Source organism: Saccopteryx leptura, chromosome 1 (genome assembly GCF_036850995.1).
Source record: "Saccopteryx leptura isolate mSacLep1 chromosome 1, mSacLep1_pri_phased_curated, whole genome shotgun sequence".
Lineage (NCBI taxonomy): Eukaryota > Metazoa > Chordata > Mammalia > Chiroptera > Emballonuridae > Saccopteryx > Saccopteryx leptura.
This window is the reverse complement of record NC_089503.1, coordinates 290,066,052-290,138,140: the sequence shown is the minus strand read 5'-3', so window position 1 is coordinate 290,138,140 and position 72,089 is coordinate 290,066,052. Positions and strand designations below refer to the sequence as shown.

At 41.8% G+C, this 72,089-nt stretch overlaps 2 protein-coding genes across 2 annotated transcripts in view; both read left to right on the top strand.

Moving 5' to 3' along the window:
- The first annotated feature begins 35,472 nt into the window (after positions 1-35,472).
- TMEM52B (transmembrane protein 52B) lies at positions 35,473-51,981 on the top strand. The gene is made up of 5 exons (XM_066355691.1): positions 35,473-36,034; positions 45,110-45,153; positions 47,653-47,691; positions 48,231-48,400; positions 50,045-51,981. Exons 1-5 carry the CDS (start codon positions 35,981-35,983, stop codon positions 50,287-50,289), a joined length of 552 nt encoding a protein of 183 aa, XP_066211788.1. The 5' UTR covers positions 35,473-35,980; the 3' UTR covers positions 50,290-51,981.
- Positions 51,982-64,619: 12,638 nt separating this feature from the next.
- GABARAPL1 (GABA type A receptor associated protein like 1) overlaps positions 64,620-72,089 on the top strand; it is a 9,405-nt gene continuing 1,935 nt past the window's right edge. The window contains exons 1-3 of the mRNA XM_066355650.1: positions 64,620-64,982; positions 70,116-70,194; positions 71,581-71,699. Coding sequence (XP_066211747.1) covers positions 64,893-64,982; positions 70,116-70,194; positions 71,581-71,699 — 288 coding nt within the window. The 5' untranslated portion in view covers positions 64,620-64,892. The remainder of the gene's footprint in view (positions 64,983-70,115; positions 70,195-71,580; positions 71,700-72,089) is intronic.

The window sequence follows — 72,089 nt, the reverse complement described above, 5'->3', positions numbered from 1 at the left end:
GCTCCATAAAGCAAATGTATCAACTGGAACCTTTTCTGGTCCATGTACCTCATAATAAAGTTTTAAATCTTCTCCAACTTGAACCCATTTCTCGAAATCAAGCGTTCCCTCATCTGGAAACCATGGAGAACATTTTTGTACGAATTTCATAAAACGAGCTACTTGTTTAGTGGAAACATTAACTCCTTTTTTAGAAAGTGTATACTTAATGACTTTTATAAAGAGTCTTCTTTCTTTAGACTCAGTATGGCCCATGACTTCTCAAAATCTTAAGTTCTGAAATTCTCCACCTATCCTCACCCTGTCTTTCTTACAGGGGGGTCTGCAGCACCCTGAGTGGAGTCCTAGCCGTCCCGAGACAACGAGGGGGGATTACCTGTAGGTCCCTGTTCGGGCGCCAAATGCCGGGGTCCAGCCCCGGGGGGGATCCAGGGGTCCCACAGGAGGAGACGGCGTCGGCGAAAATGGAGTGAGAGAGCCGAATTCTTTTCTTTCTCTTTATTCTCCGGTTAGCATTTACTGCCAGGCATCTCTACCAAATGCTAGTATAGCTCCCTTTTTATACATGCACACCGAGTTACAATCACATGGTGTTAATTATTACTTTTGTTTCACTATGTTTTCATGTTTCCGGATAACAGTTCATTTACATCTATGAGTCACAAGTCAGGTAGCAAATCATTCAAAATACAAAATAACTTGAATAACGATAACAACATCAGTAAAAGCTTTTAGAGTATTAGTTCTAAAAGGCTTGCCTCTATAGAAATTAACATAACATCAAGAATAGCTTTCATCCAAAGATATGCAGAGTGCACTTGCAAGATAGCCCAGCAGCAACACAAGACATTCCATGGATTTCCCTACATTTTTAAATCTCATGAGAACATCTCATTGAGAAAGCCTAGCAATTGCCTTTAGTCAGAAGACAATTCTCTTAGTAAAACATTCTTTTCTTGCTGACTATGCTCTCATTCTAGGCCACACAATGGGCCATCCTACTATACCTTACCTAAGATACTATTGTCTAATCAAATATTATTTATTTATTATATTTAAACACTAGTTAAGTTCTGACTCTATTCTTCTCAGAATATACCACTATTTGCAGATCAAAGAAGCAGGAAGAAAGGAATGTTTCTCTACTTTATCACATGAAAAGGCTAGGGAGGAAAAAATGTTAAGTGAAGGCCTCAGGGTGCTCTGTGCACAGCCACTGCCTCCTAACCATTCACAAGTCACAAACTATTCTTTTTAACATGATTAAGAAGGAATTCTCCTACAAACTTAACCCTTTATGAAGGATATCATAGCCAGTCTCTTATGTCTATGAGCCCAGTTCAAGGGGCTTACAGGCTTTTCTGTGGAACTCACACCCTCTGTCTCATTTCCAAAGAAATCACTATGAATCTACAGGGAAAGCACGGTACTATTATCCCTGTGCCATAATTAATAGCACACACCCAGAAAAAAGGGGGGATATAAGGCCAGATTAATTTAAAAAGTTAAAGGGGGAAGTATCGTGCCTTTCCTTGCGGTGACTTTGTCAACCCGCAGCTGTTGGTCTTTACTGCGGTGACTCTATCTTCTTTTGCTGTGACTTTGTCAACCAGCAGTTGTGGATCTTCTTCTGCTGTGACCTAGTTAGCCAGCATTAGTGGATCGGCTCCCGACAAGAATCAATACTAATCGACATGATCTAACATAACTCTTCTTAGACTAGCAATTTGGGTTGGGGTGACCTCGGAATAAAACACAACTTCTGAGTGATTAATATTTAGACCTACAAGTCAAAATAATACCATCATTTATTGATCCAAAAAAAATGATCAACGGACCAGGTTACCGCAGACTGGCCTGCAGACTAATCCACGAAGTTTGATTAGTCTGCGGGCCGCACAAAATTGGTGGGCGGGCCGCATGCGGCCCGTGGGCTGCGAGTTTGAGACCCCTGCCCTAGGGATAACAGCGCAATCCTATTCAAGAGTCCATATCGACAATAGGGTTTACAACCTCGATGTTGGATCAGGACATCCTAGTGGTGCAGCCGCTACTAAGGGTTTGTTTGCTCAACGATTAATAGTCCTACGTGATCTGAGTTCAGACCGGAGTAATCCAGGTCGGTTTCTATCTATTCTAGGCCTCCCCCAGTACGAAAGGACAAGAGAGGCAGGGCCCACTTCATTCACGTGCCCTCAAGCCAACAGATACTACAATATTAATCTGATAACGCATATAACTAATTACCCTAGACCAGGGTTTGTTAGGGTGGCAGAGTCCTGTAAATGCATAAATCTTAAACCTTTATAACCAGAGGTTCAATTCCTCTTCCTAACATAATGTTCTTGATTAATTTACTATTAATAATTGTACCTATCTTATTAGTCGTAGCATTCTTAACCCTATTAGAACGTAAGGTGTTAGAGTACATACAACTACGAAAAGGCCCGAACGTCGTTGGGCCCTATGGCCTACTCCAACCAATCGCAGATGCAGTAAAACTATTTATCAAGGAACCCCTCCGACCCCTAACATCATCAATCTCAGTATTCATTATTGCCCCCATCCTGGCCCTAACACTAGCCCTAACCATGTGAATTCCCCTCCCTATACTCTATCCCCTTATCAATATAAACCTAGGCATCCTATTTATACTAGCTATATCTAGCCTAGCTGTATATGCCATTCTATGATTAGGCTGAGCCTCAAACTCAAAATACGCTCTAATTGGAGCCCTACGAGCCGTGGTGCAGACCATTTCCTATGAAGTAACCCTAGCTATTATTCTCCTGTCCGTGCTACTAATAAGCGGCTCCTTCACACTATCTACCCTTATTACAACCCAAGAACACCTATGATTAATTATCCCCACATGACCCCTAGCTATAATATGATTTATTTCAACCCTAGCCGAAACCAATCAGGCACCCTTTGATCTAACAGAAGGGGAATCAGAACTAGTATCTGGCTTCAATGTTGAATACACAGCAGGCCCCTTCGCGTTATTTTTCCTGGCAGAATATGCCAACATCATCATAATAAACATCCTCACAACTACTCTCTTCCAAAGGAGCATACCATAGCCCTCTAATGCCAGAACTTTACACAATCAACGTTACCCTTAAAACCCTACTCCTCACCATCACATTCTTATGAGTGCAAGCATCATACCCTCGATTCCGATATGACCAACTAATACACCTATTATGAAAAAACTTCCTACCCCTCACACTAGCCCTATGTATGTGACATGTCGCCATGCCAATCCTTACAGTGGGCATCCCACCCCAAACATAAGAAATATGTCTGATAAAAGAGTTACTTTGATAGAGTAAATAATAGGGGTGTAAGCCCCCTTATTTCTAGAACTATAGGACTTGAACCTACCCCTAAGACTTCAAAAATCTCCGTGCTACCACACTACACCAAATTCTAAGTAAGGTCAGCTAAATAAGCTATCGGGCCCATACCCCGAAAATGTTGGTTTATATCCTTCCCGTACTAATAAACCCCCTTATCCTCACTATAATTATACTAACAGTTATCTTAGGCACAACAATCGTAATAATGAGCTCCCACTGACTAATAATCTGAATAGGGTTCGAAATAAATATATTAGCCGTCATCTCTCTATTAATAAAACAATATAACCCCCGGTCAATAGAAGCTGCCACTAAATATTTTCTAACACAAGCCACCGCTTCCATGTTCCTCATGTTAGCTGTCATTATTAACCTGCTATACTCAGGCCAATGAACATTCACAAAACTTATAAACCCAACAGCGTCAATCATTATAACCCTGGCCCTAGCTATAAAAATAGGCCTCGCCCCTCTCCACTTCTGAGTTCCAGCAGTTACACAAGGCATCTCACTCTCATCCGGCCTAATCTTACTAACATGACAAAAATTGGCCCCACTATCAGTCCTCTATGTAATTAGTCCTGTTATTAACTTAGATCTAATCCTGCTCATATCTATAATATCTATTGCAATTGGAGGATGAGGAGGATTAAACCAAACCCAACTTCGTAAAATTCTAGCATACTCCTCAATCACCCACATGGGATGAATAGCCTCTATTCTAACATTTAACCCAACTATAACACTACTAAACCTCCTTCTATATATCCTAATAACAACCACAACATTTATACTCTTTATGATAACTTCAGCAACAACAACCCTATCCCTCTCCCACATGTGAAATAAAATACCCTTAATCACTACTAGCACCCTAACTATTATACTCTCACTAGGAGGCCTCCCTCCCCTAGCTGGCTTCTTACCCAAATGAATAATCATTCAAGAACTAACTAAAAATAACAATATCACTTTAGCTACATTAATAGCCTTCACTGCACTATTCAACCTTTTCTTTTACATACGACTAACATACGCCACTTCCCTAACTATATTCCCTACCACAAATAACATAAAAATCAAATGACAATTCAATAACAAAAAGCAAATAAAATGCCTCCCAGTACTTATTATTTTGTCAACAATTACCCTCCTGCTCGCCCCAGCAATTACCCTACTCAACTAGAAGTTTAGGTTAACTAGATCAAGAGCCTTCAAAGCTCTAAGTAAATAGAATATATATTTAACTTCTGCGCTCCTCCTAAGGACTGCAAGACTCTACCTTACATCAGCTGAATGCAAATCAACTACTTTAATTAAGCTAAGCCCTTACTAGATTGATGGGCTTCTAACCCACGAAACTTTAGTTAACAGCTAAACACCCTAAACAACTGGCTTCAATCTACCTTCTTATAGGTAGCACTTTTCTGTTTCCTATTAATCTAGACGTGTAAGTTCACACTGCGTATAAACCTAATTTTTCTTTTTTTTATACTTTTTTTAAATTTAGAAATTAAGTTTAATGGGGTGACATTGAACAATAAGAGTATATAGGTTTCAGGTAAAACATTTCTATAGCTTTTGAACTGTTATGTGGTATGCCCATCACTCAAAGTCAGATCACTTTAGCCTGACCAGGTGGTGGCACAGTGGATAGAGCATAGGACTGGGATGCAGAGGACCCAGGTTCAAGACCCCGAGATCACCAGCTTGAGCATAGATTCATCTGGTTTGAGCAAAAGCTCACTAGCTTGGACCCAAGGTCGCTGGCTCAATCAAGGGGTTACTCGGTCTGCTGAAGGCCCATGGTCAAGGTACATATGAGAAAGCAATCAATGAACAATTAGGGTGTTGCAACATGCAACGAAAAGCTAATGATTGATGCTTCTCATCTGTCTACCCCTCTCTCTAACTCTCTCTGTCTCTGTAAAATAATAAAACTTGTTTTCTTTTTAAAAAAAGTCAGATTACTTTTTTTTTTTAATTTTAAATTTTTGTATTTTTCTGAAGTGAGAAACAGGGAGGCAGACAGACTCCCGCATGCACCCTACCAGGATCCACCTGGCAAGCCCACCAGGGGGCGATGCTCTGCCCATCTGGGCCATTGCTTCACTGGAGCCATTCTGGCACCTGAGGTGGAGACCATGGAGCCATCCTCAGTGCCAGGCCAACTTTGCTCCAATGGAGCCTTGGCTGCGGGAGGGGAAGAGAGAGACAGAGAGAAAAGAGAGGGGGAGCGGTGGAGAAGTAGATGGGCGCTTCTCCTGTCTGCCCTGGCCGGGAATTGAACCCAGGACTTCCATACGCTGGGCCGATGCTTTACCACTGAGCCAACCGGCCGGGGCCAATGCCTCTATTCTTTATACTGTTTGGTAAAGAAAGAGCATGTGTGGGTTCTGTGCAGCAAGACACCTTTGAGAAGGTAAAAATATGTATACTAATGAAGAAGATTAAAGCTCTGGGCATCTCCTAAGCTGGGCGACTATCTGAGTTGGTTGTGTCTGTGACTACAAAAGGTATGGGTTGTGCATTGTGGCAGAGACAACAGAAGGAGAGACTGCCCCAGCTCTGGAAAGGAGCAGAAATCCAATATATCTCATAGAGCAAGAACTTCTAACAGTATACACATGCTTCCTCCAGGTAGAGCCTCTCATGAAGGAAACAGCATATCATGGTAAGAACATTCATTCCTTTCAAGAAGTGGGTTGGGAATATGCTTTATGGTTATGGGACCTATTTCTGCCATGGTTCAAACCCCCACTTTGACTAAATGGCATGCCTATTTGTAGCAGAGGAATACCAGGTCTGCCAGCCCACTGTCTCTAAAGATGTGGGTCCTCTTAGGCCCTGTAGATCCTCCAGATGCCCTCACCCTTATTCCTGTGGCAGCCCCTGCAGCCTGTAGAAAAAGGATAAAAATCCCCACTGAAGCCTGGTAAACATACTGCTCACAAAAATTCGGGGTATTTTATCGCTTCATATTCATTTTGAAATATCCCCCAATTTTTGTTAGCAGTATAGCTGGGTCTAGTTGGAGCAATCCATCCACAAATAATGTAGTCACTGTTCAGTGCCACACTGACACCATCTGGATGAAAACAGTAACAGACCAAAGCAGCCAGTGGACTGAAACCAGAGTGGTTTGGTGGTGATGACTCATAAACCTTATTCATTAAAATTTGCACTCACAGTTAGGCAGTTCTAAAGGGATTATGGTAACTCTATTGCCTGGACAGTGGAAAGCCCAGGAAGATATTCATGAATTAGTCTTTGTGCGGTCAGGATGTGTGGAGGGACATTTGGTACTGCTCAGCGTTTTCCACATCCTGGTGCATAAGGCACTGACACCCCTTGGCAGTCAGGAAGCTGATGCCCTAGCTCCTAGATGAGCCCTAGCAACCAATCCTCCAGTAGATAGAGCAGATTGGATGCATAGAAAGAGAAAGGCTGCTGTAGTGCCTGGGTGGGAAGGATACTGCTAAGGATGCTAGATTGCTCTTGAAATACAGTGACTTGGTTAATGCAGTAACAACATGTCCTGTGTTTTTTAAACAATGTGCAAGGTTAACTGCCAAAGTAGCCTGAAGTCATTCATCCCCTGGAGTTCCCAGTTGGTGAGGGATTGACAAATTGTTTGTACTGGCCCCCACTCTCTGACTGAGGGTTCTAAATCTGTCCTGGTTTGTGTTGAAACTTCATTCAGCCTAACGCAAGCTTTCCCTTGTCACCATGCAAACCAGGCTCCCACCATTAGGAGATTAAAGAAACAGTACCTTGTTGACTAGACAGTGATCAGTGGTCACATTTCAAAAATCATAATATTCAAAACTGAGCAAAAGAACATGACCTTGAATGGAGGCTCTATCTCAATCAGAAGCAGGGCTGATTGAATATTAAGGCAGCAGATCAAAGTACTAACAGGTAAAACTACCTTGGCCAGGTGGACCAGAGTACTGCCTCAGGCTTTGATACATTTGAATGATCAACAAGTATGGCTTTCTGCCCCACATGCCAGACTGGGGACCCTTGCCAATATACCTTCCATAAAGGTATGGAAGTTGAGGGAAGCAGTCATGGCTCCAAACCCCACAGTGGATCAATGTGCTGTGCTGCTAAGAACACCGAGCCCTATCAGGCCTGGGAAAGATGTTATCTACTGGAATTTGCAATGGGACATCCCACCAAAATGGTGGGTTACTTTGCACCACTAGATGGGAGGGAACTACTGAATCTCCACTGGGATTTCATTGCCCACTGTCCAGCTGTATGCTGAACCTGTTGAAATGCACTATACCTGGAACAGAACATGTACCATTGAAAGAAGGGAGAAGGTGAGGTTCCTCTCATTCCGTCAAAAACGCAGACAAAAATCACCCTTCAGGAGCTCAGACAGGTTTGTGTAGACAAAAGGCAGAAGGGGCTGCTTGAAGATACTGACATTGCAGGATGCACTAAAACCTATCAAATTCTAGAGTAGATTTCTCTCTCATTTTCTGAGCATATCCACAGAGGTCAGTAATTTCTTCATTGGTTTTTTTCTTTTCTCTTTCTTTCTTTCTTTTTTTCTTTCTTTCTTTCTTTTTTTCTTTCTTTCTTTCTTTTTTTCTTTCTTTCTTTCTTTTCATGAAAAGAACAATTAAAAAATAATTTAGTTTTGGATTTAAATACATAATAAGGAAAAGGGGTATATATTTATACTGCTCACAAAAATTAGGGAATGAGGGACCATGCAGATACTCCAGTACTTTGTATAGTGCATTTTCACCAATGAAATGAAAGTTGGTTTTGCATATTATTTGCATAATCAAACAACTTTCTTTGACTTGTTTGCTTTTCTGATATTCTTGTTTAATAAAAAAAATCAAATGCTTTTTATTTTTATTGCTTCATATTCATTTTGAAATATCCCCTAATTTTTGTTAGCAGTATAGATGGATAGATAGATGATAGATAGATTTGTGTGTGTGTGTGTGTGTGTGTGTGTGTGTGTGTGTGAGACAGAGATAAAGAGAGAGACAGAGGGATAGATAGGGACAGACAGACAGGAAGAGAGATGAGAAGCATAATTCTTTGTTGCAGCTCCTTAGTTGTTCATTGATTGCTTTCTCATATGTGCCTTGACCAGGGGGTTACAGCAGAGCGAGCGACCCTTTGCTCAAGACAGCAACCTTGGGCTCAAGCCAGCGATCTTTGGGGTCAAGCCAGCGCTAGTGGGGTCCTGTCTATGACCCCACGCTCAAGCCAGGAATCCCGTGCTCAAGCCAGATGACTCCCCACTCAAGCTGGAGACCTCGGAGTTTCGAACCTGGTCCTCTGCATCCCAGTTTGACACTCTATCACTGCCTATATATATTTTAGGGCTATATATATATATTTTAGGGCTATATATATATATATATTTTTTTTTAACAGAGACTGAGAGAGGGATAGACAGGCAGGGACAAAGAGAGATGAGAAGCATCAATCATTAGTTTTTCGTTGCAACACCTTAGTTGTTCATTGATTGTTTTCTCATATATGCCTTGACCATGGGGTCACAGCAGACCAAGTGACCCCTTGCTCGAGCCAGTGACCTTGGGTCCAAGCTGGTGAGCTTTGCTCAAACCAGATGAGCCTGCTCTCAAGCTGGCGACCTTGGGGTCTCGAACCTGGGTCCTCTGCATCCCAGTATGACGCTCTATCCACTGCACCACTGCCCGGTCAGGCTAGGGCTATATATTTTTAAGCATTCATTTGTAGTTCCACTTAGTTGTGCATTCATTAGTCACTTCCTGTATATGTCCTCACTAGGAATGGCACCTGCAACCTTGGCGTTTTGGGACAATGCTCTCACTGATTGAGTAACCAACCGGAGCTGAAAAGATATCAAATTAGTATATCTCCTTGTAATGTTAATTAGTAAAAATAAGTTACTTTGAAATGATTAAGTTATGAGTGACTTTATTTAAAAAATTATTCCAACTTCTCATTTCTTCTTGAGGGAATTTTTTTGATAAGATATATTGTTTTTAGAAATTTGTCTATGTTTCAGTTTTCCAGGATCGTCCTGGCATATCCCAATGTTCTGGCATAATTTACTCTAATGTACTCTAATTCTATTCCCATCACCTTTTTTTAAGTTTTTTTTTTTTTTTTTTTTTACACAGAGACAGAGAGAGAGTCAGAGAGGGATAGACAGGGACAGACAGACTGGAACAGAGAGATGAGAAGCATGAATCATTAGTTTTTCGTTGCTCATTGCAACACCTTAGTTGTTCATTGATTGCTTTCTCATATGTGCCTTGACCGCGGGCCTTCAGCAGACTGAATAACCTCTTGCTTGAGCCAGCGACCTTGGCCTCAAGCTGGTGAGCTTTTGCCCAAACCAGATGAGCCTTCGCTCAAGTTGGCAACCTCGGGGTCTCGAACCTGGGTTTTCCGCATCCCAGTCTGACGCTCTATCGACTGCGCCACCACCCGGTCAAGCTTTTTTCAAGTTTTGAGTACTTAAAACTGATGTTTCTTAAAAGATATATGTATTTTCTTATAGAGATCATAGGAAGACAAGTTTCTTCTCTATCTAACTGATGTAATTTCAGTCATATTCCAGAGATGATTTTGTTGGCTAATTGAGATGATTGTTTATAATAATCATATGGTAAATTTATATTCAGATTTGAAAAATATTATTTTAAAAACTTTTGAAAACTCTCATATATATATGAGAGAGAGAGAGAGAGAGAGAGAGAGAGAGAGGCAGAGAGAGACAGAGACAGGAAGGGAGAAAGGTGAGAAGCATCAACTCCTAGTTGGGACACTTTAGTTGTTTATTGACTGCTTTTCATACATGCCTTGACTTGGGGGCTCCAGCCAAGCCAGTGACCTTGGGCTTCAAGTCAGCAACCTTTGGGCTCAGGGTAGTGACCATGGGGTCATGTTGATAATCCCACACTCAAGCAGCAATCTCAGGTTTTCAAACCTGTGACCTCAGGTTGATGTTCTATCCACTGTGCGACTGGTTAGGAATATTCTTTTAATATACTGGTCATGTATCCTTTTAACTTCAGCAGTCAAGAAACCCAAATCAAGGATTCTGAATCAGCCTGACCAGTGGTGGCACAGTAGATAAAGCCAATGGTGAAACTTAAATAGTAACAACCGGTTCCATTTTAAGTATAAAAAAACAGTATACAAAAAGGTAGTTTATTATTTCAGGCATTTAATACCTAAATAAGAATAATAAAAGAGGTATACAAAATTAGATTATGCTATAAGGGTTTTAAAATATTAATGAAAAAATATTAAATAATACCTGACAAAAAACAATAAAACTTTTAATATATTTCCAGTGACAGTTTGTCACCCCCTGGTTGTTTGGCACTTTTTCTCTTTATGTTATATGTTTGTTTACTGAAGTGACAAATGTGAGGGAATTAAAATGTAGTATTTCATCAAAAGTATAATGAGTTTTATGAAATGAATTAATAAATATTACAAGCATAGTTTCATCAATTTTTTTTTCACCTGTGGACGGAATGAACATTACTACAGGTGTTTAGAATACACTGTTACACAGATGAACGTTAAAAAATAGTAAGGAATGTAAATTTGTGATTTCCACATTGGGCAGCTGCCCAGGTGCCCACCTTAGAGAGAACCCTGATCACAAGTGCCATTTTAACAACTGGTTCACTGAACTCAACAAAAAAATTAGGTATCCGTTTTGCTGAACTAACCAGCTGAATCCCACCACTGGAGAAAGCATTGACTTGGAATGCTGAGGTCACTGGTTCGAAACTCTGGGCTTGCCAGTCAAGGCACATACAACAAGCAATCAATGCACAACTAAAATGAAGCAACTATAAGTTCATACTTCAAAAAATAAAATCTTGCCTGACCTGTGGTGGCGCAGTGGATAAAGCGTTGACCTGGAAATGCTGAGGTCGCCGGTTCGAAACCCTGGGCTTGCCTGGTCAACTCACATATGGGAGTTGATGCTTCCTGCTCCTCCCCACTTCTCTCTCTCTCTGTCTCTCTCTCTCTTCTCTCTCTCTCTCTCCTTTCTAAAATGAATAAATAAAAAATAAAAATAAAAAAATAAAATCTTAAAAAACAAAGAGCCCTGGCCAATTGACTCAGTGGTAGAGCATCGGCCTGGCATGTGGAAGTCCCAGGTTTGATTCCCAGTTAGGGCACACAGGAGAAGCAACCATCTGCTCCCCCCCCCCTTCTCTCTCTCTCTCTGTCTGTTCCTCTCCCACAACCATGGCTCCAGTGGTTTGACCAAGTTCACCCTGGGCACTGAGGATGGCTCTATGGCCTTGCCTCAGGCACTGAAATAGCTCGGTTGATGAACAACAGAGCAGTGGCCCCAGATGAGCAGAACATTACCCACTAGTGAGCTTGCTGGTGGATCCATGTCAAGATACATACAGGAGTCTGTCTCTCTGCCTCCCTGACTTCCTGTCTCTCACTTAATTAAAAAAAAAAGTTTTCTATTTACTGTTTGCATATTGGTGATTCTTTTCCTCCTCATTCTCTCTCGAATTTATTCTAACCTGGCTTTTTCACCCAAACTCTATGGACACTCCTTTTGTCAGAGTCACAAATTAATTAACACTGCAAAAATATAATGATCAGTTCCCAATTCCCCTCTTACTTGAAATACTAGAAGCTTGCCTGACCAGGTGGTGGCGCAGTGGATAGAGTGTGGGACTGGAATGCAGAGGACCTAGGTTCGAGACCCCGAGGTCCCCAGCTTGAGCGCGGGCTCATCTGGTTTGAGCAAAAGCTCACCAGCTTGGACCCAAGGTCGCTGGCTCGAGCAAGGGGTTACTCGGTCTGCTGAAGGCCCGCGGTCAAGGCACATGTGAGAAAGCAATCAATGAACAACTAAGGTGTTGCAACGCGCAACGAAAAACTAATGATTCATGCTTCTCATCTCTCCGTTCGCGTGTGTCTGTCCCTGTCTATCCCTCTCTGACTCTCTCTCTGTCTCTGTAAAAAAAAAAGAAAACAAAAGTATTAGAAGCTCTCTTCATCTTGATTAAATTTCTTCTCATGGCTCCCAGGACATCCTTCTTTCCTGAGTTTCCATCTACATTAATGGCTAATACTTCAAAGTTTTCTTTACCTTTTTCTTCTTTCTCCCTACCTGTCTAAATCTGATTCCTACTGAATCACTTAAAACTAAATCCCTAGACTTCTTATATCCCATATATATAGTCCTAGCCTTGACAATTCAATCTCAAGGTTTTTAATACCATTCAAATGGTGATTGGTTCCCGATCTTTATCTCCAGCTGTATATACCAATCCCCAGTTTAGTATCCCTGCTTGGATGTCTACTAGGTAATTTAAGTCAAACTTAAAATTCAATCATGATCCTCTTTTCTGAACCCTGACCCTCTCTCCTAAATGCCAACTCCATTAGTCCAGTTGCTTGAATTAAAAATTTGGGCAACATCTTGGACTCTTCTCCTTGTCTCATAGTTCAAACACAACTTGTCAAAAAATCTTGCTTTTTTTTCTTCAAAATATACTGAGAATATCACAACTGTTTACCACCATCATCTTTAAACTAGATGTATTTTATAATTCTCTCTGCTTTTGCCCTTGTTTTTCCTATCCTCGTAGTCTGTTTCCAGCAGAGCAGACAAAGTAGTCCCGAGTAAAATCCTAAAACTTTACAGTGGCTTACACAGGCCTACAGAATTGGGTCCCTCGGTACCCTTCTGATTTCTAAGTAGAAATCCCTTCATTCACTTTGCTCCATCCCCTCTGATGACCTTGCACTTTAGTAAACCAGCCAAGCATGGTCTCAGTTTAGGCTTTTGCACTTACTATTTGCTCTGCCTAGAAAGTTATTTCTCCAGATAAAAACACAATTTATTCTCTTACCTTCAGGCTACACTCTAAATATATTTATTGGTTAGACAGTGATCAGAAATGAGGCTTGGGTCAGCATTTGAGCAGACGATTAGGGTTTCTGGATTAGAGTGTGATGGTAAATAGAAGCTATGGGGGAGATTTAATCTGGGTTGTGATCAGGTAAAACTTAAATTGGAGAATTGATTAGAGCCATTCTAAACTGGTAATCAGTCAGAGGGCTGAAGTCTTTCTCAACTCAGGCTAAGTACTAAATATTTAAGATTATTAAACCCCATTGAAGGTTTGAATGTGATAAGATAAACTGTAGGGTAGAGAATAAATTGGATTAAAGAAATTTAAAGAGATTGACCTGTGGTGGCACAGCAGATAAAACATTGACCTGAAATGCTGAGGTTGCCAGTCAAAACCCTGGGCTTGCCAAGTTAAAGGCACATACAAGGAGCAACTACTACACTCCTCCCCCACCCCCTTTCTCTTGCTCCTCTCTCTAGAATCAATAAATAATAATCTTTTAAAAAAAATTTAAAGACCAATGAATTACTCCCTAGTAGTGTAAGTTATAGAGATGATGGTGAACAAGAACTACGGAAATGGCATTTATATCTTCGATGTCAATGAGCCACAAGAATGAGCACCCGGTGGTACAGTGAGCAAAAAGTATACACAATAAGTTCACAAAATGAACATATTTCCAAAAAGCATATGAAAAATGTTCATTTTGATCAAAATTTAAATTAACTAAATCTTTAATGAGATGTATGTATACTGATATGAAAAATATTATTTTCGCTATGATGCAATTTTAATTAATTAATGTTATATTGTCGACAATAACTACTCGGAGACCAGATGAACTGTACAGAGGGACCTCGGGGAAGCTACCATCCAGACTTCTTGCAGAGGGTCTAGACAGCAGCCTCTCCGCCAGTCTTGCTCAGATATTTATTAGCAGAAACAAAAAACAGAAGGAGGTTCGGGGGGGGGGGGCTCATATTAATTTTGTGGCTGTTGCACCCTGTTTTGCTGTTTTCAGTGCGAACATCAGAGATGCCCCTAGAGTAAGGCTTTTGTCCCAGCACTGGGGTTTTGCCCAAAGAGGTCTCTGGCCACTAGCTTATTCCCAATTGCATTCCCTACAAATTAATTCAATAACTATTATTGACCACTAACCATGTAAGTGGCAAAATTACTAAAAGAGCAGATTAATAAAAAAGGCCATTAAATTTCCAAACTGTTTTTTTCTATCACTCTTTATTTATTTATATTTTTTGCAAGAGGAGTGGACAGAGAGACAGAGAGAGGGACAGATTGGGACAGACAGCCGGAAGAGAGAGAGATAAGAAGCATCAATACGGCCCTGGCCGGTTGGCTCAGCGGTAGAGCGTCGGCCTGGCGTGCGGAAGTCCCGGGTTCGATTCCCGGCCAGGGCACACAGGAGAAGCGCCCATCTGCTTCTCCACCCCTCCCCCTCTCCTTCCTCTCTGTCTTTCTCTTCCCCTCCCGCAGCCGAGGCTCCACTGGAGCAAAGATGGCCCGGGCGCTGGGAATGGCTCCTCGGCCTCTGCCCCAGGCGCTGGAGTGGCTCTGGTCGCAACAGAGCGACGCCCCGGAGGGGCAGAGCATTGCCCCCTGGTGGGCAGAGTGTCGCCCCCTGGTGGGCGTGCCGGGTGGATCCCGGTCAGTCGGGTGCATGCGGGAGTGTGTCAGACTGTCTCTCCCCGTTTCCAGCTTCAGAAAAATACAGAAAAAAAAAAAGAAGCATCAATCCTTTGTTGCGTTACCTTAATTGTTCATTGATTGCTTTCTCATATGTGCCTTAAACGAGAGGCCACAGCTGAGCCAATAACCCCTTGCTCAAGCCAGCAAACTCGGGCTTCAAGCCAGTGATCAAAAGATACCCAGTTTTTAAAATAAAATGAAAAACTAAAAAGAAACCTAAATAAAAAATATATATATATAAGACAGCAACAGTGGGGTCATATCTATGATCCCACGCACAAGCTGGTGACCTTGGGGTTTCAAAACTGGGTCCTTAGTATCCGGGTCAATGCTCTATCCATTGCACTATCACCTGGTCAGGCCATTTTAATTATCTTTCAGACACTATTACAGTTTTTCTTCTCCATTGGGAATAGCTCATTGTCATCAGACCATTGGGGTAGTCTCTATACAATGGTCTCAGAGGATTTTGTTGCAATTTTGCACACAGAAGCTACCAACATCCTTAATACTGGGCACTTTTCACCAGCTTATATGAAAATACAAGTATTTCTTCCTGTTATTGGGTGAAGGGGCAGTGTGTGTGTGTGTGTGTGTGTGTGTGTGTTGGTTGGGGATGGGAAGACAGGGAGGACTGGAATGAAACAGCTCTTACCAAAATTTAAGGTATTGATCAATATATTTAAGAGAACATCACATGGCAGAGCTTTAAACCCTTTCCTTAGATTTTCCTAATTGTCCAGAGTGCTATGTCCTTTTCAGAACTTTCAAATGCAGGTAAACCTGTGTTCTTTAGAATGTGAAGACTTGGGGCAATCTTTTATTAAACAGTAAAAAGTCACATTAGCACCTTGGCTGAGTAGCTCAATTGGTTAGAGCATGGTCTTGGTAAAGAAAGGTTGCCAGTTTGATTCCTAGTCAGGGCACATATGGAATCAGATCAATATCTCTGTCTGTCTGTCTCTTCCCCTTCCTTTCTCTTTAAAGTCAAACAATACAATTTTTAAAATTCACATTAGTATATTCTTCCCCAATTAAATTGCCAAAAAATTAAATACTAAAGAATAAAACAAAACATCTAAAAAATACAAAACAAGAAAAACAATTTTTAAAATAAAATAAAAAAAACTAAATAAAAAACAAAAATATAAGACAAACATATTAGCATAGAGCCAGCTTTCAATCAATGTGTTCCATTTGAACTCACAATTGTGGTTGCTCCAGAGGTTATAATTCTATGTCTTTCAGACAACAAACTGACTGTGGCTCCTGTCTGGTAAGTGGAACTTTTCAAACAAAGCATGACTCATCCTTCCTAAACAATCAGCCCAACCATTTATAACTCCTGTGGGCATGCATTGTGGAGAAGCAGGCTAGAAAAGCCTGTGTGTTACCAGAGGGCATGTTATTGGGTCTATTCCCATATCTTCTCTAACAAAAGAGAAAGGAAACATATCTCAAAAACCTCTTTGTCTACCCACAAACCTGACACACAGGATTGGTATTAATTCAATTCTCTGAATCAATGTGTGTGTTTCTGAGAAAATTTAGAATATTGCATTTTGGTAAAATTTTCCTTTGACGTTAAAGCGGTTCAGAAACACTTCTCTGTATTACTCATCAGTATTTTTTAAAATTATGTTCATTGCTTCTAAGACTTTCACTCGCCAGAAAAATACAAAATCTTCTATTTCTCTTTCACATGTTGATGACTGTCACCTTTATGTACTTGCACAGATGAACATAGAAATGCCACACTTCAGAAACCTTGCCATTCCAGGGCTAGAATTGAAACCTTGAATTGAGCCTTCTCCAAATTCATGTTGAGTGGCCTTCAGCTTTCAATCTCATGGCATCATTAATCCCTTATCACCTTCATGTTCTAATCTCTTATTTCCTTAACTGGTCTGGATCCCAGAGTGAACATTGGAACAGTTTACCAGTAGCATCTGTCTTTCCATCCACTTGCCTAGCAAACCTCACAACCTGGAAACATGAATGTGGCAATCTACAGTATTTAGTACGACTCTTGCTTAGAACTGAGAGAGAAAATCATGTCACACTGAAGAATTTTATTGAATATATATATTAATTCAGTGAGAAGAGGGGAGGCAGAGAGATAGACTCCCGCATACACCCCAACCAGGATCCACCCAACAAGCCTACTAGGGGCAATGCTTTGGCTAGCTGGGGTGTTGCTTTGAAAGGAGCTCTTATTAGTGCCTGAGGTGGAGGCCATGGAGCTATCCTCAGTGCCCGGGCCAACTTGCTCCAATCGAGCCATGGCTGCAGGAGGGAAAGAGAAAGAGGGAGAGAGAGAGAGAGAGAGAGAGAGAGAGAGAGAGAGAGAGAAAGAGAAGCTAGAGGAAGAGCAGTGGAGAAGCAGATAGGCGCTTCTCCTGTGTGCTCTGACCAGGAATCAAAACCAGGACTTCCACATGCCAGGCTGACACTCTACCACTGAGCCAATTGGCCAGGGCCATTTTTTTCCTAAAGATTTTATTTGCTGATTTTAGAGAGAGGAGAGAGAGAGAGAGAGAAAGGGAGGGGGTGAGAAACAGAAAGCATCAATTGGTAGTAGTTGCTTCTTGTATGTACCTTAACAGAGCAGGCCCAGGGTTTAGAAACAGTGACCTCAGCATTCCAGGTTGCCACTCTATTCACTGCACCACCAAAGGTCAGACAATAAAATATTTTAAAAAAAGAAAAGAAAAGAAAACAATAACCAGTGAAGATGGAAGACAAAATGGAAGGAATGAGGGAGAAACCATGGAAACTCAGTAAATAGAAGATAGGAAGTAGGATAAGAGAAAATTTAGGTGGAAACAATGAAAGGATTAGAAAATAAGGAATATAAAGACAAGGAAAAGCAATGCCCCAGTCAGGGCACACAGAAGTGCCCATCTGCTTCTCCACCCTTCCCCCTCTCCTTTCTCTCTCTCTCTCTCTTCCCTTCCCGCAGCCAAGGCTCCATTGGAGCAGGGTTGGCCTGGGCGCTGAGGATGGCTCTATGGCCTCTGCCTCAGGTGCTGGAATTACTCCAGCTGCAACGGAGCAACGCCCCAGATGGGCAGAGCATCGCCCCCTGGTGGGCATGCCGGGTGGATCCCAGTCAGGAGCATGTGGGAGTCTGACTGCCTCCCTGCTTTTAACTACGAAAAAATACAAAAAAAAAAAAAAAAAAAAAAGCAATGCCAAGTACATATTAGACACCGCAAAAAAACAAACATAATGGAACAAAACAATTCTAAAGATTCCATTCAAGAAAAATTACTATATGAAAGTGAGTGAGGAGGGTAAAGAGGGACAAATATTCAAAGACAAAAAATAATTACACTGCCTGACTAGGCAGTGGCACAGTAAACAGAGTGTTGGACTGTGATGCGGAGGAGCCAGGTTCGAGACCCTGAAGTCGCCAGCTTGAGCGCGGCCTCATCTAGTTTGAGCAAAGCTCACCAGCTTGAACCCAAGGTTGCTGGCTTGAACAAGGGGTTACTCGGTCTGCTGAAGGCCCGCGGTCAAGGCACATATGAGAAAGCAATAAATGAACAACTAAGGTATCGCAACAAAAAACTGATGATTGATGCTCCTCATCTCTCTCATTCCTGCCTGTAAAGCCAGTAGGCAAGGCTGCCACTATCACAGCAGCCCGGCTCATGCAGGTTCACATTGGATTCGGACAGTCGGTAAAGAAACAACGGAGCCAAAAACTGATAGGCCATTTTCTTTAATTCTAGCTTGCACCTGGCAGGCAAGTAAAAACACACACTGGGCTCCAAAACCCACTCACATTCAGTGCTCACAAAGCCACTGACTTATCCGAGTTTCCTAGAATCAAAGGTTTCTAGCTCACCAGCCTTATTCTCCTCAGTTCCCCATCTCCTTCCTTATCCCAGATACAAACTCTGCACAAACTGGTATCTCACTCAGCACTCCGCCATCTTGGCTGCTTCTCCTGGCCTACTCCATGTGGCCTCTTTCTGCTCTCTGCTCTGCTCCCTCTGCTCTCTCATGCTAATCATCCCAGGAACCAAGAGAGCAAGCTCCCATTCTGCCCCTATTTTATAGTGTAGAAATCCAAACCTTTAATCCAATATACAAAATAGGGAAGTCTCTACTACAAAGTCACCTTCTGAGGCATGATAGGATTGTACCACCCCACATCAAAAAGGGTGGGAAAGGCTTAATCCCAAAACCAAGCCCCAGGCTACAATGATCCTGGCTGCCCCCCAACACACATTAATACAGGGGTCCCCAAACTACGGCCCGCGGGCCGCATGCAGCCCCCTGAGGCCATTTATCCGGCCCCCACCGCACTTCCAGAAGGGGCACCTCTTTCATTTGTGGTCAGTGAGAGGAGCATAGTTCCCACTGAAATACCTGTCAGTTTGTTGATTTAAATTTACTCGGTCTTTATTTTAAATATTGTATTTGTTCTCGTTTTGTTTTTTTACTTAAAAATTGTTGGAATCCATGGGAGTCCGAAAGACCAGAGTAACAGGCTTTATTGAAAGGAAGAAAGGAACCCTGCCAGGCACTTCTCCTGGGGGAGAAGAGCACCGGTTACAGACTAGGGGCGAGTTATATAGTGTTTGGGAGAGCCTGAGGGGATACTGAGGCAAAAGTCCTGGTATGTCCGGAATGCTCCTCCTTGGGGGGCTTTGAGCATGTGGGTGCTGAATCAAAAGTCCTGGTGTGTCCGGAGCCCCTCCTTGGGGCGGGTTGTCAACTTTTTGGAATTCTTCTGTCTCGGGGTCATTAGTCCAGTAAGGGTGAGGTCTGACAGATAAGCGGAACATCAAGAGGGCAGTTTGGAATTCACGTATCTATCAAAAATAAGATATGTGCAATGTGCACAGGGATTTGTTCATATTTTTTTTATAGTCTGGCCCTCCAACAGTCGGAGGGACAGTGAACTGCCCCCCTGTGTAAAAAGTTTTGGGGCCCCTGCATTAATATCACCTGGGCAACGGCCTCCACGTGGGCAGCGTTATCTTTTACAAAGTGAGCATAATACATTTTATCTGCCCAACACTGCCTATCTATCCCTCTCTCTGACTCTGTCTCTGTAAAAAAAAAAAAAAATTACACTTTGGGTGATGGGTACACAACATAATCAACAGTTCAAATGCTATAAAAATGTTTACCTGAAACCTATGTACTCTTATTGATTAATGTCACCCCATTAAATTTAATTTTCTAAATAAATTTATTTTAATAAAAAAGAAACTGAAAGAATACTATAAGGCCAGTGGCCACCGTCATGGCCATGCAGGTTCACATTGAATTCCGGCAGACAGTAAAGGAACTGTGGAGCCAGAAAATGGTGGGCCATTCCAGTTATTAAAGTCTCCTAAAGGTGGATGAGCAAACAGAAAGGGAAAACCGCTTTCCTTTCTCTCAGGGCTCCCAAGCCCCAATCCCCTCTTGGGTTCCACAGTCTGGTCTCATTCTCCAGATTTACCGGGACTCAAGGACCCCCACCAGCCTCAGCAGTCCGCAGTCAAACAGGCAGGGCCTAAATCTCAGGGCTCTCAAGCCCCTCAGCACTCCTTCTCTTTCTCTGGACTTTTCAGTCAAACTGGGGGAGAAATCCCCTTCTCCAGCAAACAATCTCCCCTCCCCATGGAGGCAGGCAACCCACCATTTGCAGTCTGCCACCCTGAGGGCAAGCACTGAAATATGGCAGTGTCCCGTGCCAATGCAAAGTCCAAGCAAGCAAACAACTCACTTGTTTCACACTTGAAACACATTGGTTTGTCCAACAAATACTCCATGTTCCAGAATGGTCAAAACAAAGAGCTTATTCTACCAAACTTAATGATCTTTAAAGATGAAGATGTTTTTGAGCAGTCAGGGAAAATAACAGACAATTAAGGGGGGTGTAAAGCCAGGAGCCACGGCTAGAGCCACCATCAAAGCAGCCAGTCCCATGCAGGTTCGCATTGGATTCGGACAGTCGGTAAAGAAACAACGGAGCCACAAACTGGTGGGCTATAGTCTTTAATTCTAGCTTGCACCCGGCGGGCAAGTAAAAACACACACTGGGCTCCGAAACCCAATCACATTCAGTGCTCACAAAGCTACTGACTTATCCAAGTTTCCTAGAATCAAAGGTTTCTAGCTCACCAGCCTTATTCTCCTCAGTTCCCCATCTCCTTCCTTATCCCAGATACAGACTCTACACAAACTGGCACCTCACTCAGCACTCCGCCATCTTAGCTGCTTTTCCTGGTCTCCTCCACGTGGCCTCCTTCCGCTGCTGGCTCTGCTCTCTCCTCTAATGATAATCTCAGGAACCAAGAGCACAAACTCCCGCTTCATCCCCATTTTATAGTGTAGAAATCCAAACCCTTAATCCAATATACAAAATAGGGAAGTCTCTAATACAAAGTCACTTTCTGAGGCATGATTGGATTGTACCACCCCACAGCAAAAAGGGTAGGAAAGGCTTAATCCCAAAACCAAGCCCCAGGCTACAAGGATTCTGCCTGCCTTTAGCCCACCCCAACACACATTAATATCACTTGGGCGACGGCCTCCTCGTGTTATTTTTAACAAAGTGAGCATAATACATTTTATCCGCCCAACAGGGGGTGTGAGCAGGCTGGTTTCAGATACCATTAACATGAAACATTTACAGTGTTAGAATAGTGTTTACAATATTCTTGAGGAAAAGAAGTGAGATGAGCTTTCCAAAGACTATATACTTTCAGGGATCATTTCTATAGTTTGTTTCTAGAGACATTTCTCTGACCATGTGGCAGTGTCCTCTCTTAACACCACCAACAAAAAGAACAGTTTGGACATAAAAGAACTCAGGGAATACTGAGTCCTTTCTAAAGAAAGTCATAGAGAACAAACATACCAATCAAAAAGTAACTGAGGTTGATTAATTACAGCAAAAGAGATGGAAATGAGCATCAGGTAAGAATGAGATGGCATTCAAACTCCAGGTGTGCAGGCTTTATTAGAGGAGAAAGCCCTGCGGGGGGACTTCTCCAAAAGAAGGGCCCCAAAAACAGACTGAGGCAAAATTTTATAGGGTTGGGAATAGCCTCGAGCAAGGGTGTGCTGGTAGGTTCGGCTTTCTGGAATACTCTTCCTTGGGGCGATAGACCAGCTTCCTGGAACCCCTCTGTCCCAGGGTCCATTGTCTGGTAATTAAGGGTGGGGTCAGGCAGCCAAGCAGAACAGAAAAAGGGCAGTTGTAATTCCTGGTCAATTCATGTATCTATCACATCACACATATTTAACTGTAGGTTAAAAAAAAAAAAAAAGACTTTAAAAAGTATACACATAGTGGCACTGGCAGGTTTGCACAGTGGTAGAGCAGGAAAATAATTACACTGGGGAACAGTTTTTTTTTTTTCATTTTCTGTTGCATGAGGTTTTAGAACTGTTTCTATATATTTCTGCATTGCTGATTCCAAATCTGAAATCCGGTTTTGGTTTTTTTTTTTGGTGCATGCTCTGGGTTTTATGCAATTTTAATTTCATTTTGTTACAGTTAATGGCATGCATTGGTTTTTAAATTGGAGTTAAAGGGCAATGACTCTTGGATTGAACATAACCACAAGGCAATTAATGTTTTACAAACATCACTTTGACATAATTGTAGTTATTTTTAAATGTAAAAAATTATTATCTGATAAAATCACCCTCGTATTTTGTTTTAAGATTGAATCATGGCTTCTTCGAGTAGGCATAAATATAAGAATAGTCCTGACACCTTCTGTTATATATGTGGCTGATACACACTTCAACGTCAAAGGCATAATATTTCATCATTTGTGACGTGCATATATTGCCTATTTTGAAGTTCCCCTTGGCGATCAAGGCAAGAATTGGGCTCCTCATATTGTGTGTCATAATTGTAAGGAAATGCTTCATGACTGGACAAAAGGAAAACGCAAAGGAATGCCTTTTGGTATTCCTATGGTTTGGCGTGAACCTAAGGACCACAGCAGTGACTGTTATTTCTGTCTGATCCATACAAAGGGCATTGGCAAGAAAAAACGGCATAAGATCGCATATCCTAATATTCCTTCAGCAATACGACCTATCCCACACTCCGAGACACTCCCGGATCCAGTTTTCAATGGTTTTATTTTTTCTAAGGACAAAGAAAGTGAACATGATCAATTTATTTTGATAAGATGCATGAGGAAATGGTTGTAGAATCTGAAGGGTCTTCTTCTGATGCCAAGTGGTCATTAACCCCTCAGCAGTTGAGCCAACCCAAATTGAATGACTTAGTAAGAATGACATAAAAATTGTCCTCGACTTTCTGAAATATGAGGAGAATAACTGGATCATTTGTGTGGATCTTAAAATGGTAAATTTCCTGCTAGGACAACAGAGAGGTTTCATGAAGTATCCTTGCTTTCTGTGTTTGTGGGACAGCTGAGCTCAGGAGAAACACTGGACACAGAAAGAGTGGCTGAAATGTGAAGCTCTGGATGTAGGAATGCAAAATATTGTGAATTTACCTGTAGTTAATTGAGACAGAATTTTTATTTTTATTTTTTTATTTTTACAGAGACAGAGAGAGAGTCAGAGAGAGGGATAGATAGGGACAGACAGACTAGGACGGAAAGAGATGAGAAGCATTAATCATTAGTTTTTCACTGTGACACCTTAATTGTTCATTGATTGCTTTCTCATATGTGCCTTGACCATGGGCCTTCAGCAGACTGAGTAAACCCTTGCTTGAGCCAGCGACCTTGGGTCCAAGCTGGTGAGCTTTGCTCAAATCAGATGAGACCGCACTCAAGCTGGCGACCTTGGGGTCTCGAACCTGGGTCCTTCCACATCCCAGTCTGACGCTCTATCCACTGCACCACCACCTGGTCAGGCAAGACAGGATCATTTTCCCCCCACTTCACATCAAACTTGGCTTAATGAAGCAGTTTGTTTAGGCTTTGAATAGAGAAAGTGAATGCTTTCAGCCTATTATTTCTGCTTTTCTTGCCTTGTCTTTCAAGAAGATAAAAGCAAGTGTATATGATGGACCTCAAATTCAAACCCTCATACGTGATGAAGAATTTGCCAGGAAGATGAATAAGGAGGAGAAAGCAGCATGGTAGTCTTTTGTGGCAGTTACAAAGAACTTCCTTGGTAACAAAAAAGCAGAAAACTATGAACTTCTGGTTCAAAGGATGCTGTTGGCTTTCCACGACATTGGATGTAACATGAGCATTAAGATTCACTTCCTTAACAGTCACCTTGATAAGTTTCCAGAAAACCTTGTAGCTGTTAGTGATGAGCAGGCTACTGCTGGCACATCAAACGAAATTGTCCTCAACAAGTACACAAATGCAAGAGCTACATATGCAAATATTTGCCTGAATAGAATTTAAATAAGTTTTGTGCAAATTTTATGATTAAAATATGTTTTAATATGTTCTATTTCAAAATTGTAGACAAATTCTGATGCAAACATGTCTTTTAGTGTATTCATGTATTTACTGCATTATATAAATTATTATATTTTTACAAAGATGATACCCAAGAGGACATTCTACTTCATTATGTTAAACTAAATGTTGAAAATTTTACAATAAGATGAAAACCTAAAATCTTGAATTACAAAAAAACTGTAGCTTACAAAGAAAAACTAATGTCAGATTTGAGATCAGCACACTCAAATTAGGTAAGAACAAGTGTTTATGTGAATGCAACAAAAATTTTGTTCCCCAGTGTTATCTACTTATTAATTTCCAAATACGTATAATTTTATTTACAAGTATTTTCCTGAAATTCGAGTTTTAAAGTGGAAATCTAACCTCAAACCATATCTATTAATAACATATTTAGATTAAATAGTTGCATAAAACAGACATTTTTTAATTAGAAAATGATAAACCCGAATATCACTCCAAATTAGTGGTTTTGTTTGATATTTAGTTTTACTAAATGTGTACTTTTTTCTTACAATTATTATTAAAAATTAATAGACATGTAAGCATCATTACAATATAAAATGTTACAAATGTTTTTATTATGCATTTATCATAGTATACTATTGTTGCAATAAATAGTTTCTTTTATTTACGATATTATTTTCTTCAATTTATTTTTGTCCTCCTTTTCATTGTAAAAAAGTTGGTCATCCTAATATTATACCTAATAGATAAAATGGCTACTCATTCACTATTTTAAGAACAATGCAAACTTGAAGGAGGAAGAAGGACTTGCTTACTCAATAATCTGGCTCAGACCTCCCTTGCAGCTGTATGCTGATAAGGGACAGTTGAGTTAGATACAGCAACCTCAGCTCCCTTTGCCCAAGGCCCTTTGACTAATCCATATAAACCCTCCCCTTCCCCTCCCTTGGGGCAGACACCCCCTGCTGGTTTTAGCCTGCCTGTACCCAGGCACTTTTTTTTTTTTTTTTTTGGCAGAAACAGAGAGTCAGAGAGGGGGACAGACAGACAGGAAGGAAGAAAGATGAGAAACATCAATTCTTTGTTGCGGCTCCTTAGTTGTTCATTGATTGATTTCTCATATGTGTCTTGACTGGGGGGGCTAAAGCAGACTGAGTGACCCCTTGCTTGAGCCAGTGACCTTGGGTCCAAGCTGGTGAGCTTTTGCTCAAACCAGATGAGCCAGAGCTCAAGCTGGCGACCTTGGGGTCTCGACCCTGGGTCCTCTACATCTCAGTTCGATTCTCTATCCACTGTGCCACCGCCTGGTCAGGCTACCCAGGCACTTTTAAAATAAATTTTCCTTTTGCAACACACTAGCCTCATGTTTTGCATTCAACCTCCCATTTCTGCCTTTCTTTCTTTTTTATTTTTTACAGGGACAAAGAGAGATAGAGGCAGAGAGAGGGATAGATAGGGACAGACAGGAACTGAGAGAGATGAGAAGCATCAATCATCAGTTTTTCGTTGCGATACCTTAGTTGTTCATTGATTGCTTTCTCATATGTGCTATAAAGCCAGTAGCCACGGCCACCATCATGGCCGTCTGGCCCATGGAGGTTTGCATTGGATTCGGATGGATGGTGATGAAACAACAGAGCCAAGAACTGGTGGGCCATCATCTTTAATCTTAGCTTGCACCTGGAGGACAAGTAAAAACACACACTGGGCTCCAAAACTCACTCATTCAGTGCTCACAAAGCTACTGGCTTATCCGAGTTTCCTAGAATCAAAGGTTTCTAGCTCACCAGACTTATTCACCTTTGTTCCCCATCTCCTTCCTTCTCCCTGCACAAACTCTGCAAAAACTGGCTTCTCCCTCAGCACTCCACCATCTTGGCTGCTTCTGCTGGTCTCCTCCACATGGCCTTTCCCTGCTCTCCTCTCTAATGCTAATCTCAGGAACCAAGAGAGTAAGCTCCCGGTCTGCCCTACTTTATAGTGTAGATTCAAAACCTTTAATCCAATATACAAACAAGAAAGTCTCTGATACAAAGTCAATTATCTGAGACATAATGGGATTCCTCATGAGAGTGCACCACCCTACATCAAAAAGGGTGGGAAAGGCTTAGTCCTAAAACCAAGCCCCAGGCTATAAGGATTCTGCCTGCCCACAGCCCACCCCAAAGCACATTAATATAATCACGCCCATCCCAAGCAATCACCTGGGCAACAGGCTTCCATGTGGGTAGCGCCATCTTTAACAAAGTGAGCATAATATATTTTATCTGCCCAACATGTGCCTTTACCGTGGGTCTTCAGCAGACTGGGTAACCCCTTGTTCGAGCCAGCGACCTTGGGTCTAAGCTGGTGAGCTTTTGCTCAAAGCAGATGAGCCCACGCTCAAGCTGGCGACCTCAGGGTTTCAAACCTGGGTCCTCGGCATCCCAGTCCAATGCTCTATCCACTGCGCCACTGACTGGTCAGGCCTGTTTCTGCCTTTCATGAGCCTCATCCAATCAGTTGAAAGACTAAACAGAACAAAAAGGCTGATCTTTCTGTAAATAAGAAAATCTCTCCAGCAGACAGACTTTGGATTGGAACTACATCTCTGGTGTCCTGGGTCTGGAGCCTTTCAGTCCACACTACACAGTTAGATTTGCCAGCCTCTATAGCTGCATGAGCCAATTTCTTATCAGCAATCTCTTTCTCAGTATCCACATTCTACTGCTTCTGTTTCTCTGGAGGACCCTGACTAATACCACTTTCCATTCCTTCTTCCTCTCAGCTCCTGGAAACCCCCAATCAAATTCTCTGTCAGTGAATTTGCTGCTTAAAGTACCTCATATAAGTGGAAGCACAGGATATTTGTCCTGTTGTATCTGACTTATTTTCCTTAGCATAAAGTCTTCAAGGTTCATCCAAGTTGTAGCATGTGCAAGAATTTTCTTCTTTTTTAAGGCTAAATAATATTCAATTGTATCCTGACCATTGATGGACATTTGGGTTTCTCCTGTTATTAAAGATCCAGAGGGATATTTCTATAATCCCTGTGTGGCAGATAGCTGGAGAACTTGGCAGACTTTAAGTGATTCTTATCATCCCTGCCTCCTGATGTTCATGCCTTTGTGTAATCTCCTCACCTTGAATGTGGGGAAGATTTGTGGCTTGGAGTGTGACACAGGTGACAGAATATATGTCAGCATGTACATTGATTACATAAGATCAAGTGCCAAACTTGGTAAAGTTTTTCTCCCTCTTTTCCTTCTCTGCCTGAATCTAAAGAAACAAACTTACATGAATCTCACTACCAGAAAGAAATGAATTTTCCAGAGGAGCTTGGAAGTGTATTCCTCCCAAGTTGAGCCTTCATATGAGAACACAACCCAGCAGACCCCTTGATGGCAGCCTTGTGAGACCCTAGGCAGAGGACCCACCTAAGCTGTGTCCATATTCTTGACTCACAGATAGTATGAGATAATGAATGCTATTTTACATATTTTTGTGTGTGACAGAGACAGAAAGAGACATAGAGAGAGGGACAGAAGAGACAGACAGACAAGAAGGGAGAGGAATGAGAAGCATCAGTTTTTCATTGCAGTTCCTTAGTTGCATTGATTCCTTTTTCATATGTGCCTTGACCTGGGGACTCCAGCAGAGTGAGTGAACCCTTGCTCAAGCCAGCAACCTTGGGCTCAAGCCAGTGACCTTGGGCTCAAACCAGCGACCATGGGGTCATGTCTATAATCCTGTGCTCAAGCTGGTGAGCCCATACTCAAGCCAACAAGCCTGAGCTCAAGCCAGCAATCTCAAGGCTTTGAACCTGGATCCTCCGCATCCCAGTCTGATGCTCTCTCCACTGCGCCACCACATGGTCAGGCACTAATGTTTTACATTTCTTGTCATATGGTTAGTGGTAAGGTGTTACATGACTCATAAAACTAATTATTCCATGATAAACTCTGTTAGTCAAATAAGTTTGTAAATAGGATATATATGTTTGCTCGCTTATAGTTTGTATTGGGGTGTAGGGGACAGGCTGTAAGCAGGCCGGGTTGTTACAGCCTAAGGCTTAGTTTTAAGACTAAGCTTTTCCCCACATTCTTGACAGATTGCATGGTGTGGGGTGGTGCACTCTCATAAGGAATCCCATTATGCCTCAGATAAGTGACTTTGTATCAGAGACTTCCTTGTTTGTATATTGGATTAAAGGTTTTGATTTCTACACTATAAAATGGGGGCAGACCAGGAGCTTGCTCTCTTCATTCCTGAGATTAGCATTAGAGAGGAGAGCAGAGAAAGGCCACATGGAGGAGGCCAGGAGGGCATCTAAGATGGTGGAGTGCTGGAGGAGAAGCCAGCTTGTGCAGAGTTTGTGTAGAGAGAAGGAGATGGGAAACAGAAGTGAATAAGGCTGATAAGGTTAGAAACCTTAGATTCTAGGAAACTCGGATAAGCCAGTAGCTTTGTGAGCACTGAATGAGTGGGTTTTGGAGCCCAGTGTGTGTTTTTACTTGCCTGCCGGGTGCAAGCTAGGATTAAAGGTAATGGCCCACCAGTTCTTGGCTCCATTGTTTCATTATCGTCCGTCCGAATCTAATGCGAAACTTCATGTGAATGGCCAGGATGGCGGCTACTGGCTTTATAAACTCCATCCTCATATTTTGTTAAACTTCCCTAAATTTAACCTTATCGCTGACTTTCAATGCCTCTGAGGCTGCTCCTCAATACTCAGGCTGCCATCTAGGTTCATCTCATAGAGATGCTTCCTACTGGAGTGGCTGTGAGACGGAACTGGGTTCTTTTGTCATATTATTCATTTTTGAAACCAGGGCTATTGCTCACTACTTAGATTTTTATAATTCATGTTTGGTGCTTCAGAGTAATAATAATCCTGGCCCCTAATTCACTGAAGCACAGAGAATAAGGGTATCTGGTCATGTGATTTGGGTTAGGTCAAAAGAAGAATAGTCAAAGGAACCAGAAATACATAATTACTTAGCCCCGCTTGTTAGAACTATTGTATAACAATTCCCTGAAGTGCAGATGAAAAGGCCTGAGTACATGTGCTCTCCATTGGTTCCACTCCAAGTCCTTAACAACCTGTGTATAAGCTAATGATTCACAAGCTTAATGGAACTAAGAGACTGTGTATAATTGTAATGAGATCATTCCTCTTTCCCTCAGCTACCTGCCCTTCCACTGTGTACCTTAGTCCTCCTTCCTGAATCCTGTTTTCTCTCATATGGGGCTAAGCTCAAAGTTAAAATTGCCAAGAAGCATAATCACTTTCATTAGGATAAACACAAAGCTTTATTTCTCTAGGGAATAATCTAGTGAGAAAAAAGTGGCAATAGTAATTCTAAGAAAAGTAGCTAGCAAGTCATTAACAGAATACTATTTTGCTCAAACCTGTTAGGAAGCTGTAGGGCAATCACATGCCAGCAAAGTGCTCTGGGAGGAAAAACAGTCATATTAACTAGCAGACCTGTTCATGCAGGTGAAAACTGGTGTAACTGGGAGCATATGGCCAGGAGAACAAGAGAAACTATTCATAAACTGAAATGTCAGAAAAGGTGAAACATGGTGTATGGCCAGGGGCTGCCATCATGGCTATTCACATGCAGGTTCTCATTGAATTCAGGCAGATGGTAAAGAAATGGCAGAGTTGGAAGATGGTGGGCCATTCTGTTTATTGGTGTCTCACCAAGAGAGGCAAGCCACAAGAAAAGCCAAGGGAAAAGTAGAAAACCTGCTTTTCCAATGTAGGGCAAGGGATCAGGGAGGCCCCTGCAATGCTGATGGCAGGAACCAAAAGAGCAAAAGCCCCTGGTCTGCTTCATTTTATAGTGTAGAAAATTAAAGCCTTTAAGCCAATATACAAATAAGGAAGTCTCTGATACAAAGCCACTTACCTGAGGCATAATGGGATTCCACATAAGAGTGCACCACTCCCTATCATGCAACAAAGGTATGAGGAAAAGCTTAGTTTTGAGAAGATCTTAGTATTAGAAGGAAGGAAAGGCTTAGTCTTAAAATTAAGCCTTAGGCTATAATGACTTTGCCAATTTACAGCCTGTCTCCCACATCCAAAGCGAGCAAACACATATATCATATTTACAAACTTATTTGACCTACAACTTACAAAATGCTTGTTATATCAAGACACTTAGATGCATTTCATACACATTAATTTATTTAATCTCTATAAGTCTATGAAGAAACAAGATCACTATTATCACCTGTAAAGCCAGTAGCCATGGCCATCATCACAGCTGCCTGACCCATGCAGGTTCTCATAGGATTTGGACAAGTCGGTAAAGAAACAATGGAGCCAAAAGCTGATGGGCCATCATCTTTAATCCTAGCTTTCACCCGGTGGGCAAGTAAAACCACACACTAGGTTCCAAAACCCACTCATTCAGTGCTCACAAAGCTACTGACTTATCCAAGTTTCCTAGAATCAAAGGTTTCTAGCTCACCAGACTTATTCACCTCTGTTCCCATCTTCTTCCTTCTCTCTGCACGAACTCTGCACAAACTGGCTTGTTCCTCAGCACTCCACCATCTTGACTGCTTCTCCTGGCCTCCTCTATGTGGCTTTACTCTGCTCTCTCCTCTAATGTTAATCTCAGGAACCTAGAGAGCAAGTTCCTGGTCTGCCCCACTTTATAGTGTAGAAATTAAAACACTAAACATTTAATCCAATATACAAACAAGAAAGTCTCTGATACAAAGTCACTAATGTGCGGCATAATGAAATTCCTCATAAGAGTGCACCACCCCACATCATGCAATCAGTCAAGGGCAGGGGTCCCCAAACTATGGCCCGCAGGCCGCATGCAACCCCCTGAGGCCATTTATCCGGCCCCCATCACACTTCTGGAAGGGGCACCTCTTTCATTGATGGTCAGTGAGAGGAGCATAGTTCCCATTGAAATACTGGTGTAAAGCCAGTGTCCATGGCCACCATCACAGCCGCCTGGACCGTGTAGGTTCGCATTGGATTCAGACAGTTGGTAAAGAAACAATGGAGCCAAAAGCTGATGGGCCATCATCTTTAATCCTAGCTTGCACCCGGTGGGCAAGTAAAAACACACACTGGGCTCCAAAACCCACTCATTCAGTGCTCACAAAGCTACTGACTTATCCGAGTTTCTTAGAATCAAAGGTTTCTAGCTCACCAGACTTATTCACCTCTATTTCCATCTCCTTCCTTCTCCCTGCACAAACTCTGCACAAATTCTGCACAAACTGGCTTCTCCCTCAGCACTCCACCATCTTGGCTGCTTCTCCTGGCCTCCTTCACATGGGCTTTCTCTGCTCTCCTCTCTGCTCTCTCCTCTCTAATGCTAATAATTCCAGGAACCGAGAGAGCAAGCTCCATTCTGTCCCCATTTTATAATGTAGAAATCAAAACCTTTAATCCAATGTACAAAATAGGGAAGTCTCTAATACAAAGTCACTTATCTGGGGCATGATGGGATTGTACCACCCCATATCAAAAAGGGTGAGAAAGGCTTAGTACTAAAACCAAGCCCCAGACTACAAGGATCCTGCCTGCCCACAGCCCACCCCCAATACACATTAATATCACCTGGGCAACAGGCCTCCACGTGGGCAGCGCCATCTTAACGAAGTGAGCATAATATATTTTATCTGCCCAACAACTGGTCAGTTTGTTGATTTAAATTTACTTGTTCTTTATTTTAAATATTGTATTTGTTTTTTTACTTTAAAATAAGATATGTGCAGTGTGCATAGGTATTTGTTCATAGTTTGTTTGTTTGTTTGTTTTTTTAAATCCCAATCCACCACTTACGTCACCCCTAGCCTGGAGGAGGGCCAGTTTTAAATTTTTTTTTTTTAATTTTTAATTTTAATTTTAATTTTTTTTACAGAGACAGAGAGTCAGATAGAAGGATAGATAGGGACAGACAGACAGGAATGGAGAGAGATGAGAAGCATCAATCATCAGTTTTTTTGTTGTGATACCATAGTTGTTCATTGATTGCTTTCTCATATGTGCCATGACCACGGGCCTTCAGTAGACTGAGTAACCCCCTGCTCGAGACAGTGACCTTGGGTCCATGCTAGTGAGCTTTTTGCTTAAGCCAGATGAGCCTGCCATCAAGCTGGCAACCCCGGGGTCTTGAACCTGGGTCCTTCTGCATCCCAGTCCGACGCTCTATCCACTGTGCCACTGCCTGGTCAGGCTGTTCATAGTTTTTTTTTATAGTCCGGCCCTCCAACGGTCTGAGGGACAGTGAACTGCTCCCCTGTGTAGAAAGTTTGGGGACCCCCTGGTCAGGGGTGTGGGGAAAAGCTTAGTCTTAAAACTAAGCATTAGGCTATAACCACCCTGCCTGTTTACAGCCTGCCCCCCCACCACTCAATGCAAACTATAAGCAAACATATATCATATTTAAAAACTTATTTGACCAACATCACTCTATTTTATATAGACTGAAACTGAACCAACAGAGAGATGTAATAACTTGCCCAAGGTAACACAGCTAGCAAATGACAAAGCAAGTATTTAATCCCAGGAGACCTTGCTGGATTCTTGGCCATGACACAATACTACCATTCTGACAAAAGAAAGAGGAAGGAAGGGTGTATGATGCGACCCATATTTATGGCAGGAAATATTACAATCAAAATAACTTCTTGTCTTTGATTAAATTTTCTTACTGAAATAAAATCTAAGGCAAGACAAATGGACATTCCACTCATTTCTGATAGATAAAATGGCTACTTAGCCACCATCTTTCTTAAGAACAATGCAGGCCTGAAGGAGGAAGAAGTACCGAGTAATGCAGTTTAGACCTTTCTTGCAGCTGGATGCTGATAAGGGACGATTGGATTAGAGTGCAAACAATTTTGAGGAACTGTGGCGCCACTCACAACCACAAAGAGAAGAAATCTTTTTTTTAAATTTATAAATAAATTTTTATTAATTTTAATGGGGTGACATCAATAAATCAGGGTACATATATTCAAAGAAAACATGTCCAGGTTATCTTGTTCTTCAATTATGTTGCATAACCATCACCCAAAGTCAGATTGTCCTCCGTCACCTTCTATCTAGTTTTCTTTGTGCCCCTCTCCCTTCCCCTTCTTTTCTCCCTCCTTGCCCCCCCCCCCCCAACCACCACACTCTTTTCCATGTCTCTTAGTCTCGTTTTTGTGTCCCACCAATGTATGGAATCATGCAGTTCTTGTTTTTTTTCTGATTTATTTAGTTCACTCCGTATAATGTTATCAAGATCCCAGCATTTTGTTGTAAATGATCTGATGTCATCATTTCTTATGGCTAAGTAGCATACCCTAGTGTATAGGTGCCACATCTTCTTTATCCAGTCTTCTATTTTTTTTTACATTGATTAAAGCCTTTAAGGAAACTCGTGGCCAATACAACAACAATCCATAAAAGAGTAGTGTCCTTAACATGTTCACCAAGTCCAAGTTGGCACCAACACTATTCCAGATCCCTGAAAATTCAACCCAACCCCAGTTCAGTACGTTAGGAGCTGTCACAAGGAGCAGGAGTCCAGGAAAAGTCCACATCCAGGAAAAGTCCGCATGGCACTGGAATTGTTGTCACAATTCTATACTTTGCAGCTCACGTCCAAGTCCCAATAACCGCTGCTTCTAGCTGGTAGTGATTCAGGTAGACTGAAAAAGCCATCTGCAGCATGTGTGGAGATGGAGCAGAAGAAGAAATCTTGCAGTTGCCTTTGCCCAAGGCCCTTTGACAAATCCATATAATCCCTGTACCACCCCTCCCTCAGGGCTGACACCCTTTGCTGGACTCAGCCTGCCTGCACCTAGGAGTTTTTTAAATAAGTTTTTCTTTTGGTGTCAGGAATCTTTTTGGCTGAGAGAGCCATGAACACCACATATTTTAAAATGTAATTCCGTTAGATCCATACAACAACCCGTGTACATTATGCATTATCCAATAAAAATGTGGTGTTGTCCAGGAGGACAGCTGTGATTGGCTCCAGCCACCTGCAACCATGAACATGAATGGTAGGAAATGAATGGATTGTAATACATGAGAATGTTTTATATTTTTAACGTTATTATTTTTTTAATTAAAGATTTGTCTGCGAGCCAGATGCAGCCATCAAAAAAGCCACATCTGGCTCTAAGACATAGGTTTCCGACCCCTGCACTAGCTTCTTGATTTTGGTTTGGCTCATGATTTCTGTCTTTCAATTTTATGAATGAGAAAATTAAGGACTGCAGAAACAACATAATAACTCAGGGGAGGGCCTGTATGATAGTTCTGTTATCCTTTTCCTGTAAAATCAATCCAACCTTGCCAAGCTTTCTGCTGAAATTTGGAAAATACTGTTCATCCTAACACCAACTTCCTTACATTTTTTTTTAAAGGTACTGCTTATTTAGTTTTGGAACTGACTGCTTTCAAATCATCAGTATCATACTAGGCTTTCCTCTCACTGTTTGATTTCCTTAACTAAGACAAAAATAAAATTTATATTCTTCAGTTTCAATTGTCATGCTGTGAAAGGGCTCTTAGATTCAATCCCACTCAACAGTTTCCCTTAACAGCCAATCAATAAAATTAGGCTTTCAGAATTAGAAAGGATCTAAAGTATAGTTTTATTCAGGTATATCTCTATAAGTTAATATCTGAATATCTGATTTTCTTATGAAATATTTTGCATTAAGTAAAAGATTACTAACAAGTATAAATCATTTCAATGGTGTTCCTTTTTTCCTGTAGATATATTTCTTTTTAAATATTCTGTCTTTTCTATATGTGCTTATTTTTACCCTTACCTTAGACTTTATTTGAGAGAGAGAGGTATGTTGGAACCAAGCCATTTTTTTTTTTTTTTTGTAAAGATATATGTCTGTCTCACTTATTTGTTTCAATGGAAACTTAAGTCAGAGTGGGGGGAATTTCAGGGACAAGACCCAGAAATTCTAATCTCCAAATCTGCTTTCTCCAAAGATGGGATGGCTTTCTGGTTCATTTGGCAATCTCCCAGTCTTGCTCCACGGTTAGGATTAAATGACTCAAAACCAGGAGAGTTGATTAACAACATAGGGAAGGGGAGGGTATCAAAGTGCAAGAGAGGAGGGCTAATCACGTGGAGGGCCATTGAATGGCATTTGTCAGGGTGACTTTCAACCTTCAATAGTCACCCTGGTGTGTTGTGGTGAAGAAACAGGAGTATCACTTGTTTTCAGATGGAGAAGAGCTGTCTGCCTTTGATCCTCCTTTAAGTCAAGTTGCTCATCACTGCCTAGAAAAGTATCTAATTCAGAGGACTGATGTGCCCACTTCGAACGTCTGCCTTTTGAGGGAAGTGAGAAAAAGTTAAAGACATATAGAAATAATTAATAATAGAAAAAAAGAAAAAACAAAGGGATGCAAATGTGGAGACCCTAAAGCCAGAAAGAGAAATAGAGAAAGAAGCCAAGATGAAAGGGAAGAGAAAGACTGCAGAATATAAAAGCCCAGGGGAATAAGAAGAGAACAAGAGAGAAAAGTAAATAGTGACCTATTGCTAAGAAAAGTTGTTCTCCTAAGTTCTCTAGGTCAAGAAGTCAGACAAGGCACAGAACATGGAAAGGAGGTAACGGACGCTCAGTGCCTGATCCCGGAGAACCAGGCAGGGGCCCGATGGGAGTGAGAGCCCACGCCGTGTTGGCCTTTGCCCTGGTGTACTTCATCCAGGTAAGTTGTGAAAATGAAGCAATAAAGCTTTTGTTTTTGTTTCTCAGATATATCAACTCTCAGAAGAACCTGGGAGAAAATGAATGAGGGGAAAAGACATATGGAACCAAGGGGGTGGCGGGAAATCAATAACTAGAATTGTTGTAGTAATATAATATATCTTAACTACTTTTATATATTTCCATATTTTTGTTTTTTATATTTCTATATATTTAATTACTCTAACATATATTATTACAACAAGAATGTTTCCTCAGTATTATAGGGTGACATAGTGCCAGTGTTACGAATGACACCAGCAGTGAAAAGGGACAGAAATTAGAGCAACCATAGATACAAGGAGGATAACTATGGTTATTTAGAAATGCCATTTATGGATATAGATTTCCTTCTTTTAGCCTCTTTTCCCCTATCCCTCAAATTCCCAAGTAAATTATCTAAACTGGCTATGTAATTCTCTTAAACAGAGTTTCCCACATCAGCTTGATACTATTCTTGAAGTTTATAGGCTTCTCCAGATCAGAAATAAGCTAAAAGAGAGAAAATTCATTAAAAATTCTTTGGATCTTTTATTTTTACCCATTAAAATTCAGAAGCCCCTGAGATTTTATTGGCTGAGAAAGAAGTCACTTGACTGAAGGATTCTGGAAAAACTGTCAAAGGGAAGATTACACAGCTATGAGATCTATTAAGAAGGAGAGAAAATGGAGAAACTGGCTACTATCAGGTCACTGTACAGCTCTTTGCAGGGAGTGGGCTGTTTCACTTCCTATAAGTTAAATTAATGTTTGAAAATTTATTTAGTTTTGTTTTTCTTGAATTTTCTTTTTGCTTCTTCTTCTCTCCCTTGACTTTCCTTTCCTTCTTTCCCATTTTCTTTTCTTTTTGCAACAGGTCTCAAAGAGGCATTTTATCTGCTGAATACTTTAGGTGTTTCTGGCCTTTAGTAGAGAAAATGAAACAATGTACCAAGGCTGGGTGGAAGAAACACACTTTGTATTCTTAGTGGCCATCTATTTTACATTAAAACCAAACCAGGAGTTTCTCAAGTGTTATTAGCAGAGAACAGCTTTTAGTCCTTTTATAAAATCCTTTTCTGAAACGTCTGAGTATATTGTGTCCCCTCACCCATAAAATCCCAATAAATATAAATCTGTTTCTTTTTAGAAGACATCTGTGGTCTTTTTTTTTTGATTTCCTGAAATATTAATAGTAAGTCTTTCAAGTTATTGAAAGAGAAAAACAGTTTCTGGAAAAAAAATTACCTAGAGAGGTTTTTATTTTTTTTGTCAGAGACAGAGAGAGTCAGAGAGAGGGACAGACAGGCAGGAAGGGAGAGAGATGAGAAACATCAATTCTTCATTGTGGCATCTTAGTTGTTCATTGTTTGCTTTCTCATATGTGCTTTGACCTGGGGGCTCCAGCAGACCGAGTAACCCCTTGCTCAAGCCAGCAACCTTGGGCTCAAGCCGGTGACCTTGGGGTCTAGAGCCTGGGTCCTGCGCGTCCCAGTCTGATACTCTATCCACTGAACCAACACCTGGTCAAGCACCTAGAGAGGTTTTAGAAGGAGAAAGTAAACTGAAATATAAGGTAGAAGGATTGGAAGGTTTCCTGTACAAAGAGTTGAAGGTAGTTGATAACAATGTCAAGGAGTTGTTGGAGCAGATTTGTCCCTGGTTCAATTAATTCATTATATATATTGAGTTTCATTTGAATTATGGCCAAACCAAGAGGTGTGTGGAGTTGGTCGTGTTACTTCAACCCTTACATGTAGTCCCTTAACTATTTAAAACAAGGTTAAATATACCCAATTATATCATTATTGTGATAAAATGTTATGAAATAATAAAAATTCTCAGCCATCTGACTAGTACATAGTAGCTGTTGGAATCCATGGGAGTCCAAAAGCCCAGAGTAACAAATTTTATTGAAAGAAAGAAAGGAACCTTGACGGGCACTTCTCCGGGGGAGAAGAACACCGGTTACAGACTAGGGGCCAGTTATATAGTGTTTGGGAGAGCCTGAGGGGATACTGAGGCAAAAGTTCTGGTATGTTCTCTTTTATGGTTTTTAGGATTTCAGCTTTCTGGAATGCTTCTTCTTGGGGCAGGTTGACCAGCTTACTGGAATTCCTGTCTCAGGGGCGATAGCACAGTAAGGGTCTGACAGATAAGTGGAACATCAAGAGGGCAGTTTGGAATTCACTTATCTATCATTTCTCAACTCTGTGGTTACATATAAAAGAAAGGCAGTTATTAATTTTATAATATATGGTGGGGAGTGACGAGGAGAAAGAGGAGGAAAAATTGGAAAATTATGCTTCTTTTAGAAAGAACACAAGAAGGGAACCTTGCCAAGCCAAGTCCCTCATCCAGTTAAGGAGGTCGTCAATTTCTGTGCTGTAAGGTCTGAACCAGGCAGTGTCTCCGAAAACCTGAGTGAGGAAGTAAAAAATTTTTGCGAGGTAATAATTGTGAATTGCTTGCTGCGAGCACTGATTGAATAGGGTGACATGGTGATACATGATCTCCTGGATGAGCCTCATGAGATGTGCTGGTCTGGTTCCTCTGGAATGGGAGGACATGTGGAGATTTTTAGAGACTGGGAACCTGTTGGTGTAAGTTTTTAGAAGGACTGAATATGTGTGGTTTAAAAGGAAGGGGGTTTGGAGAACATTCAGGAGGTAACTTCTCGGGCTGAGGGGAGGCTCTTTTTGCTGTCATCCCTACCTATTTGATATTTCCCTCATGAAGTTCTCCTTGGGGTATTGGGGAATAGGAGTGTAGGAGCATTTGATTGTAGGTAATTCTAGAGATTTCTCTCATCTGGGCCTGTAGAAACTTGATAAAGAAGGGGCAAGTATTTGGAGATCAGGAATGCAGAGATAAGGAGGGTTGTATAGCGGGGGTGAAAGTTCTTCCATGATAAAGTTAGAGATATTCTTTCCTGGCAGCCCTGGAGCGAGAAGTTAGTTTGAGTTAAAAGAAATATTTTATGTCTGTTTGCTGGCTCTTCTTCAGCCAAGAAGACCCAGCGATCTTGTCCCCTTACTATGTGAAGGGTAAAAAGACTGAGAAGCGTTAAGAAGTGAATGTTTTTTATTCTTCTAGTTCTTCAAGGATATGGGAGAGCTTTAGGGTTAGGGGACCTGTAGGGGTTGAAAGATAGGATTTAGGAAATTTGCTGATATAGGGTTTCAGATTTTTCTGTTTTGCGAGGGCAGGTTTTAGGGTTGGTGTGTAGGGTTAGGTAGATTTTTCCAATTTTCTTATTGGTGAAGGTTTGCATGTGGTTCTGTAAGAAACTAGTGAACAAACATAAGAGGCAGGGTCCAAAAGTTAGAAAAATAAATAGGAGAGTGAGTGGACCAATGAAAGGCAATAGTCAAGACACACAGTTTGTGTGAAACCACTGATTCCATGTTTACAAATTCTCTGGGTTTCAGAAGGAGAGAGAATAGAAATAAGACAGGAACGTCGCCAGTCCCCCTGCCCCTAGACCTACTTTTGTAGAGATTCCTAAAGCAACAAGAAGAGAAATTACCTGTATAGCTCGTTTGGTCCTTAGATTAATAAGTAGTGTACTAGGAATTGAAAGAGGCTCATGGGGTGGAATTAGGTTGATATTTGGGGTGAGATAGATTAGGGTATAGGTTTTTGTCCAATTAGTCAGGAGACACATATAGGTGTTGGTCCCACACAAGTAGAAAGCCTCTGATTGGGTGATACAGGATGAGAGGTGAATAGAGAATAGAAGGACAAGGGGTCAATTTTGTTTCTTTGTTTCTGAGCTCCAGATGGTCAGGGTGGAGGAAAGAGTCATCCCAATAAATGGGGAGATTAGAGGAGCGTTAGCTAGGATGACTGATTAAACATTCTTTGAAAACCAGTTTTCTGATTGTTCAAATTCTTTTTTCTTGGTACAAACCTCTTACAATCTGCATAAACCTTCTACAACTTACATAAAACTTCAACTTTCATAAACTTTCTTATCCAGAAATAACTGGCCTTCATAACAACTTGCTTTTCCTTTTTCTTTCAAAAGTATTTCCATACCTTATACCTTCTATTATCAAAACCATACAATTCCTTTTTAGTCAGAACTCTTGAGTTAAAAATTTTTAACCTTAGTGACAATTAAATTGACTTTCTTTTTACCCTAGTTTCCCTTTTTCCAAAGTCTGATTAAAAGAGTCCTTAATTTTTCATATATTTGCCATACGTAGACCAACAAGCTTCAGCTTTGTGGTTGGAGTAAGGCATGCCATTTTTCTATTTTAGCAGCAGTGGGAGTTGTCAGGATCACGGTGTGTGGACCTGTCCACGTGAAAGTCAGTCCTTGGGTGATGTACTGCTGGAAGCGCCTCTTGGACAGTCTTTGAACAGTTTTCTGAGTGACCTGTAAATCCTGCAAGTACTTAGGGAAAGGGTGGTTACATTTCTACACTTTGCAGTTAGAGTTTAAGTCCTAGTGAGCACTGCTTCTAACTGGAATTAGCAACAGGTCCCAGCTTACAATAGGCATGGGACATTGAGACAAGAGGAATAAAAGAAATATTATACATTAAATAAAGTAACAAAATCAGACTCTCAATACTCACAGTAGAGATCTTTGAGGGATAAATAAAACTTAAATATTCAGGCAAGGCATAGTAGATGGCCCTTGTGTTTGAGATCAGTTTATCTGCCACTTGGAAGAAATACCTTAGGCTCGTGAATGATGTCCTTGGGCCTTCAGTGGCATTTCCCAGCATGCTGGGCAAGGTCAGGTCACAGGTAGCTGGAGCAGGGCTAGAAGAGACTGAACCCTCCCTCCATGGAGCAAGGGGGCAGCTTACCTTCTCATGTCCCTCTTTCCACAGCAAAGATGTGTCTCTTGTTGGGGCTGGGAAGCCTGGCAGGCTTCAGTTCAATGACTTTCCTTTCCACTCTGGAGCAGGGCCCTGATGGAATCCTATGAAGCCCTTTAGGGTACTGGAGCCTTTAAGAGCATATGCCAAAAGCTGGTATTTCCTGACTTCTTTTGGGCCTTATTTGTCTTTTCTGTTACTTCCTTGGCCATTATAGACCTTAAAAGCCATGCTCACAAGATCTCACTGAGGGTTTGACTAAGAGCAAAATTGGGAATTCACTGTTTAAAGAAGCCTATTAGACTGAGGAAAGAAAAGATTTAATATGTGGTGGTAGGTGGTTGGAGACTGTGGAGGGTCTGAGTTTGATTTAGGGTGACAGCTCAAGTGGTGGGGGTTAAGGCGATGCCCAGATAGACTACGGACTGAGAATGAAGTTGAGCCTTAGCAGAGAAGACACGATATCCCTTTACAGCAGTAGTCCCCAACCTTTTTTTGGCCACGGACTGGTTTAATATCAGAAAATATTTTCACGGACTGGCCTTTAGGGTGGGAAGGATAAATGTATCATGTGACTGAGATAAGCATTAAGAGTGAGTCTTAGATGGATGTAACAGAGGGAATCTGGTCATTTAAAAAAAAATAAAACGTTGTTCAGACTTAAATATAAATAAAACGGAAATAATGTAAGTTATTTATTCTTTCTCTGTGGACCGGTACCAAATGGCCCAAGGACTGGTATCGGTCCATGGCCCGGGGGTTGGGGACCACTGCTTTACAGTGAGGAAGTTAAGAAGTTAAGAAGTGTGTCTCCTTGAGGCAGGCAGGGAGGGGCTGTAGAGGAGTAGGTTATTTACATATTTTAAGAGTGTACTAGTTTTGAGATTGCATGCTGCTAAATCCTGAGCTAGTGCCTGCCCAAACAGGTGTAGGCTGTTTTTGATCCCCTAGGGTAAGAGAGTCCACGTAAATTGCTGGGCTTCATTAGTGTCCAGATCAGTTTAAATAAAGATAAATGCAAACAGGAAGTAAGAGTCAGGGTGTAGAGGAATGATAAAAAAGGCATTCTTGAGGTCTAGGACCCTAAAGTGAGTGGTGTTTGAGGGAATGTGTGACAGTAACTTGTAGACATTAGGGACTACTGGATGGAGGGGAATTACTGCCTCATTGATTAGATGTAAGGCTTGTATGAGGCAATAAGCCCCTGAAGGTTTTTGAACAGGAAGGATGGGAGTATTGCAGGGAGAGTCCATGGGGATGAGTAAGCCTGGTTTAAGAGGTGGGTAATTATTGGTTTAAGGCCTTAGAAACAGACAGTTACACATTAAGCAAAGACTTTACATAAAAGTTATGAATTAAGGAATTTAAATGAGCACGCTTTACTTGTTTCAATTCAAATTATACTAGAGATATTTTCTGACAAACAGAGATAAGATGGATTACTTACTCACATAGTTTAATATACAATTCTGCTTTTTTAAGCTTTTCAAGATGGCAGGGATTTGCCAGCATAGAGGGGAGGAAGAGAGAAAGCAGACGGATGGACAGTGTGAGCAGCTGGATGGAAAAGAAGGAAGGTCAGAATCTGCAGGAGGAGGAAGTTAAAGTACTGGTGTGGCACCACGTGGTCAGAGGAGTAAAAAGATTTAGAGCTCTGAAGAGAGGGGAGAGGACGAGGGGTAGTGGAAGGCACAATCTCTGAGGAGGGGTAAGTATGGGTTGAAGAAGAAAAAGACAGCCGAAGCTGGTGGGATGGGGGAATGGGTCAAAGAATTAAAAAGGACAGAGCTGTCCATCTGAAAGGAGGGAGGAGGGGTTTAAGAACACTGTGGAGAAGGGAGGGGCCTCTGGCCAGCAGGGGAGGAGAGAGACTGGTGAATGAGAAAACAGGATTTAGTGAAGGGAAGGGGCTTTCTGGAGGGAAGAGACTCCAGCAAAAGAGATTTGCAGAGGGACCAGAGAGGAGTCCCAAGAGAGGGGTGCCCCCGGGGGTCAGGCAGGAAGGAGAGAGTTGGGAGTCCGTGGAGAAGGAAAGATTAGGAGCGAAGGTTTTAGATGAGATTTCTCTGGCCAAAAACGGCCTGCACGTAGAACAGAAGGCACAGGAACTAAGGACAGGAGAAAAGGGAGAAGAAAAGCTGTACGTAAGGAATTTCTGATGGCCTCCTTGTCCGGTGGCAGAAATTGTCAAGATCTCTTAGGATATTGTAATCGAATGTCCTGTTTTCAGGCCAATGGGAGTTATTGTCTAGTCTGTACTGAGGCCATGCCATGTTACAGAAGATTAATTTCTTCGGTTTGAGGTCTGAGAGACCGAGCTGGGTGAGGTTTTTTTTTTGTTTTTTTTTTTCATTTTTCTGAAGCTGGAAATGGGGAGAGACAGTCAGACAGACTCCCGCATGCGCCCGACTGGGATCCACCTGGCACGCCCACCAGGGGGCGACGCTCTGCCCACCAGGGGGCGAGCCTCTGCCCATCCTGGGCGTCGCCATGTTGCGACCAGAGCCACTCTAGCGCCTGAGGCAGAGGCCACAGAGCCATCCCCAGCGCCCGGGCCATCTTTGCTCCAATGGAGCCTTGGCTGCGGGAGGGGAAGAGAGAGACAGAGAGGAAAGCGCGGCGGAGGTGTGGAGAAGCAAATGGGCGCTTCTCCTATGTGCCCTGGCCGGGAATCGAACCGGGTCCTCCGCACGCTAGGCCGACGCTCTACCGCTGAGCCAACCGGCCAGGGCTGGGTGAGGTTTTTTATGAGACATCCTAGAGGGGTCTGGTCGAAAGGCTTAGACTCTGAAGAGCCGTGGAGACAGGTGAGCAAGAGGGGCCATCCCCGCCTTTTGTCACTGTCCCAAGGGGAGAGAATCTCCGTGTGGGGGAGTCGTCCCTGATACAAGTCGTCACCACCTGTTCAGGGAGCTCTGAGGATGAGAAGTCCGAGAGAGTGGAGAGGTTTGGCTAGGCACCTAGTCTTTCGTGCAGTCTGCTGAGACTGAAAGTCAAACCCCTCAAAATGTGAGGCGTGTCAGAGAAAACCGTCTGACCAGGAAGGGGTGTTTTTAGAGAGAAATTTAGAGGCCAACCGGGGAAGGGGAGGGAGAGACTCCTTACCTTTCTCTGGTCCGGCAGGGCTTCAGGACAGGGTTAGACTGCTGGCCAATCAACCTACAATTACATGTCCAAACAGAATCAGGGAGTAAGCCCGAGATGAGCTGCTGCTGCCCACTGCTTCCCTGGTTGTAAGTTTGGACAGCAAAGAGGGATCATCCAGGCAGTTAGTACCCTGTCTTGGGTTTCGGCACCAAATGATGGAATCCATGGGAGTCTGAAAGACCAGAGTAACAGGCTTTATTGAAAGGAAGAAAGGAACCCTGCCAGGCACTTCTCTGGGGAGAAGAGCACCGGTTACAGACTAGGGGTGAATTATATAGTGTTTGGGAGAGCCTGAGGGGATACTGAGGCAAAATTTCTGGCATGTTCCCTTTTACGGTTTTTAGGATTTCAGCTTTCTGAAATGCTCCTTCTTGGGGCAGGTTGACCAGCTTCCTGGAATTCCTCTGTCTCAGGGGCAATAGTCCAGTAAGGGTGAGGTCTGACAGATAAGTGGAACATCAAGAGGGCAGTTTGAAATTCACTTATCTATCAGTAGCTATTCAATAAGTATCTTTCCCCCTCCTTCTCTTGTATGTGTGTTATTGGCGTGCCAAGGACATGGAAGGAGCAGTGCAGCAGAATTCAGTTTGCAGTGGGAAGGAATTAGGAAGACAGTAACAATGTGCTGAGAGGCAGATCATGCAATTTCTAGGACAAACAAATTGATATAAATGCTGCCTCTCATTCACAAAGGCAGTAATGCTCAGCCATCACGAAAGAGAGAGAGATAGAGAGAGAGAAAGGAAGGAAGGAGGGAGAAAGGGAAGGAAGGAAGGAAAGAAGGAAGGAAGGAAGGAAGGGAGGAAGGAAGGAAGGAGGGAGGGAAGGGAAGGAAAGAAGGAATTAGGTATCTGCTCTTCTAAATTCTCTCACCTCAAGTGTCGTAATGAATAAACATGGGCTAGATGAAAACAAGCAGTCCTAACCATGGCTGACCGGATGACCTTGTCTTCCTAAATACCCTGCTCTCACCTACTGATCTAACATAACACAGTCACAAGGGGTGACTGATAGGTTGCTGGGCAGAGCAGATCAGACAACTTCCCTGTCTGAGACTATTTTTTTCCTTCCTACAGCTCCCTCAGGCAAGATGCGAGGAGAACTGTGTCAGTTCTGAACAGTAAGTATCTGAGAGTCCAAACAGGGAAGAAGGAGAGGCAGACAGACAACAACACACAAAACAAGGTCAAGATGTCATCAGTGTCTGTAACTTCCCTTTTTTCTACTTAAATGGGCATCAACCCACTTACCTCACAGATAGATTATTCCAAAATAAAGACATACATTTGTGTCATCCTAAATACTCAAAATAACACTGCTGACAGCATTTTTTCAAAGCCAACCTTCCCAACAAAGCAGCAGACTTCATCTCAATGTTTGCAGTTATAGACATTTGCAGTAGACTTTCTCACTTGTGTTTTTCAGTGACTCATCAAGACAGACTGGATTCAATGCCTTAGTCACAGGCAGATATATCTGGGTGATTTCCAAAGCTGCATCACCACTACAGATTTAAAGAGCATATTTTATTTTTAAGGCATATTAATATTTATGGCAGACTTAATGTAGGTATTACTTTGAGATAATTACCCCTTAATCTAAACCTGTGACAAATAGTTCTTATGTAGACACTGAGGACATAAAGATAAAAAAGGATCAGGATTCATCCTCTTGGTGGTAAACAAGTTTTTTAAGAAAAAGCATGGACAGTTTACACAGAAGACTTGCTCAGGCTGAAGGAAAACACAAATTTAGATGGGAAGAGTTTCCCCATAGCCAAGTATGTTACACCCAAGGGGAATGGTGATGGCCTTGGTTACTGGCACACTCTCTCTGAGGTTTCAGGCATCACCACAGGAAAAGACATTTTTAATGGGATCAGGATGGTAATGTTGTAGAAATAGAAGATACTTTGAATAAATAGGAAATGTGAGAAAACCTGGAGGGTTCGTGGTGCAGTGAAAAGGCCCACTGTGTGTTCCACAACTGCGCAACCAAAGAGAGGCTATAGAGTGCAGTTCAATGGATTTCTTTCTTTTCTTTTCTTTTCTTTTTTTTTTTTTTGTGAGAGGAGTGGAGATAGTAAGACAGACTCCCACATATGCCCAGACCGGGATCTGCCCTCTGGGGCCAATGCTAGCATAAGGAGCTATCCTCAGTGCCCAGGGCCATGCTCGAACCAATTGAGCCACTGGCTGTGGGAAGGGAATGGAAGAGGGGGAGAGAGCGGAAAAGCAGATGGCTGCTTCCCCTGTGTGCCCTGACAGGGAATCGAACCCAGGATGTTCATACAATGGGTCAACACTCTATCCACTGAGCAACTGGCCAGGGCCAGTTCCATGGATTTCAATAGAGCAAAATATTAGAAAGTATTATTAGATTTACTCATCTTTAGAGACAAACACACATTTTCTATCCCTTCTTCCCACTTCTGAATTTATCACATGCTCCTTCTTTCATACAATCTAGATTTTTTTTATCTCTATAGAGAAAATTTATAATTGTTTTAGTTAATTCAGAATGATTAAATTGGTTTCTACAATTTCCCGGTTTTGTTTGGCCTCAGCTGTTACATATATCGGTTTTGAATCTGGGTGTGAAAATTTAGGGCCCTTTCTACAGTTTTTATGATTATGTTGGCTCTTTTTGCAACAACTTATAAAACATAAATTACAAACTTTGTTGCATTTTTTTTTCATGCTTATAATTGAAATTTTTTGTTTAAATTTTATTGACCTCAAACATATAAAAACCTTAACTTTTACATCCACTTTCAAACTTATCTTTGTGCATTAAAAGTCCTTTCTTGGTAATTCTCATTGTAACTGTTTACAACAGGGGTCCCCAAACGTTTTACACAGGGGGCCAGTTCACTGTTCCTCAGACCGTTGGAGGGCCGGACTATAAAAAAAAACTATGAACAAATCCCTATGCACACTGCACATATCTTATTTTAAAGTAAAAAAACAAAACGGGAACAAATACAATATTTAAAATAAAGAACAAGTAAATTTAAATCAACAAACTGACCAGTATTTCAACGGGAACTATGGGCCTGCTTTTGGCTAATGAGATGGTCAATGTCCGGTTCCATATTTGTCACTGCTAGCCGTAACAAGTGATATGACGTGCTTCCAGAGCTGTGATGCATGCGTCCCGCGTCACGGGAAGTATTGATAGTACTGTATGTGAGCGATGCAGCACTTTGTGCTCCTCTCACTGACCACCAATGAAAGAGGTGCCCCTTCTGGAAGTGCGAAGTGTGGTGGGGGCTGAATAAATGGCCTCAGGGGGCCACATGCGGCCTGCGGGCCAGGCTGTAGTTTGGAGACCCCTGGTTTACAACAATGGGCATGGTTACATATTCCATTAACACTGTTTTATTATCACAATTTTGGTTTATCTTATAATGATTTGCACAATGCCGTCTATAATATAAAACTGTTTAAGGTATTCCATTACACAATAGATTCAACTGATTGTGTTGAAGTCAATATAACCTGATAAGCTTTTATTATAACAAGGTATTGTAATTGTTGTAACTTATTGTTCACATTCTGGAATCATAGCAGTCATTAACTGTATTTTTATTGCAAAAAACTTTATTCTTTCTTTATAGTTGCCTGACGACAGATTGGGTACATCTCTGGTATATATGGTAAGTTTCAGCTGCAATACCCATAAAGACATTTAAAGGGGACTCTATTTTTCTCAGAGGTGTTTTTTAAGGTTTTTTAGTTTTAAAATATTTGACAGCAGAAAAAATGTATGTGTGAGACGGCCAGCCTACTTACCTGACATCACATGGGATGAGGTTTCTTTACCTTATGGCTACCTTATGTGGCAACATGCCTGGATTTCCTATTTCAATACCATCTCAGCCAACATCGGCAGATTACTGTGCACATTCTGAGATCAGCTCTAGAAATAGCCTATAGAGATTACTTCAGGAAAGTGAAAAGCAACCCCTCCAAACCACATTGAATTTCTTGGTGACTTTTGTAACGAACTGACTTAGTCTTGCTGACAAAACAAGGAAGTATCTATGTGAAGTGAGAGCCTTAAAATTAAAATCTTATAATTACTCTATAAAATATTCACACAAGAATCAAAATGCAGACAGGGAAGGCTGTTTACGCCAGAGTTGGGAATGCCAGCGGACCCCAGAGCTCTGGCTGCCCCCTGGGCTCCTTGCAGGTTGCTGGTAGTAATCGGTGCGCTGCTTCTCCTGTGTGGCCTGACGTCTGTGTGCTTCCGCTGTTGTCTGAGTCGCCGGCAAAATCGGGAAATCGATGAGGGCCGGCCACCCTATGAAGTGACAGTCATCGCTTTTGATCATGATAACACTCTCCAGAGCACGATCACTTGTGAGTACACTGACATGATACATGGAAAGTGAACCCACGTTTAAACAAATGATTAGAATTTTATAGCAGTATAAAAACACGAATTGGATGTTAAAGATTACAGAACTCAGACTGGTTTTAATCACAGAGAAGTCTGAAGATGAAGTGACCGGGCTCTCCTGAACGCTGTATTCACAACTACTGCCCTTGACTGATGATGGGGTGAGGGAAGAGATAAAATGTTGAGGACAATGTTGTAATGTTCTTTTTAAGCAGAATTGCCCAGTTCATAAGTAGTTATTTTAATAAAATTATTTTAAGCTTTAAGCATATCTTTTTTCCAAAAATGTCTTGGAATTTGTAAAAAAATCTTACATTTTTTAATCTATAATTTTTATATATTTAGAAAAATTTGTCATGTGTGCTTTCAGTTCTTTATTCTCCAAGTCTTGTACACTGAGTACATGCCCCAGCATCCCTTTGATGATCCTAAGACATTTTATTTTCTTCTGTTCTCTTTTCTAGATTATATTCTTTACTAAAATTGAAGAACAGCAGGTGGCAAAACACAGCGATATTTATTTTATTTCTTCACCCTTTTTTTTTTTTTTAACTGAGACAGAGAGAGGGATAGACAGGGAGAGACAGACGGGAACGGAGAGATGAGAAACATCAATCATTAGTTTTTTGTTGCGCATTGCGACACCTTAGTTGTTCATTGATTGCTTTCTCATATGTGCCGTGACTGTGGGGCTACAGCAAACCCAGTAACCCCTTGCTCGAGCCAGCGACCTTGGGTCCAAGCTGGTAAGCTTTGCTCAAACCAAATGAGCCTGTGCTCAAGCTGGCGACCTTGGGGTCTCGAACCTGAGTCCTCTGCATCCCAGTCCGATGCTCTATCCACTGCGCCACCTCCTGGTCAGGCATGATATTTGTTTTGTAAAGAGAACAATGTGGTGTGCTGTTGTTCACCTTTCCTACCTTCCAGTTCTCATAATCATTTTAAGAAAAGATAAATAAGGCAGAAGTAAATATTTCTAAGGAATCTAAAACATCAGTGGGTTGGTCCCCAAACTACGGCCTGTGGGCCGCATGCGGCCCCCTGAGGCCATTTAATCCGACCCCCACCGCACTTCCGGAAGGGGCACCTCTATCATTGGTGGTCAGTGAGAGGAGCATAGTTCCCATTGAAATACTGGTCAGTTTGTTGATTTAAATTTACTTATTCTTTATTTTAAATATTGTATTTGTTCCTGTTTTTTTTTTTTTTTTTACTTTAAAATAAGATATGTGCAGTGTGCATAGGGATTTGTTCATAGTTTTTTTTATAGTCCGGCCCTTCAACGGTCTGAGGGACAGTGAACTGGCCCCCTGTGTAAAAAGTTTGGGGACCCCTGGTCTAAAGGGCTCTAAATCTAACAAGGGTGAGATATGGGGCCACAATTTACATTATTTGTGGATACCACAGAAGACAGGGTCTTTTAGCAGGAAGTGAAGTTAGTTTCTAAACAACGTTCACAGGATTTTCATAACATTGGTGGCAGAGAGCTGACAATGTGTTTGGATGCTTGGCAAAAGTAAAGGGAAATTCAGTGTGTTGTAAGTGTGATTTCTGAAGATGTCATATTTACCTTAGCTCTATTCCTTCTTCCCTTGTGCTACCAGCCCTGCAGTCAGTGTTCGGCCCTGCGGCGCGGAGAATCCTGGCGGTGGCCCACTCCCACAGCTCCCTGGGCCAGCTGCCCTCCTCCATGGACACGCTCCCAGGGTATGAGGAAGCTGTTCACATGAGCCGCTTCACTGTCGCAAGGTGTGGGCAGAAAGCACCTGACCTACCCTCAGTGCCAGAAGAAAAGCAGCTGCCTTCAACAGAGAAGGAGTCTCCTCGGATAGAACACTCTTCACATTGATAAAAACTTCAGTGTTATAAATAGGGTGGGGGTATCCTTAGAGTCAGTAAAGAAAGATAAATGGAACTTTTTTTTTTTTTTGCTAACTTTCAGAAGATTTAGGATGACATCTAAACCTCATTCAGTGTAAAAGATGGATTCCAACTCTTCATTTCCAGCCACATATATGTCCTGATATGGAATAATATGGAATGCTCTAATTGAGAGCTCTAATTCTTTATTCAACACCAAACTTTGCAACTAACTTCTAGCAATGCTTATTACTACCAAGCCAAGAAAGCATCAAGGGTTTCTGGAATTCCTTCAACTATTAAGCTCCTTTACGACATGATACTGAAAGTTGCTCTTCTCTGCCAGCTGGTAGATAGAATGCACTTGAGGAGAAAGACAGCCATAAGCATTAATGCACCAAATTCACGCCTCCTTTAGAGAGAACACCCGCTTCTATACTGAATGACAATGATACTATTGGACAAATGTAATACCTAACTGGATATCTAGAACCAGGGGTGAGATTACAGGTATGGGTTAAGAGTACAGAGTATACACTGAAGTGCCAAATATCAAGGTCTTTCTTTCACTTTGGTCTTTCCTACCCGTGGTATAGGACGCTGCACAGAGTGCAGTAACAGTTCTATTCATTTTTTAGCTCCACTGCTGTGAACACATGTATGCACATGTGTGCGTGTACAAACACGCACTCTTTTTTTTTACTCTTTAAGAATAACATTGCTTTGCTTTTTTCCTCCTTCCTGCTTTGACCACTTAAAAGTCGTGTCTAGTAACAAACACTGTAGTCTCTAGTGGTGGCCTGCAGTGCCACCTAGTGGAGTATTCGTAGAATGGCATTCTATTATTGGAGCCTATTGGCATATTTCTCCAGGTCCTGGAACACTAACTGAACTAGGCCTGGATGGGATCCTTCTCAAGACACTATCCTGTTGAGAAATGTTAAGCTGTCCACCTAACATACTACCTCCCAAATATAGTACAATTGGAAAATTGAGGAAGTGAAGTATGTTTGGCAAAAAAAACTATTCACCAGTGACCTAACTAACTCAATGAAATGTGTTTTGGTTTTTTTTTTCAGAGACAGAGAGTCAGAGAGATGGATAGACAGGGACAGACAGACAGGAACGGAGAGATGAGAAGCATCAATCATTAGTTTTTCATTGCGCATTGCGACACATAGTTGTTCATTGATTGCTTTCTCATATGTGCCTTGACCGTGGGGCTACAGCAGACCGAGTAACCCCTTGCTCGAGCCAGCCACCTTGGGTCCAAGCTGGTGAGCTTTTGCTCAAACCAGATGAGCCCGCGCTCAAGCTGGGGACCTCGGGATCTCGAACCTGGGTCCTTGGCATCCCAGTCCGACGCTCTATCCACTGTGGCACCACCTGGTCAGGCTCAATGAAATCTTTAATGCACAGTTTTCTCATCTGTAAAATAGGCGAGAAATAATAACCTCACAGGTTTGTTGTGAAGATCAGATAAGCTAATCTATATTGCAAGATCTGTAAAGTATTATGCACATGCATTGTTGTTATTCTTGATACAGATATCTAATTTTCACTTGCCTGCCATGATTCTACTGAAAATTATCTTCTGACTTGTCCTTTTGCTGTGTTATTGCTAAGTCATAGCTGAAGTAACTTTATTTCATCAATAAAATTTGTTAATTGAGGAAAATAATTAAAGATATGTGACTCTTACTATATTCCGTGTAGAGGTAAAGAATATTTGAGACAACTCATTTATTAGGGAATTAGCGCCAGTGCTCAGAGAGACATCACAGAGCCCAGGAATGGCTGATTAACACAGCGCCTCATGAAATACATTCTTGGAGGTAGGCTCACTCAGCCCAGCCAGAGGGAAAACATTCTGAGGATAACCTGCTGGTGATCCACATTTATCCTGCGTCATTTATCAAATTGCCTCTGGGAATTGTTGAAATGCATAAATTGTTAATAACACCTGAGTTGGCCTTGTTTTAACACTGCCAAGTGAACCTTTTCATTATCACATGTTCCAAAAAATGTCATTGGCTCAAGATAACACAGTCTTCAAGAAGTTAAAATGTTATCAGGTATAAAAAGATCTTGAAAGAAATCCTGTTTTATTCTAAAGAGATCTGTCTGCCCCATCTCTCCCTGCGCCTCTCCACAGTCATTCCATTTTGTCACAAGCTGGTAGTACCTGTTTGGTTTCACTTCTTTATCTACTCAATCTAAGACATCTGTTAATCAGATCAAGCACTTCCACCACTTTAGACTTTCCTCACATCTATCCTTCAAACTTTAAATATTGGTTCAATGAAGTTAACTGATTTCTCCCCAAAACCTGCACTGGAGCAGAGCTGCAGAAAATCATTTACAAGGTCATGATGTCAAGCACACCTGAACCATTTACCATTTCTTCTAGATTTCCTTTAGTCATTCTTATTTCTTTCACTAGTTGTTCAAATTCTGATATCTTTCTTCAAATCCCACTCTGTAACCTACTCATTAATTCTAGGCAGGGGATATGTCTTCCTAGTTTAAAGAGGAAATGAAAGCCCTCAGGCAACGTCCTAGCTCAAAGCTACAAGCCTTGGTGGATCTGTACCTCTCCTCTCCTTCCTTCTGGTCTTAGTGATATAGTTTTCCTTCCTGCTTCCCAATAAAAATACTTCTAATTGTGCTTTGTACTACACTGATTCAATGGTCTCTTTGTTCAACAGGTATTGTATAGGAAATTGTATGCCAAAAGTAGTTCAGAGACAGCTGGTGATACAAAAGTGTGCAAGGAACATAGGGTCTCTGAATTTTGGTCCTCACAGAGCTTAAGAAAAAACAAAACTAAAGTGATAGCAAACATGAGTGAAAGGCAGAGCGATGAAAAGTGTTTTCAAAGATGAGATACAGCTTGGTAAATTTGAGGAACTGAAAAAAGACTAGAGTAGCTGATTTAGTGAGCTCAGGAGAGAGCTGTAGAAATGCAGTCTGGATCGAGACAGGGACCTTGGGGACAAGGAATCAAGACCATAATTTACGTGCATTGAGAAGCTATTGAAGGATTTTAAACAATAAGTCACTTGATGGAATTTGAATTTTAAGGCAATGAGTGAATGTTACAGGAGAACTGACAGGAGTAGGACAAAAATGAAAGCAAGAAGACTGGATGAGAGGCTATGGAGGAAGACCAGATGAGAGGTTATGGAGGAAGACCAGATGAGAGGCTATGGAGGAAGACCAGATGAGAGGCTATGGAGGAAGACTAGGTGAGCCTGATCAGGCAGCGGCGCAGTGGATAGAGTGTTGGACTGGGATGCAGAGGACCCAGTTTCAAAACCCTGAGGTCACTGGCTTGAGCGGGCTCATCCAGCTTGATGGTGGGGTCACTGGCTTGAACATGGGATCATAGACATGACCCCATGGTCACTGGTTTGAGCCCAAAGGTTTGTGGCTTGAAGCCCAAAGTTGTTGCCTTGAGCAAGGGGTCACTCACTCTGCTATAGCCCCCCCCATCAAGGCACATATGAGAAAACAATCAATGAACAACTAAGGTGCCGCAACAAAGAATTCTTTGCTTCTCATCTCTCTCCCTTCCTGTCTGTTCCTATCTGTCTCTCTCTGTCTCTGTCACACACACAAAAAGAAGACTAGATGAGAGATGCTTATGGATGGGAATAAACTGGTGATATTAGAGGTGAAAGTAGAGACAAATGCAGGGATTTGAAAAATACAATGGGAAACCCATCATCAAGATTTGCTGATAGATTGGAAAGGGAAATATAATTAAGGAAAGGAGTGAAAAATGACTGCTAGATTATTGACCCGAGCTAATGCATTACAGGTATAGTTGTTTATTAAGATGGGGAAAATAGGGGAAGCCCAGATTTAGGGGGAAATTCAAGACAATGACTCCTTCCTTCCTCCCTCCCTCCCTCCCTCCCTCCCTCCCTTCCTTCCTTCCTTCCTTCCTTCCTTCCTTCCTTCCTTCCTTCCTTCATTGTTTATTAAGATGGGGAAAATAGGGGAAGCCCAGATTTAGGGGGAAATTTAAGACAATGACTTCCTTCCTTCCTTCCTTCCTTCCTTCCTTCCTTCCTTCCTTCCTTCCTTCCTTCCTTTCTTTCTTTCTTTCTTTCTTTCTTTCTTTCTTTCTTTCTTTCTTTCTTTCTTTCTTTCTTTCTTTCTTTCCAGAGACACAGAGAGAGTCAGAGAGAGGGATAGATAGGGATAGACAGGAACAGAGAGAGATGAGAAGCATCAATCATCAGTTTTATGTTGTGGCACCTTAGTTGTTCATTGATTGCTTTCTCATATGTGGCTTGACCGCGGGCCTTCAGCAGACCGAGTAACCCTTGCTCAAGCCAGCGACCTTGGGTCCAAGCTGGTGAGCTTTGCTCAAACCAGATGAGCCCGTGCTCAAGCTGGCGACCTCGGGGTCTAGAACCTGGGTCCTTGGCATCCCAGTCCGATGCTCTATCCACTGCACCACCACCTGGTCAGGCAAGACAGTGATTTCTAAAATGGGAGAAAGGTGTTTAATGGTAAAATACAAAGCAAATTAACCTACAATAAAGCCGGTGTCTCGTTATAAATGAGATAACCAACTCTCCTTTCTTTTTCCTCTTGCATATTCTTTAATTGTTTGTTTTACTAGCATCTTCCCTTTAATATATAGTAGTTTCATATAAATTATATATTGTAAAATGGAGGGGGAACATAGAGCTGAAGAAAGAAAGTGTCCCATTGTTAAGCCTGCATTAAGTAATTCAGGCACTGAACTGAAGACAATGAGGAGCTACTTAATGTATTTTTAGCAGGAGAGGTCCACAGTGTGATCAGTGTTTGAGAAAGATACTCTGCTGAAAGTCTGAGGACATGCTGAAGTATGAAGAAGGCAGGTCTTAATTCTACCCAGGAGCCTATTGTAAAAGTCTTAGTTCAAAGTAACGAGAGCCTGAAAATAAACATGGGAGATATTGATAGAATATATGATATTAATATTTCTTCTTTTCAGCAAAACTCTAAGCTGCACTCAAATTGAAAAATAAAAACAAAACGCACCATTCTTTTCCTTTATTCTTTCTTTTCTTCTTTCCTCCTTCCCTCTGTCCCTCCCTTCCTCCCTCCCTTCTTCCCTCCCTCCCTCCCTTCTTTCCTTCCTTCCTCCTTTCTTTCTTTCTTTCTTCCTTTCTTTCCTTCCTTCCTTCCTTCCTTCCTTCCTTCCTTCCTTCCTTCCTTCCTTCCTTCCTTCCTTCCTTCCTTCCTTCCTTCCTTCCTTCTTTCCTTCTAAGTGAGAGGAGGGGAGATAAAGAGACAGACTCCCACATGTGTCCCAACCAGGATCCATCTGGCAACACTGGTCTGTGGCAGATGCTCTGCCTGTCTAGGGCCGATGCTTGCAACAGAGCTATTTTTAGTGTCTGAGGTGAAGGCTCCACAGAACCATCTTCAGTGCCCCAGGCCAACATGCTTGAATCAATTGAGCCATGGCTGAGAGAGGGGAAGAGAGTAAGAGAGAGAGAGAGAGAAGTGGGAGAGGGAAGAGTGGAGAAGCAGATGATCACTTCTTCTGTGTGCCCTAACTGGGAATCAAACCTGGGACTTCCACATGCTGGGTCGATGCTCTACCACTGAGCCTACTGGCCAGGTCTATTGTTTTCTATCTTCTTTCCCTCTAATTTTAAGCACTGGCACTGGGATTCTTTACCACCTCTTTCTCAATCCTAGTGACACAAATTTGTATAGACCTGAAGCCTGGCAGAGAAACTGCGCTATCTGTCCTCTTCAGCTTATTTTGGGTATCTTACAGGTGATTGCACTGGGCAAAAGAACCCTGAAAAACAAAAACAAAAGCAAAATATCTTTTCCATGACTTTTACTCACCAAAACTAAAATTCCTACAAACAATCTGGGTGTGTCTAGTGTGGTAACAAAATCTGAAAGGCAGTGTCAGTATCTATACTGATAGAAATTGCTCTAACAATACACAGCTCCTGATCTGTGAGACACCTGACCGATTGGTATCTATTAGTTTACACAGGACAATACAGGCTTTCCCTTCTTGGGGAAGAGGGTCTGAGAGAAGATTGAGCTGTGCTGCCTGGTTCTGTCTTTGGTTTGGAAGCTTGAGTTGGCCTCATAGGTGTGGCCTGTAAGACCTTTTAGAGCAGCGGTTCTCAACCTGTGGGTCGCGACCCACAGGTTGAGAACCGCTGTTTTAGAGGATCTGATGGAAAGAAAGCAGAAAATGGGATTTATGTAACCAACTTAAAAGACAAGGGAGAAAAATTGCAAAGTCTGGGAAGAGCAATCTGTGTTTTCTTTACCTTGGGTGAGCAGATCGGCTGGAAGGTAATAAAGAGGCCTTGATGGGAAGTCTGCCCTTGAGCAGGCTAGCTGTCTGGGAAAACAATTGCAGTGATTTATGGATTGTCCAGGATGCACTGAGAGTTCAACTGTGGAAAGTATTTTGCATGCTGTGTCTGAGGAATGGTGGCCAGTGTCCTTCTGCTGGTACCTTCACCTCGGTGAAGCCTGAATTACACTGTTTCCCACCTCAAAATTCCTCATGATTTTAGGAGTTTAGGAAAGGTATTGTAAAAGTAGAAGTGTTTGAGATGCAACCTGATGGATCATAGAATTTTAAACACCAAATATACAGTAGAACAGCATTTTCTGTCTATGAGCAAAGATAGAAATAATGAGAACATGAGTCATGAAGAGTGTTAAAATGTTAAGAGTGATAATAATAAGAATGAATTTGGAAAGATAGGTGGGCATCTTTTTATGGAAAGCATTACATAAGAGTTTAAGCAATTTGATCTTTTTATTATTTTATTTTACTATTTTATTTTATTTTTCAAGTAAAGGAAGACTTTTTTAGCCATGTAGGAAGAAAGTTAGAGAAAAGGGGGCCTTGGAGACCAGTCCAGGGGATTAGCCCAGGACAAGCTGCCCTTGCCCACTGCTCCCCTGCTTACAGGCCTCCTGCGGTCCATTAGAGCTTAGGAAAGAGAAAGAGAGAGAGAGAGGGAGAGAGAGAGAGAGAGAGAGAGAGAGAGAGAGAGAGAGAGAGAGAAAGAGAAGATGCGCCTGGGGCTGTATAGAGAGGAAAGAAGGGGATGGGAAAGGTGCAGACCCATGCTTCCAGAAAGAGCGCGCCAGCAGTTTGATCTTCACGGTGCACTCTATGAAAGCCATTGTTAAGTTTTTGAAGAGGGAAAGATGCTTTGGCTGTCACTAGAAGATGAATAAAAGAAGACAGGAAGACCATTGTGGCTACTAAACTATCCCACAGATAACACTTCAACTTGTTTCCGAAAAGCTGTTATAGGAGAAGTTCTGAAACAAGGAGGCTAAATTAAACACCTCTGTAGTTCAGCTTCCCGGACCCCTCCTTTAATTGTTAATGTTGCCCTTTGCTTACTGCAAAACTTGTTTGACGATTGATATCAATGTTCCAAGTATCTAGACGTTTCCTGAGTCCAGTTTATACAACAAACTTGCGTATACAGGATATCTTTTGTACAGCCCTTTTGCACTAGATTTAAATGTTCTCTCCCCTATGAATTAGTGCTAATTATTAGAGGTGGTAAAGCTGAATTCTAGCTATTCCTTCTCTCAAAAGGGTTATAAATGTAAATTCAATAAATACCAAAGTAGATAAATGCAAATCTAATTCAAACGGGACAAAAGTTCAACAGAAGTCAAATAATTTATAAGTAATAGTACCATTTGAATGCCTATAGTGCACCATTTAATTCTCTAAATTGTGTTCTCTTTTCCGTGTTGGAGGCTGAATTGTAGAGAAATGATGTAATTTGCGGGAAGCTGAGTGTATGAGCTGGTTTTACATTCACCTTCTTCGGACATCAAACACCAAGCTGAAAAACATTTTGCTCTTATTTATTTATTTATTTATTTACTTACTTATTTTTGACAGAGACAGAGAGAAGGTCAGAGAAAAGGACAGATACAGACAGACAGACAGAAAGGGAGAGAGATAAGTATCAATTCTTCATTGGGGCACCTTAGTTGTTCATTGATTGCTTTCTCATATGTGCCTTGATGGGGTGGGGGGGGTCCAGCAAGCAGAATGAGTGACCCCTTTGTGGGAGACAGGCTGTAAGCTGACATAGTCCTTATAGCCTAGGGCTTAGTTTAAGACTAAGATCTTCCCCACATCCTTGGCTGTTGCATGGTGGGGGGTGATGCACTCTTATGAGGATTCCCATTTATACCTTAGATATGTGACTTTGTATCAGAAACTTCCTTGTTTTGCAAATGGATTTGTTCTCTGCACTATATAATAAAGCTGGCCGGAGGTTTTGGCCCTTTTTTCCTGTATGCCATCAGCCTACAGGAGGCCTCCCGATCCCATCCTTTTTCTATCTGTGCTTATTTCTTAATCTCCCACCGTTTTCCCTCCGGACTTGAACAATTACAAGTTGCGCTTATTTACAGCACCCCTTGCTGAAGCCAGGCGACCTTGGGCTCAAGCCGGATGAGCCCATGCTCAAGCTGGCAACCTTGGGGTTTCAAACCTGGCTTCTCCAAGTCCCAGTCAGATGTTCTATCCACTGTGCCTCTGTCTGATAAGGCTTGTTATTAAATTTAATTTTTATTCTTTTAAATCAAATGTATGCATTCATATGGATTAAAAAGTCAAAGAGCTCTATAAGGTTTGTGAAAAAGAGTAGCACCTTCCCACCACACACATACATATACAACAACTCCCTACTTTTTAGCTGATTTTGTAAAAATGTACATTTTTCCAAATACTATGCATATGTTGCTATTCTTGATTTTAACTTTTCACTTTGGGGCATAATCTATTGAGTTGCCATTATAGAAGATGAAAATTTAGCTATTTTTCATTACCATGATTCCTCTTTACCTCTGGTTCTTTTGGCTGGCCCACATAATGAAATCAACCAGAGGCAGACTAGCAAGCGAAAACCAAATTTAATCTGCCCATGAGAACCCCACATACATGAGAGAATTGAAGTATATAAGACATCCCAGGCTAGAGATGAGGTTAGGTGCCTTGAGGGTTTCCAAAGGTCATTGCAGAATTATAAGAAGAGCAAGAAGAGCAGAAGTCAAAAGAGGTTATAGGCAAGGCCTTTAATTCAAATCCCTCCAGGTAGTCAAGGTGGGGGTGGGGTGGGGGAGCAGAAGTGTCTCTTGAGCCTGAAGCTAAAATCACCTTGAGTTCAAAGTAATCTGCAAACCACCAAGGAACATTTTGGAGTGGTTTGTTCTGAACCCTCACACTACCATGACACATCTGACTGTTTCTTGTGGTCTCCTATCTTCTAAATATAGTTCTATCACAATTTTGATTAGATGTGTATAATGGGAAGAAGAAAAAATACTATTAATGAGTAAGAACCTAAAACCAGGCTTTATGGGTTAAAATTTTGGCTCTTTCCCTTATTCCTTGTCTAATCATTGTGTAGTCAATCATTCTAAGCTTCAATTTCTTGTTGTACTATGAGAATAAAATGAGTACATATATATTATGTTATTATGTGATGAATATGGGGTTAATACACACATTCTATACATAAAACATAAATATTCAAACTTTAATAACTATTAACCATTTTTATTATCTTGGAGATTATCCTCATCTCTTTTGTGTATTATATCCTGTTTCTTATATTCCATTATCTTTTCCTTTTTTGGTTTACTTCCTCTTTTGGCAGGTGCTTCCTGAAAACAGATAAGAAATAAATTTTTGGAGAGCTCCCATGTCTAGGAATATCTGTGCTACCCTCATACTTTAAGTGATAGTTTGTCTTGAGGAAGAAGGGGCAGGCCCTCTCTTTCCTGAGAAGAAAGAAATGAAAAGAATACAAGGGAAAGGAGCCAGCAGGGGTAACTGAGTCAGCCAGTGATAAATTAACTACATCCCATAGTTCTCTAAATGGTTGCTTTCCTTTCCTAGAAATAATGAAGACAAAATTAAATACCAATTAAGAATTGGGTTTGAGTAATAGTAGTCATTTTAAAATATGTCCACAAATTCTTTAGCATTCCCTCCATTTGGTAGGCAGGGGCCAGGGACCACTCATCTCCTGAAGGACATCTTGATTGATTCCTCGTTTGACAATGATAAATAAAGCTGCTATAAACATCCATATGCAGGTTTTATGTGGACAAGCATGTTCAAATTCTTTGGCTAAATACTAAGTGTAAGAATGAGGCCCTGGCCGGTTGGCTCAGTGGTAGAGCGTTGGCCTGGCGTGCAGAAGTCCTGGGTTCGATTCCCGGCCAGGGCACACAGGAGAAGTGCCCATCTGCTTCTCCACCCCTCCCCCTCTCCTTCCTCTCTGACTCTCTCTTCCCCTCCCGCAGCTGAGGCTCCATTGGAGCAAAGATGGCCCGGGCGCTGGGGATGGCTCCTCGGCCTCTGCCCCAGGTGCTAGAGTGGCTCTGGTCGTAACAGAGCGATGCCCCGGAGGGGCAGAGCATCGCCCCCTGGTGGGCAGAGCTTCGCCCCCTGGTGGGCGTGCCGGGTGGATCCCAGTCAGGCGCATGCGGGAGTCTCTCCCCGTTTCCGGCTTCAGAAAAATACAGAAAAAAAAAAGAAAAGAAGAATGAGACGGCACTCGATCACCAGATGTGCAGGCTTTATTAGAGGAGAAAGACCTGCCAGGCCACTCCTCCAGAAGTGCACCGATTACAGACTAGGGGCGAGTTATATAGTGTTTGGGAGAGCCTGAGGGGATACTGAGGCAAAAGTCCTGGTATGTTCAGAATGCTCCTCCTTGGGGGGCTTTGAGCATGTGCGTGTTGAATCAAAAGTCCTGGTATGTCCGGAGCCCCTCCTTGGGGCAGCTTGTCAGCTTTTTGGAATTCCTCTGTCTCAGGGGTGATAGTCCAGTAAGGGTGAGGTCTGACAGATAAGCGGAACATCAAGAGGGCAGTTTGGAATACACATATCTATCACTAAGGAGGATGATTGCTAACTTGTGTTATAAGAATATGTTTAGTTTACTAAGAATATACCAAACTGTCTTCTAAAGTGGCTGTACCATTTTCCATTTTCATAAGGAATGAATGAGAGTTCCTGAAATGTGAGCTTTTTAATATAGTATTTTTCTCTTTGGTTATAAAAGGAATTTTGAGACTGACTGAATGTGTTACTTTATAAAATTACTCTCTGTATATAATATTTTAAATGTTATGCTGAGAAAAATGGTACAGAGCAAACTTTGCAAGTTGAGAGATTGAGTATTCTAAGATAATAAATTAGCATTTTTGAAAACTGTTGAAGCAGAAAGATTAACTGAAATTTGATCTCCAAATAATTATTCACAGATAAATTGCACTGTGCTTAGGTATTTTTAAATTAAAAGTTAAAAATCGGCCCTGGCCAGTTGGCTCAGCGGTAGAGCGTCGGCCTGGCATGCGGGGGAACGGGGTTCGATTCCTGGCCAGGGCACATAGGAGAAGCGCCCATTTGCTTCTCCACCCCCACCCCCTCCTTTCTCTCTGTCTCTCTCTTCCCCTCCCGCAGCCAAGGCTCCATTGGAGCAAAGATGCCCGGGCACTGGGGATGGCTCCTTGGCCTCTACCCCAGGCGCTAGAGTGGCTCTGGTCGCGGCAGAGCTTGGCCTCTACCCCAGGCGCTAGAGTCGCTCTGGTTGCGGCAGAGCAACGCCCTGGAGGGGCAGAGCATCGCCCCTGGTGGGCGTGCCGGGTGGATCCCGGTCGGGCGCATGCGGGAGTCTGTCTGACTGTCTCTCCTCGTTTCCAGCTTCAGAAAAATACAAAAAAAAAAAAATTAAAAAAAAAAGTTAAAAATCATCATTTTAGTCTGACCTATGCTGGCGCAGTGGATAAAGAGTCCACCTGGAACGCTGAAGTCGCCAGTTTGAAACCCTGGGCTTGCCTTGTCAAAGCACTATGGGAACTGATGCTTCTTGCTCCTCTACCTCCCCTTTTCTCTCTCTAAAAATGAATCAATTAAAAAAATCAGCATTTTACAGTAGACTTGATCAGAAAACAGTCTTAAAATATTGACCTCTGTTATAATGACTTTTTTCAACTGGTTGTAAAGTACTCCTTTGAGAGATTTAGCTATAACTGAGTATAGGGCCAGTAGCTGCGGCTGCCATCACAGTCGCCTGGCCTGTGTAGGTTTGCATTTGATTCGGACAGACGGTAATGAAGCAATGGAGCCAAGAACTGGTGGGCCATTACCTTTAATCTAACTCGCACCCAGCGGGCAAGAAATACACACAGTGGGAAAACACTTCCCTTTCCATTTAGGGCTCCCAAAGCCACTGACTCATCCAAGTATTCCTAGAATCAAAGGCCCCACCAGTCTTATTCACTTCTGTTTCCTATCTCCTTCTCTTTGCACAAACTAGCTTCTCCTTCAGCACTCCAACATCTTGGCTGCCTCTCCTCTGCAATGCTAGAGAACTGCTAGCAAGAGTCCGTGGTCTCCCTTATTTAATAGTGTAGAACTTAAAGCCTTTAAGCCAATATAGAAATAAGGAAGTCTCTGATACAAAGCCACTTATTTGAGGCATAATGGGATTCCTCATAAGAGTGCACCAACCTACATCATGCAACAGTCAAGGGTTTTGGGAAAAGCTTAGTTTTTAGAAGAACTTAGTATTAGAAGGGAGGGAAAGGCTTAGTCTTAAAACTAAGCCTTAGGCTATAACAACTCTGCCTGCTTACAGCCTGTCCTCCACACCTAATACAAACTATAAGCGAGCAAACATGTACATCATATTTACAAACTTATTTGACCTATACTGAGTCAAAGCTAAAATGAGCTAAATTTGAAAATTTAAAAATGAAGACTAAAAATTACAAACATATAATGTAATAAAGTAATTGTTAGATTTTTTTTTACTTATTCACTTTTGGAGAGAGGGGAGAGAGAGAGAGAGAGAGAGAGAGAGAAAGGGGGGGGGAGCAGGAAGCATCAACTCCCATATGTGCCTTGACCAGGCAAGCCAGGGGTTTTGAACCAGCAACCTCAGCATTCCAGGTTGATGCTTTATCCAATGCATCACCACAGGTCAGGCCAATTGTTAGATTTTTCACACATAAAAAGGATTGGAAAATGCCATGGAGAAACATAATTAACATCAAGAAGTACCCTTATGCAATTCATTTTCTGTTTCAGTAATGAAACTGTTTCTTTTATGATATTTTGTGTTTTTTTTTTTTAATCAGAAACACTGAGACTTTGATTTTTTTTTTTTTAAATCAGACTTTTTTTTTTTTTTTTAAATCAGAAACACTGACACTTAAAGGTAAGTGTCAGGGGCTGCCCTTTGTCACATACCATTTTCAGAACTCTGGGAACTTTTTCTGGGCAAAGTAGCCCTTCCTCACCCTTCTTTATCCTACTCAGTTTCCGATGCCCTTCCCCAATAGGTCCCTGGAACCACTGCCGTTGATGGTGATTTGAAAGGCGAGGGAAGAGCCAAGGGAGATGACACTGGCATCTAGCCCACCACCCTTTCCGGTGGCTCTTTCTATTCAGCTTGGGGACACTTAGCCAGTAGCACTATCCCTTCAGATAAATTTTTGCACAAGAAAAAAGAACATTTGAGAGGAACTACTTAGTGAGAGTTAATCACTGACATCTCTTCATATTTTCTTTTCCACAAGGCAGGCCCAACTTGTGAGTTAATAGGAGAAAGTGAATCATTTCTATATTTGAACATGCATGAAGCCCTTAGTAGTCATCATTGACACCACTTCTCTGAACCCTTATTACACCTGATGACCTTCACCTAGTATGTCCCTTGGAATTCCTGAGTCACGTTTTGTTTATGTTCCTGCTCTAGGAGCAAATTGCGGCACAGACCCAAACAAAATGACGCCAACGTGGTGAAGGAGGGGTCACGGTCGAAGGAAGCCAACCTAGTCACAGAAGTTCCGAGCGGGTGCAACTGAAGGAGCAAAAGGCAAACTGCAAGCACACAGGCCATTTCTGCACTGGCCAAAGAAATCCCTGCACCCTCATCTCCTCTTTCCTCAGATTCCAGATCCCAACCAGCTAGAAAAAGCTGGATTTTCTCCCTTGTGTGTTTGTTTTTGGGCCCAACCAAGAAACAGCGAGGGAGAGGGAAGAAAATAGCTTTAGAATATTGTTTTTTTGGTTTGTTTTTAAAACCATCTTTAACGTCAGATTCCCCATAAAATAATACGTAAACACTGTTTCCGTTCGTACTGAACATTACTCAGGAAAAGGTTAGATAGGCTGAGGGCACACTAGAATCCAGTGTGTTGGTTCACCCCTGCCCCGCGCGGTCCCCAACGCTGGGGGCGGGGTTGGAGGCGGGGCTCCGTGGCGTCACAATACCAACGCGCCACCGTGTTGTTTTTGTGTCCCCTGCTCTCGGGAAAAGCCACTGGGAATTCTTTACCTGGCCATCTCCAACCGCAGAGGAGAAGACTCGAGATCCCTTCCGAAAGCTCAGCCACGCAGCGTTGTGACGGGAGCTGCCATTTCTCAAGGAATTCGGATACACCTTGAAATTTGGCGGAGGAAAACGGGACCGGAGAAACGCAATCGTCAGCGAGGGAGGCAGGCCCCGTCTGGGGATCTTAGACACCCTGCGATCCATCATGAAGTTCCAGTACAAGGAGGACCATCCCTTTGAGTATCGGAAAAAGGAAGGAGAAAAGATCCGGAAGAAATATCCGGACAGGGTCCCTGTGAGTTTAAGGGGAGCGGAAAGCGGGAGGGGAAGGGATATATGGGAAGACGTGGGAGTCCTGATGGCTGCGCTAAGGCGCCGAGGAAAGCTGGTCCCTCAAATGACTTAACCCTGAACGCCCTTCACTGCGAGGGGAGCCAGTGGAATGGCCCTTCAGACTGCGGATCTTAAAAACCCATGTCCCCAGGGCCCGTCCCCATCTTTGGAGCTGACCGCATCCTTAGAGAGGAGCCTACGTTTGAATGACTCAGCAGTATTCAGAGGCTGTGTAGGTAGGGAGGCGCTTAGAATGGTTAAGTGACCCTTTTGTGCAAGAATGATTAAATTGGGAGCTTACATTTGCTTCTTTTAAGATCGCAGGGAAATGGTTTGGGAATCTGTGATTTGCTCCCATAGATTTCTACCTTAGCTGGTTCTCCCTTAATCAAGTTGACTTTGGTCCTCATTGCTTTGGGTTTGGGAGGCGAAGGTTGGGAAGCCAGTGAATCTTTTCTTTTTTTTTCTTTCCGTGAAGCTTGGAGGTGGTGGTTGGGGGGAGGTGCCACAAGACAGATCTGGCCCAGAAAACAAGGTCACGTTCTCTGCGCAACAGCCGAGTTGCCTCATTGTTGGCTCCCTGGCATGTGTGGGGACAGCCAGCCTTCTTCCGCTACTTGTTCTGATCAGATTGTAATTGGACACAATCAGGAAGGTCTGAGGCGTTTTTCTCTCGGTATTTGGACCGTGGGTAATGTAATGAAACTCGTACAGTCATTGAGGAGGAAAGGAGGGTATCTTTCTGCATCCGGGCGTTTTTCCCATCAACCCTCCCCCACCACTTTCCTGGCTTTTCTCCTGTAGGCTGCACAACTGATTGGAACGCAGAAGACTTAAGTCTGAGTTAGAAGGAACAACGACCATTAGAATTTGGAGATGAAGGAGCAGACTTTAGATTGTACTGTTTATCTTCAGGCAGGGACATTAAAATAATGTTTCGTATAATTTACAGGTAAAGAAATAAGAGGTGATCTGACGTGCTTTCTTGACCCTGTGACACTGTTGGGCCTTCTCTCTCATCCTTATCTGTCATGGTCTCACAGCTACCAAAGTAATCTGGGCCTTAGGCCAGGGGCTTTGAGGAGTTCTTTTCCTATTAGGAGGAGGAGACACGAGCGCTGTTCATTTTCTGGGATTGCACACAAAAAGGATCCTTCATTAATAACTTGGCTGGTATCTGGGCCTTGGATGACTGCTTTGAAAGTTTCTCCCAATTCTAGTGATCTTCTACTCTCTTATAATAACATTTAAAAGTGACAGTTAACTTTTATTGATAGTTTACCATGTTCTTGAGCATATTACGAGTGTTCTGTCTAGAGTCGTTCACTCTATTTATAGTCACCCTTACACCATTATCCCTTTTCTACAGATGAAAGTTATGAAGCACAGAGAAGGAAGTAACTCCCTACAGGTTTCTTTCACGTGGATAGTTTGTGGCTGAGTGGGGATTGCAGTTCTGCTGTCCAGCCCTTCATGCTGTCATGTTTCTCAATTTCTAATACAGTTCTATTAGAATTAAGTGTGCATTGTGTACCTCACACTGTGAGGTGCTGGAAATAGGAAGAGAAATGAACTGTTACTTCCCTCAAGAGTTCAGAGTAGTACGAAGCTCTGTTCCATTAGCACTATGTAAGTTACAAACTCTAAAACGTACCTAAATCTACACTGTTCACAAAAATTAGGGGATCAGGGAAAGTGCAGACACTCCAATATTTTCAGCCTTTTGTATAGTGCATTTTTACCAATGAAATAAAAGTTGGTTTTGCATCTCATTTGCATAATCAAACAACTTTCTTTGACTTATTGTTTGCTTCTCTGATGTTCTTGTTTAATAAAAAAATCAAATGCTTTTTATCACTTCATATTCATTTTGAAATATCCCCTAATTTTTGTGAGCAGTATAGTTCAAATTCCCATGTTTCCTTAAAACCAGGCCCTTTCCATTTCAATAATTTACATGTATTCACCTAGAATATTTTAGCTAAGTCTCCTTATTTTCCTGTTTGTAGTCTGGTGTTAAATGTTTTACAAAATTGTATAATTTATAAGCCATTAGGACCATCACTCAGATCTCATGATACCTCCAGTTATGTTTAACCGGTGAGAAGCTTCTCGGCTGCTCCTCAGGTACTCAGCCTGTGACATTCTATTTGTGACGCAGGAAAAAGAGCTCTGCTGAGTTCTGAGATATGGTTCCAGTTTGGGGCAGAATCCTTATTCTTACTTCACTTAAATGTTCTGTTCGCAAAAGAAAGGGGTTAGAGTAAATGATTTCCAAAGTCTGTAGCAGCTGGACCATTAGTGTTAAAGCAGTCCTGTACCCGGACTGCTCACATACCTCAAACTTATCCCCAACATTAATTCTAGAGCTGCCACACCTGAGGAGGTAAGCTTTACCTCTAGAGAGGAGAGTTTCAAGACTTCTTAAAATGATCGTCATAGCTACAGTGTATATGAAAACCTGCAACATTGCAGGAAACTGTTAGGCACAGGTTGTCTATTCTTTTAAACTGACAAACAGCGCCAAGGAATATTTAGCCACATTTCATTTCACAGATGAGAAAAACAGAACCAAACAGGAAAAGCCTCTGGCCCAGGCAGACACGGGGATATAACGGCGGGGGCATGGGGCGCGTGCCCTGGGCACTGACTTCTGAAGGCCCTGCAAAACCCCAACTTGACACTTTTATTCTAATGACACCAAGTTTGGTTTATTATGTGCAATTTTAACATTAATAGTACATAATATTTTTTATTTATTTAAACATATGGTTAACAGTATTTTTATTTTTCCTGTCTCTCTCTTTTTTTTAAGGGGCCCAATATTTTCTCTGCACGCCTGGGGCCTCATCCAACCTTAATCTGCCTCTGGGCTCAGGGCTCACTGTCAGTGAGTAGTATAGAGTTGGATTCCTGGAAACTTGAATGTATTCTGTTAAACCGAAACTTGACCCCTCCCCTTCCTTTTCCTCTCCCAACCCTTAACTTCCGTGCTGATGTCTTCTTTGCAGTTGGCTTTATTGCTCTTTTCCTGCTCCCTTGTGATTTCCTTCTCTTACTGATCAGAGCTGGAGCTGCCAGGTTTCAGAGCTCTGTGTCCTGTTTCTGTTTGATTTTATTAACATGCTGTCTCCTGTCCCTCCTCATTGTTGAGCCTTCATTGATCTCTCCCTGAAGCTCTTCCTACATTTTCTTTTTTAATTTCTGATTCACATAATCACGACTCTAGTTTTTATTTTAATTTTAAGTGTTACCATGTTTCTCTGGTCTTAATGGTACAGGATTCTTTTTCCTTGTGTACATGCGATAAATTTTTCACTATTTTTTTTTTTAAATTAGAAATTAAATTTACTGGGGTGAAGCACTTAACCTCTTCTGGTTTACTTATGCTAAGTGAAATAAGTAAATCAGAAAAAAAACTAAGTTTTTCACTTTTTTGTGACAGAGATAGAGAGAGGGACAGACAGACAGGAAGGGAGAGAGGTGAGAAGCATCAATTCTTCGACATGGCTCCTTAATTGTTCATTGATTGCTTTCTCATATGTGCCTTGACTAGGGGGCTACAGCAGACCGAATGACCCCTTGCTCAAGCCAGCGACCTTGGGCTCAAGCTGGTGAGCCTTGCTCAAACCAGATGAGCCTGCGCTCAAGCTGGTGACCTCAAGGTTTCTGAACCTGGGTCCTCCGCATCCCAGTGTGACACTATCCACTGTGCCACCGCCTGGTCAGGGAGTTTTTCACTATTTTAATCGGTCTCTTTAAATTCAAAAGCTTCAGACCCCTCCAAGCCAATCTTTATATTTAAATACTACTGTATAATTTACAAAGTGTTTTCACATAAAGTTTTATGGATTACCCAAGTTCACTGTATCAATATCATAACTTTGTAAAGGAGGTGCTGGAAAGTTACTACCTTCCTTTTACTCATTGCATGCTGAAGCTTAGAGAGGTTAAGTAATGTGTTCAAGATCACACAGCTACTAGGGATACTTGTCCAGTGTCTATTTCTGCTTCTTTAACTTTCTTATATTTCCTGGATCCTCTATCTAGGATGATGAAATTTTCTCAACTAAAAATCTAAAGCTCATGGTTTTATAATAGATTCTAAATATTTAAAATGTATATATAATATAATAAACATAATTTTTAAGTTTGTAGATACTAAATATATATTTCTATAAAATTTATATAATTTAGCCTGACTTGTGGTGGCGCAGTGGATAAAGCGTCGACCTGGAAATGCTGAGGTCACTGGTTCGAAACCCTGGGCTTGCCTGGTCAAGGCACATATGGGAGTTGATGCTTCCAGCTTCTCCCCCCCTTCTCTCTGTCTGTCTCTCTCTCTCTCCTCTCTCTCTCCTCTCTAAAATGAATAAATTAAAAAAAAATTTATATAATTTAAATTTAAATGTTTTTTCAATATTAAATTTTAAATATATAAATTAATTTTATACATTTAAATGTATAAAGTGTTTAATTTTTACATTTTCTTTTTTTATTACAGAAATCGAGTATCTTTTTAAACCTTCAAGTATTACAAATATTTATAGACATTGAAAGTCTCTTGAAATTCTAACATAATCAATATTGATAAGTGGGTTATTATATTGGTATGTTACAGAATATTATACTCTAAGAACTATTTTACTACTTACTTTTTTTACTTAATATAATAATGTCTTGAATTTCTTTTTGTGGTCATTCTCAAAAAATATTTATAGCTTTAATAAATGGCATTCATAATAAAGAAAACTAGTAGTTTCTCTGGACAATCTGAGAAAGCCAGGCAATCTTAATGCTTTAAGTCAATACTAGAAAGCATATATTCTATAATATACTTACAGGTAACTTGTAATTGCTTAACATCAAGGTTCTTTTTACTTTCCGTCACGTGTCCTCTCCATCCCCTTGTTATTGCAGCCTTACTAAGGAAGTTCATTTCTCTATACATTTATAAGGAGAGACTAAGAAATTGTAAAAATGTTGGTGGGACTCGTCAAACTCACTTTAGATGGAGGAACTGTAGGACGTAGAGTGGAAAATACTAGATTGGTTTCTGTAGTTTTCATTTCCCACTCTCTGCTTCTCCTCCTAGGTGATCGTGGAGAAGGCTCCTAAGGCCAGGGTGCCTGATCTGGACAAGAGGAAGTACCTAGTGCCCTCTGACCTCACTGGTAATGCTCTTCCTTCCCTTGACCCTTCCTTCCACGGCAAAGCATTCCCAGTTCTTCCTGCACGCATGAGACTGTGGGGCTGAGAAAGTAGGGTTGAAGAAAGTGAGTGGGATTCTCCAGGGAGTTAGGTGATTGAAAAATGGTAATACTGTATATACGTCCTCACCACCAGTTCCCTTAAGTATTTCTTGTCCTAGTGCCTCGTGTGATTTAGACACAGCAAAGGGCATTGAAAAGAGAAGATCAGATGTCCATTATTTGAACCACTTAGTGTCAGCTTTGTTCCTGGGATGTCAATTTATTACCAAAGGAGAATCAGACGAGTTTCTTGCAAGGATCACATTTTAGAGATTCTCAAATGAATACCTTGTCTCCTCAAGCGACATTTTTGTTGTTGTTGTTGTTAATATGTTTATTTATTTAGTTATTACAGGGACAGAGAGAGAGAGAGTCAGAGAGAGGGATAAATAGGGACAGACAGACAGGAACAGAGAGAGATGAGAAGCATCATCAGTTTTTTGTTGAGACACCTTAGTTCATTGATTGCTTTCTCATATGTGCCTTGACCACGGGCCTTCAGCAGACTGAGTAACCCCTTGCTCGAGCCAGCAACCTTGGGTCCAAGCTGGTGAGCTTTTTGCTCAAGCCAGATGAGCCCGCGCTCAAGCTGGCAACCTTGAGGTCTCGAACCTGGGTCCTCGGCATCCCAATCTGCGCCACTGCCTGGTCAGGCTGTTAATATGTTTTATAGATGCTGTTTGGAATTGCATTGAGGGTATATTCATTCTTCACCTTGATCTTTTGTGGAATAGTCATTGCATCCAGAAGACACTGGAAAGATTTTGTAGATGTGTTTGCTCCAGAGTTATTAGATTTAAATATTAGCCTTGTAGAACTTTTTCAGTGTGTTCTGTAAAAGGGAAAGCATTGACCTCCACTAATTGTCCCAACATTGGGATGAGTGATGGTGCTGAGATTACTGGAGTCCTGAATACTTCTTCCCATGACTACTTTGTCTTAGGACAGAAGTGTTTTGAAATTAGACTTAGACAATAGTGAATGTTTCAGTATGGATATACGGGTGTTTCCTCAAAGTCATCCTCAGGCTTTCAGTGGATATGCCAACATTTAGTCTGAAATGGAATAAAGTATGGGGAGTTTCTATTTTCTGAAGAATAAAACTGTGGCATATCAGGGAATATGAGACTTCTTTGAGTTGCACTTTATTTCTATAGCTGTAGAACAGCACTGGAGTCTGCTCAGATGGCAAACGTGGTACCGGACAGGGAACAGGCATAGCAGAATTTTTTTCTGGGTCTTACCCTTCACCTAAACCCTTGTGTTCTCCCCTCTTGCCTTTCTTTTTTATAACCTTCCTTTATCCAGTTGGCCAGTTCTACTTCTTAATCCGGAAGAGGATCCACCTGAGACCAGAGGACGCCTTATTCTTCTTTGTCAACAACACTATCCCTCCCACTAGCGCAACCATGGGCCAGCTGTATGAGGTAATGGTCCTGGTCACAACAATGCCGGCAGGTCTGGTGTTCTCCAGCTTTTGTTCCAGTGCAGTTTGATAACACACCTGGGAAGTGGAGCAGGAGGTGTTGTCTATCAGGATCCTCTTACCCACTGCAGTGTGAGGCTCTGGGAGATTAGATCCCTCTTGTCCTCCGGGGGTGGAGCAGCTAGCTACTAGAGTTAGTCTTTTTGAATTCTCTTTTTAGTCTTGCCTTGCTAGAGGATTTTAACAGGGAATTGCCTTTATTGAAACAGCAGGAAGTAGTTTCTGATTGTGAAAATTTCAAATAAACTGAAATTTAAAATTGAGGCAAAATCTTTAAATTGTCCTAACAGATAAACTCAGCTGGAGAGAATAATTAATGTGACTTTATTTG

Coding starts and splice junctions, on each gene's coding strand:
- TMEM52B (XM_066355691.1), top strand. CDS start 35,981: ATGGGAGTGAGAGCCCACGCCGTGTTGGCCTTTGCCCTGGTGTACTTC. Junction 45,154..47,652: donor AACTGTGTCAGTTCTGAACA/GTAAGTATCTGA, acceptor CTTTCTTTATAG/TTGCCTGACGACAGATTGGG. Junction 48,401..50,044: donor TCTCCAGAGCACGATCACTT/GTGAGTACACTG, acceptor TTGTGCTACCAG/CCCTGCAGTCAGTGTTCGGC.